General features: G+C 37.3%; 1 pseudogene; it reads left to right on the forward strand.

Moving 5' to 3' along the window:
• Positions 1-12365: 12365 nt before the first annotated feature.
• On the forward strand, positions 12366-44653 carry LOC139704334 (growth factor receptor-bound protein 14-like; annotated as a pseudogene).
• The last annotated feature ends 27436 nt before the right edge of the window (positions 44654-72089 follow it).

A 72089-nucleotide genomic window follows, 5' to 3' on the forward strand; every position in this document is an offset into this window, starting at 1 on the left:
CGATCTACATATTGTGGGGTCGGGCTCCAAATTCCTCTATAGGACACCCATAGCACAAGAGTTAATAAGTAGAATCAACAAATGGGACTTACTCAAACTAAAAAGTTTTTTCTCAGCAAAAGAAACAATAAGAGAGGTAAATAGGGAGCCTACATCCTGGGAACAAATCTTTACTCCTCACACTTCAGATAGAGCCCTAATATCTAGAGTATACAAAGAACTCAAAAAACTAAACAATAAGAAAACAAATAACCCAGTCAACAAATGGGCCAAGGACCTGAACAGACATTTCTCAGAGGAGGACATACAATCAATCAATAAGTACATGAAAAAATGCTCACCATCTCTAGCAGTCAGAGAAATGCAAATCAAAACCACCCTAAGATACCATCTCACTCCAGTAAGATTGGCAGCCATTATGAAGCCAAACAACAAGTGCTGGCGAGGATGTGGGGAAAAGGGTACACTTGTACATTGCTGGTGGGACTGCAAATTGGTGCAGCCAATTTGGAAAGCAGTATGGAGATTTCTTGGAAAGCTGGGAATGGAACCACCATTTGACCCAGCTATTCCCCTTCTCGGTCTATTCCCTAAAGACCTAAAAAGAACATGCTACAGGGACACTGCTACATTGATGTTCATAGCAGCACAATTCACAATAGCAAGACTGTGGAACCAACCTAGATGCCCTTCAATAGACGAATGGATAAAAAAAATGTGGCATTTATACACAATGGAGTATTACTCTGCATTAAAAAATGACAAAATCATAGAATTTGCAGGTAAATGGATGGCATTAGAGCAGATTATGCTAAGTGAAGCTAGCCAATCCCTAAAAAAACAAATGACAAATGTTTTCTTTGGTATAAGGAGAGTAACTAAGAACAGAGTTGGGAGGAAGAGCATTAGAAGAAGATTAACATTAAACAGGGATGAGAGGTGGGAGGGAAAAGGAGAGAGAAGGGAAATTGCATGGAAATGGAAGGAGACCCTCATGGTTATACAAAATTACATACAAAAGGAAGTGAGGGGAAAGGGGAAAAATAAACAAGGCGTAGAAATGAATTGTAGTAGATCGGGTAGAAAGAGAAGAGGGGAGGGGATGGGGGATAGTAGAGGATAGGAAAGGCAGCAGAATACAACAGACACTAGTATAGTAATATGTAAAACAGTGGATGTGTAACCGATGTGATGCTGCAATCTGTATATGGGGTAAAAATGGGAGTTCATAACCCACTTGAATCAAAGTGTGAAATATGATATATCAAGAACTATGTAATGTTTTGAACAACCAACAATAAAAATTAAAGGAAAAAAAATGAATGTTCCATTATATGGATAGACCGCATTTATGTATCCATTCATAGGTTGATGGACATTCAAGTTGTTGCCACATTTTTGCTACTATGGATAATGCTGCTGTGAAAGTTGGTGCAACAGTTTTAATTTAGTGGGCTTTCATTTCTCTGGGATAAATCCCTATGGTATCTATTTTAACTCTATTTTTAATCCTTTGAGGAATTACCAAACTCTTTTCCAAAGAGGTTGCAACATTGTACAATCCCATCTGCAGTGCATGGGGTCAACTTTCTTTACATCCTCACTTGTACTTATTATCTGGTTTTGGTGACAGCCACCTTAATAGATGTGAAGTAGTATCTCATTGCAGCTTTGATTTGCAATTCCCAGATGACTCATGATGCTGATCTTCTCTTTATATTTAATAATCATTTGTATAAATTCTTTTGAGAATTATCTGTCAGATTTTTTGCCCAATATTTAATTGGGTTGCCCGTTTATTTTTGCATTGCAAGAATTCTTTATATATTAATACATTAATACATTAAAGATATAAATCCATCATATAAAATTTACAAATATCCCCCCATTCAATGGCTATCAGTTATTTTTCTCTTTCTTTCTTTCTCTTATTTTCAGTACTGGGTTTTGAACACAGAGCCTCACACTTTCTAGGTGAGCACTGTACCACTGAGCTACGTCCCAGCCCCGTACACTTTTGTGATGATGTCCTTCATGGTACACAAGTTTTCCATTTGGATAAAGTCCAATTTACTTTTTTTTTGTTGTCACTTGTGTTTTTGATGTCAGATCTAAGAAATCATTCTCTATTCCAAACACAGGAAAATTCATGCCTATGTTTTTCTAAGAGTTTTATGTGTTTAGCTCTTACATTTTAGGTGCAACCTATTTTGAGTTGTTTTATATATGGTGTGAGGTAGGGCTCCAACTTCATAAACTTATGAATTATTTCTCTCTGTGTTTATGTACTTATGTGTGTGTGTGTGTGTGTGTGTGTGTGTGTGTGTGTGTGTATATATACTTTGATCAATACTATAAAGACCTCTCTTAAAGAAAAACTTTGAAAATATTGCTTCCTCCCACACCCCACTGAGTTTTTGATTGTTAATGTTGCTCTCTTTCATGGATATTTTCCTCTAAATGTCATTCTTTCTGCCCCCACCACACATTTACTATCTTGCTCTATTTCTAGGTTTTCCTCTTGAAAAGTTAATCCTCTTTCTTTTGATTTTTACTCCTTACCTGATGGCTGTCTTGGGGGTTCTAAGTATCCCATCCATACTGTCTGGGGCTGTGGCATGACTACTGCCCTGTGGTGCCTCCTCTGCTGTCCATCTCTAAATATCTCATAATCTTCCTCATGATTTCACCTTAACCTATGGGTTACTTGGAATGGTTTTTTTAGATAGACAAAATCATTTGACAATCTATATTACTATTGATTTATGACATTATTACATTACACTAAGAGGATGCCATGTATGAAATGATTCTGAGTTGGCTTGGCATATGTGTGCTTTAACACATGGTTGACCTTTGAAAATGTCCCATGAGCCCCAGACAATAGCCACTGTCTCTTTATTGAGTTGTTCATATAATAGTTCAAGCTTACTTATGATGTTACTCAAGATTTCTTCTAAATGTTATTTTCTGGGACCACGTATAATAATCTAAACATACAAATAAAAATGTTACTTCTAAAAAAAAAAAAAAAAAAAGAACTCTAGAGTTGTGTTTACATACTCCGAGTAAAGTATTTAGCCCCACTACATACACTTTTTCCCTGGGTTATTTTAAAAATGGAAAAAAATATATAATTCTTGAGAAACAAGAATTGTCAATATTTGAAAATAAAATACAAAATTAAATTTAATTGCTCATAAGTTTACTTTATAAAAACATTACTTTAAAAAAAAAAAGTACTCTTCTCTTTGCTTTAAAACACCAAACTAAAACATATGGTACTTCATAATAAACTTAATGGAGATGGTATTGTATGCAATAATAATATTTAGGGTTGCTAAAAAGTTTCTTTCAGAGAAATGTGTTATAATAGAAAGAAAATATAGAACAGCTTCTTGATAGGCAGGTGCTTCCTTCACTGATGTATTTTTGTGATTGACTTTTTTTTTTTTTTTTTTTTTTTTTTTTGTGATTGACTTTTGAGGGTAAAATTCATTATCAAGAAATTCTGTCCTGAAATTATTTTACAATAAATTGGTTGCATTAGATAAATGAAAACTAGGTGTTTTTTTTTTCTCTAAGAAGTTCACCATGTTTGCTTTTCTCAGCTCATTTAGAAAGAATGAAAATATGGAAAGCCAATTTACATTGTAACTGCAGGCATCAAACCAATTTGACTTTGTAGATGCAAAAAGTGAAATGTATAAAATCATTTTCCTTTTAAATCACAAGAATAATGATCCTAAACAAGATGAAGAAGATTGTAGAGTAGATTTTTGTTTAAACTTGGTTGAAGTATAATAAAATACAAACTTACCTGTGAGAGTTTATCAGATTCATTAGGCAGAAAGTAATATTTTGGGGTGGGGTGGATTATAGTGTCCTGGAAATTGGTACACAGTAAACATAGCCAGTCTACAGATCATGAAGAACCAAATGAATGATGGTAATGCATTTTAAATTACCTTGGATTTGTAAAGAAGCAGTAAAGCACAATCTCATTCTAGTTTGGAAAGATTAGTTTTGCTGCAATATGGAGCATTTATTAAGTGAAACAAAATAAGAGGAGAGACTACTTTTAAAATGTTATTGCACTGATTCTGAAAAAACATTTATTAGGTCCTGGAGTAAAACACTAGCAACTAAAATAGAAGAGATAGATTTGGAAATTATTTAGTAGTAGAATTTCTTGAACTTGAGATAGATGATTGTCCGAGGTTAAGTGTCAAGGACACATAGGGGCTTTATAGAAAATTATTTTGATAACTATGTCATTGGGACAGAGAATCTAAAAGAAGAAAAAACCTACTAGAAGATGACAAGTTTTGTTTAGAATACTGAGATTGTGATGCATGATGGATATCGAAGTAGGCATGGCTGCTCAGCAATTTGACGTATAATATAAACATTATTAAAAGAAGTGACATAGGTTTTAGTAATGAAATAAATGTAAAGAGTAGGCATAATATTATCACTCATGATTTTTCCTTGGTGAGTATTAGCTTTCTATTTTATTATAGTTGGAGCTCAAATGAAGTATGTTAATTGCAATGGAGAATGTTAAAATGGAGCTCAAATGAAGAATGTTAATTACAATTTTTAATGGGGCATCAATGGCGTCTAAAGGTAGTGAATCAAAAATAGATGAAATTATCTTTTAAATTATTACAATTTCAACAGAAGTTAGCTTCTGCTTTTAATCCTCTGACATCACTAGGATTTATACAATATTCTCAAAATGAATATTACAAGTGTGAAGGGAAATACCAAGGGGAAAGTTACAGTAAATACATTTACCAAAAGTCACTCCCCTTGTCATCTCCAATAGTCACTCATACTTGGTATGTAAATACAATATAAACTTGAAATAACATATTCTCTAATATAGCCAATATTTTTCAACAGAAATCAAATGCTGGGAGCAAGGTGATAAACTGTTACATGTATTTATTTCTAGAAGCATCTTTGCTTAAACTGTTTTTAATATGATTCAGTAATATGTAGACTGAGTATGAAAGGTATTTGCAAACAGTATTTGATTCATTCTACTCCCTCAATTTGTCCTAAGGAGGATTTCAAAATAAGAAATGGAGATATGTATGAAAATGTTCAATGTGATTTAAAAGTTCGCCTGATATCCTCAAGATTTAAATAACGTTATATCAGAAAACTGCATTGAAAATTCACATGCAAGGGAATGGAAAATGAGATTAAAAAGAATGTCTACTAAACCTCAAATCTTAAGATTTTCTTTTTATTCAGAAATTATTTATTAATTGAATTGCATTTCCTTCTTGAGACCAATTGCACTACATGCTTTTTTTTAAGAGACAGAGAGAGAGAGAGAGAGAATTATTTTTAATATTTATTTTTTAGTTATTGGCGGACACAACATCTTTGTTTGCATGTGGTGCTGAGGATCGAACCCGGGCCGCAGGCATGCAAGGGGAGCGCACTACCACTTGAGCCACATCCCCAGCCCTGCACTACATGCTTTATTACTTAAATAATACATACGTACCAAAATTATCACATTTTATCCATTTTATAAGTAATCAATTTATAGAAGGAAAATACAAAACTTACTGTAATTGTATAGCAATGTAGCCCCATCATATAAAGTAAATGTTCATAAATAAAAATTGGCACTTGTGTATAAAGCTTTCATGATCAAGGATCACTAGATACCACCTAAATAAGACATGTCAAGAACCAGATATTAATTAGATCACCTAAAAAATTGGTGTCTATTAAAAGATTTTAAAACAATATTATTAAAAATTGTGTAGCCAGGGAAAATTGAAGGAGCAGGAGAAAGAAAAATGGAGCTCAAATGAACTATGTAAATTATCATTTTTAATGGAGCATCAATGATTTCTAATGGTAATGAATCAAAAGACAGATGAAATTATCTCTTAAATTTTAGTATTCAAAACAAATAAAGTTAAGAATGTGTAAATCTGTGAGACTAGGGAACAAGAGAAAATAAATTTTCATTTTTAATTTATATAGTTTATATGCTTATATGGAGTTATTTAAAAACATTGCATCTATAATAAACACATTTCTTCTATAACATATTGTTCAGTTTTAAAATAGTTGCTATAATTATTATTTGAAATTGAAATGTGTTTTAAAATAATAGGATAAAAACCTAGCACAAAATAATGTATGCCATGTATTGCACATGCAGCCGTGAACTCCCTGATCTTCAGACTGTCTCTCTGGAGGCTCAGCCGAGCACTGATGCTTCCCTGCTGCTCTCTGTGTGGTTTCTGAGCCTCACAGCCGTGTGAATTCACAAATGCCACCTGGGGATAGTGACCAGAATGGCAGCCCATCTTCAGGCTGTGACCTTCTTCCTGGGCAGGGGGCTGTGAGACCTGGTTGTGTTGGAAATGCGATGCCTCTGAATGGATATTTAACAAGTGGAGTCAGTGCTGTTACTTGATCTCAGTGGCAGAGGGTCTGATTGAAGCTACTGTCTTATGGCTGAAAGAGAAAGTCCCTGGTCTGTTTTCCAGTGTTTTGCTGAGAAGGTTTGAATTTTTGTAGAGTCAGATTTATCTGTCTTATTCTTTGTGGTCTCTGGCTGTGTTATCATGCTTCAGTTGCTTTTGCTAAGCCAAGTTTATACAAGTCATCATCTACATTTTCTTCCAGTGTTGTTGTGTATTCAATGATTCATTTTGGCATAAGAGATGAGGTGGAGATCCAACCTCACCCTTGCCCATATGGCCAGGTGTTAGTCCAGCACTGCTGATTGAGTGATCAGTTTTCTGTGAAGTTCTAAAGTATGATTCTTACTGTTTAGTATCTGGTTTCCTGTTAATAGTGTAATTTACATGACTTTGCTTATTAGTGAGGTTCTACATAGTTCACATATTTATTAGCTCTTAGCTAATTTGGGGGTTTTCTGTTCTTTACTCATTTGAAAAACTGTATTCTTGGTGTTTTCATGTTAATATTCAACATATTTTGTTGATATTTAAATAAACTTTATGTTATTAATTTTGATTGCTGATTTTTGATTGCCTTTTAGTTTGGCTTATGATTTTTTCACAGTATTAGGGATTGAACTAAGCACCTCATGTGTGCTAAGCAAGTGTCCAGCCTTTTTGACTTTTTATTTTGGGGCAGGGTCTAGCTAAGTTTTTCAGGGTGTCCTCAGTCTTGGAATCCTCCTGTCTTGGTTGACCGAGTAGCTGGGATTACAGGTGTACCTACCATACCTGGTTTTGCTCATGATTTTTTTTTTCTACCAGGGATTGAACCCAGAGGTGCTTAACCACTAAGCCACATCCCCAGCCCTTTTTATTTTTTAATTTGAAACAGAGTCTCGCAAAGTTACTTAGGGCCTTGCTAAGTTGCTGAGACTGGCTTTGAACTTGGAATCTTCCTGCCTCAGCCTCCCAAATTGCTGGAATTACAGGCATGTGTCACTGCACCCAGCTGCTTATGATTTTTTTGATATAAGTGAATATTGTGCTTTATGCAGTTAAATACATTTGTGTATTTATTGGCATTTCATTCATTGTTTTTATGCTTTTGAGATCCTTCCTCATCTCATGATCAGCAGATGCCTTAGGATATTGATGTATACTAACATTAATTTTTGCCTTTAACGTTTTAGTCCTTTTTTTTATATTTTGATTCATGGTATGTGTCTTGCTCAATCATTCACTTTTCCAGCAATGTTGGTGAAATATTTCATCTGTTGTCCAGATTATTCCTAGAACACATATGTGCCTTTAAAGGAAGGGTCTTATTCTGGACCACCTGCTCTGTTTCCCCCCCCCATTTGTTTGTGTTTTTATTCTTTTTAGTATTCTACTTTTTCTCTTCCTCATTTTTGTTAAGATGGTATGTGCATGTGATAGAACAGAGAGTCCGTAGGGGCTGGGAGTGAAAGCGGCCGTTACTCTTTCTGACCTCAACCCACCTGACTGCTGTTTAGGGCCATCGCTTGTGATCACTTCTCCTTTCCCTGACTGTGGTCCCTGGCTGCCGGTATGCAGCCTGCTCTAGTGACCTGTCTTGGTTTATCCCTTCAGGACAATACTTAGGGTTCCTTGCTGTGACAGATGGAGTTTTTTGCTACTACCTTACTTTTCCCTGGCTCCAGTCAGACACATCCACCCATAATTCTGCCTGTGTATGTTTTAGTTCCTTGTATTTTATTTCAACATCAACTCCTTTCCATCAATCCATCAATTGTAGCCAGCATTTTTTGACTGGTAAGGACCTTCCTAACCTGTTCCCTTCTCCTCTCCACATCCACTGTCCTTGTCTTTACTCCTTTTCCAGTGATGAGCTTAACGATATTTCCTTAACTTTGTCATGGTGTTTATTATCTCAGTTTTAGAATTTGATCTTACAGGTTGAAAACAAATAACGTTTATGTGGTTAGAGCTCTCTGTTGTAATTTTTATGTAAATGGAATTGTTTGGTAGGTTGTACAGCAAGTCTGGTTTCTTCACTGAGCCTAATATTTGTGAAATCCCATCCCTGTCATTTCAGCAAGTAGTTCATTGCTTTTTATCGTTTAACAAAATCCATTGTGTGGAGATATCTCACCTTGTTTATTTATTTATTTATTGGTTGGTTGGTTTGCTACTGGGGATCTGGGATTGAACCCAGGTTTTACCACTGAGCTGCATCCCCAGCCCTTTCTGTTTTTTATTTTGACCAAGTTGCTAAGGGCCTAGCTAAGTTGCAAAAGCTGACCTTGAACTTACCATCCTCCTGCCTTAGTCTCCCCATTTGCTGGGATTACAGGCATCCACTAGTGCACCTGGCTCTATCAATCTTTTAACGGACATTTTGTTGTGTCCAGTTTGAGGCCTTTAGGAATAAAGCTGAAATTAACATTCAAGTTCAAAAAACAAACGACTCTATCCTTGGTTGAAGAGTCAGCTGGTGAGTCAGTCTAGGATTGCCTCTCCTTTTCTGACCAATAATGCATTTTAAATTGCTATAGCATATATTTTACTTGGTGTTTTTTTTCTTTTCTTTTTTTAATTTTCTTTTTTTTTTTTTTTTGTTGGTAAAGCTATAGCTGTTAATTCATTGTGCCTCTTTAAGTAAAAGAAAACAGAATTGGTCTGACTTTCATAGCCTCACTTTTGCAATTTGGATACAGCATAGGCTTTATTTCACTTAGGACATTGGTTCAGGTATTAGAAAATTTGCAGGTGGATATTGGGAGAATTTGATCAGCTGACATGCTTCTGATTTCAAAAAGATGGAGGGGCAGGTGTAACTTCAAATAATAGAGCTGAAGCCAGGGTGAATCAGTGGCAGCAATGGCTTGTGACAGCTAACTGTCAGTAACATAGGCATAATGAGTCCCATGGTGCCATCGGCTTGGGAGGGAATGATCCTAGTGAATGTACAGCTCTCTTAAAGAGGGATTTGGGAACTGGGGGGTGAGACGTGGGCCAGAAGTCAATGGGCCCTGCTTGGAGCGTGTTTCAGAAAACTGTGAGCAGGTGAACTCTGGCTTCTCCCTGGCACTGATGTGGGATCTCTTTGATGATGTTGGTTGCTGAGTGATTTGTTTCTTTTATGTTTGCATTTAGTCATTTGAAGGAACAGCATGTATGTTACTGGGCTTGATTTGCAAATGTGTGTTCCATTCATATCCCTTGCCAGCCATGATTTCCCTCACAGTAAAAGTCAAGGTTCCTGGTGACTGAATGAGTGTAAACTAAGCAAATTGCTAGGTATTTTGAATACTTGATTGCACAGCACAGTCAGTTTTTATTTTTGCAAATGTGCAAAGCGAATACCTGCTCTCAAAGCAGCTGCCACTGACAGGATGCCACTGAGGCCAGGAACAGAGTTGGTCCTGAAAGGGCCTTTCTGAGCATGGTGCCAGGTACACTGAAATAGTTAACTCTTGAACTAACAAAGGGATGCTGGTCTTTCTACTGAAGACATTAGATCCACATTGGATCAGCTGACATGCTTCTGAGTTCAGAATGATGGAGGGGCACGTATAACTGGCCCCTCCATGGTACTTGATAGGGACCAAGAATAAAAAGGGAAATTGAACATCAAAAAAAGGAGGAAGAGCAGCTTCTGAGGGAAAAAGACTGTTCTGGAAGTTGAACACGTGGAGCTGTATGAAGGGCTCACCTCTCTGTCCATTGTGCTGTGTTCTCATTTGGACTTTCTTGGGAACGACACGAGACCCTGGCTGGGGCTGTAGCCCAGCAGTGCACTGTACTTGCCAGCACAGATTCCTATGTTGACAGCTGTGTTGAGGTTTCCAGTCTGGGGTCAGGAGGAGAGCACTGCCAGCCCTGTCCCTAGCAATCTGTGACCTGCTAACGAGACCAGGCCACAAGAGGCCAGGGCCTCCCACCAGCCTGAATCTTGCATGGAAGATGGCACAGGACCTCTTGCTTCTTCTCTGAGGGCCCCACCTGTCTGTCTAAAGGTGGGGCAGGTGCCTCAGCAGTAGGGGTCGCCAGCCTTAGCTGAGCACTGAGAGCACCAGGGAGCAGGAGGCCTGACATGGTGAGAGGGAGACCTGCAGTTCTCTGCTCCTAGCAGGGAAGAGATGGTTTGCTCTGGTGGGCAGGTGCAGGGGACTTTAGTGAGGATCTCTTTGCAGAAGTGTGGGAAGGGCAGTGGGAGGTCATGAGGGCCATCCTATGCTTCAGGTGAGTCACTGCAAGGACCAGAAGACCCCCCATGTCCCAGGAGACAAGGAGAGTGGCATCTGGCCCAGAGCAGAGTCAGGAAGGACAAGCTGTGGCCAACATTGAGGAGTGCAGCTGGCCAGCATGATGGCTTCCCTTCCTCTAGTCCCTCCTTCTGATCTGCCTGGGTTCCCAGAGGACCAGCTCTAACCATGCAGATGGACCACCTAGCACCCATCAGTCACCTGGGTGTGTGTGTGGGGGTTGCAATCCCAGGGCCCAGTGAGGACACTTGCTGCAGTCCTGTTTCATTGTGTCTTTTGCTGAGGGGGCCCCCTTACTGCTGCAGGCATGTTCAGGGGTCACTGACCATCCCACAGCTCTTCCTCTAGAACCGGGTTCCCACCTTCTTTGTGACTCAGGTTCCTGAGAGAGGTGGTGCAGCTCTTCCCAGCCCTCAGCCCAGCAGGTGCCATTTTCCTTGCAAGGACCCTCAGCATCATCCTGCCCCAGAGTTGTGGGGCCCTGGCTTGTGGCATCTGGTGTTTTCACCCCAGGTACCCAGTACCTGCCCTCCTGTGTGGGTTTCCCAGCCTGGACATCAGTGTTCCTGGAGATAAATCAGTGCATTGGCCAGGATTGTGTGCATGAAGGCCACGGAGATGGGGCTGCACTGGAAAAGCACTGGAGAAGATAACAGAGGAGCATTTGGAGGGACAAGCCACTGGCCTGCTGGAGACAAGCTAAAACCTTGCTAATATTTGGTTGCATTTTAGGCCTAAACTTCCTGTGAACTGTAGCTTATCCAGCCCATACCAGCCCCGGCTCACCGTGGCTCCTCCTGGGCCTGGCCTCTCATTCACCTTGTGCTCTAGCTGAGCTCCCCCAACCCTACTCCCCTCCAGACCCCTGATTCCATCCCCAGCTCCCTCCCCCAGACACCTGGCTCAGGCCTGACCCTTACTCAAACCCCATCTACCTCACCCACCTTTGAGATTCCCCCACCCCAGCTCAGAGTTCAACACCCCTGACCCTGGACCCTATTCCAGGTGGCCTTGCCTGTGCCCCTGTTCACACACTCTCCCCTGCCTCCTCCCACCGAGAAGAGCTCCTCTCTGCCACAAGACTGCTGTATCCATCAGGCTGGTTTTTGGGCTGTCTCTGGACCTACCTGTGGTGTCATATCATGTGCTGGGGTGGTGAGGAGTCAGAATCAGATCCAGTCAATGTCTCTATAGTGAGCAAAGCTGGAGAGACCAAATGTCGAGGGGCCACCTGTGGCGGTAGTGAGGAACAGGCGAGGGTTTCTTCTGGCTGACCAGGGGCCGCCATTGTCTTCCTTGTGGTGAGGATATTCCCTATTCAGTGTGGTTTCTCATTTCCTGGTTAAGAAGAGGTTGAGAGGGGATGGCTTGTGACATATGGGGATCTTCAGAACACATGTTATTCCCATGATCCTTTTTGCCTTCCTCTTCCTCTGTGCAGCTGTGCTCATCCCTGTATGATCTGGAAGACCTTCAGGGCCATAGAGGGTTTGAGGTGGCTAAGACAGAGACCTGGAGGAAGGGTTACTGGGAGAGCAGGAGGTAACAGGAGAGGGGTTCTCTGACATTATGTTACCTGGAGCACAAACTGCCAGGCCTGGGGGCCTGGGTGGGGTTGGGCTTGAGGTACCCAGAGGGAGGATGTGGAACAGGCAGGACCTGACCACAGATGGGTGGGGACAGGGAGGTGGATGGCTGCAAGGTCCAGGAGCAGAACTGGGGTTTTCTTGGTGGTGGAGGATGGGAAGGGCTGTGCGGTGGTGGTGAAGGAGTTGTTCTGGATGTAAGGCTGCAGACAGGGAGGGAGGGCGTGGCATGGAGGTTCCCAGGCCAGCAGAAGGTCTGCCTGCATTAACCAGAGCTCCTGAGCTAAGCAGCCTGGCCTGAAGCATCTGCTGATGGAAGGTGTCTGGTCCTGAGCTTGCTTGGGAAGGAGACTGGATGGGCTGTGGGGAGTCTCCTCACCATCACCAAGTGGATCATGTGTTCTCTGTGGCTGGGCATTGGACATAGGTACAGGGTGTGGTGGCTGGTGGGATCTGGTGAGACTCCTGGCCACAGACCCTGTATGGGGGATCAACTAACTGAGAAGATCCCGTCTTGTCTGTGCCTGGGGGCACGGGGGAGTCTATTATTCTTGGCATGAGTAGAACAGATTGTTCTAGGCTAGAAAAAAATCAAACCAAAACAACAAAATGACTTAATTATTTGCCAGCACCCTTGGAAATTAATTATTCTTTCTAATATGAACATCTAATGCAAGTTGGATATATCTCAGATGCGTGTGGGATTTTTAAAAAAATCTTTTTGAGTTTCTGGACCTTGCTACATTTACCCAGAGGCCTGGGTTTTCTGGCTCTTTTATTTTTCATGGGGCCCAGGTCAGAAGCCAGCCCCCTACTTTCCCCATGCCCATCAGGTGTCTAATCCCCCACCTCAGTCACTTCTGAGCCTGTCCTGGGGCACCGGGAGATGCCACTTCACTCACTGTGTCATTTTATGCAAGTGACTTCTGGTGGGCCTCCTAATTCTGTCCCCACCTGTCCCAGTGCTGGCACTGCCTTGTCATCTTCAAGCCCTGCTTTACGTTCGTGGCACTTGATGGAGGTGTAATTTATACTGGTGACATGCACACCTTCTGAATGGCCAGCAGGTGGTTTTCAACAGATATGGCCAGGTATCGCTTAGCAACAGGAAAGTGTTTGGAGAAACGAGTTGTCAGGTGACTTTATTGTGGGGACATCACGCAGTGTGATGACGCACCGCCCAGGTGGTGCAGGCCCATCACTGGGTGGCCTCTTGTACTGTCAAGCAACACAGTGCCCTGTGTAGAGGCGCATACTTATAATCCTAGCTCCTCCGGAGGCTGAGGCCAGCAGAGGATTGGGAGTTTGAGGCCAGCCTTGGCAACTTAGCCAGATCCTGTCTCAAGGTAAAACAAAAAGGGCTGGGGAGGTAGCTCATGGTCAAGTGCTTGCTCTGGTTCAATCCTGGGTATGCTCCCCCCCCCAAAAAAAAAAAGTAATAAACTGGAAACACGAGTCTAATGGAAGCACAGTGTAAGTAGGAGTCCACTCTGAAATAATGATAAAAACTTCAGTTAACAGTAAACATATCACCCTTTAATATGGTCACTTATTGTCCTCAAATGTCATGTACTACACATGACAGTATGCGCTACACTTTGTATGACTTTGTGCAGTAAATTAATTTACGTCAGCTCACTCTAGACATGAATTTATGATGGCCTTGAAGCCGTTGGTGACAGAAGTCTTTCAGCTTCATGTAAACATTGTACCAAGGATTGAACCCTGAGCCTTGGCCATGAGAAGCAGGTGCTTTACCATGAGCTGCGTTGTCCAGGCTGATCTGCACCTGTGATCCTCCTGCCTCAGCCTCCCAAGTGATATATTGGGATCTTACAGGACCACGGCTGTACGTGGGATGTCACTGACTGAAATGTCTTATTTGGCACATTGCTGTACTTGTGCCTGGTGATCGTCCTCCCTCCTAAAATACAAGCCCTGTTGTCCCCAGTTAGTTTCCTCCTGCTCCTTTTAGTTAGTCTGTACCCATGAAAGTCAACCGCCATTCCACAGTGAAGCTGGGTTGAAATTCAGAGGACTTGCATGTGACAGGCTGTGGTGCCTGGTTTCTGTCGCTCAACACACTGGGTTTGAGATGTACCTATCTTGTGTGTACCACTGAGTTGCTTCTTTAAACTTCTCATTTTAAATAGCTTCATTGAGATATGATTTACATAGCATACAGTTTGCCCATTTAAAGTATACAACTCAATGTATTTTTTTGCATATTTCATTTTGAATTTTTAAAATTGCGCTAAAATATAGATAATATAAAATTGGTCATTTTAATCATTATAGTAAGTGTGTTATTTACTGGCATTGATTCTGTTTGCAATGTTGTGCAATATCACCACTATTTTCATTTTTTTTCCATCACCCCAAACAGAACCCTGTAACCAATTAAGCAATAACTTTTCCTCTAGCCCCTGTAACCTCTAATCTACATTCTTCCCTATTCGACTTATTTCACATAAACAGAATTGTGTATTTTTCCTTTTGTGTCTGGCTTATATCACTTAACATGTTTTCAAGCTTCCTTTATGTCATAGTGTAAATTTCATTCCTTTTTAAGACTGGATAATATTCTATTATATGGATATACCAGTTTGCTTATCCATTCATGTATTGACGGGCACTTGGGTGCCTTCATGTTTTAGCTATTGTGAGCAATTCTGCTGGGAACATGGGTGTATAAATGTCCGTTTGTACCCTCCTTTTAACCTAGGAGTGAAATGGAAAAGGATCCTATGGTAACTCTGGTGTCCAGCTGTTTGAGGACCACAGTGGCTGCACATCTGAGATTATGACCAGCAATGCAGAAAGGTTCCGATTTCTCCAGATCCTGGACAGCACTTGTTGGTTTGTCTCTGTGTCAAGTTACAGCCATCTTAGGAAGTGTGAGTGGCATCTCATTTGGTTTGGATGGCACTTCCCTGATGACTAATGTTGTTGAGCATCTTTTCAGGTGCCTTTGGCCACTTGTGTCTTCTCCTTGCCTGTGTTGCTTTTTCATGCTATCATTACTTTATTGACATATTTGCATATTGGGAAATACATACTTCATAAAAGTAAAGCTTAATGCATTGACAAATTTATATATGCACATGTAAATATCACCCATATTGAGACAGGATGATTCTGTCACACAGAAGTTTTCTATGCCACTTTCCATTAATCCCCACCTTCTTCCCATCACTGTGTATTAATTTTTAATCTTGCTTATTCTTGGATTTCATTAGATGAATAAAAAAACAAGTGTGTGTGTGTGTAAGTGTGTGTGTGTGTGTGTGTGTGTGTGTGTGTGTATTTGGCTGTGGTGTTCAGTGTAGTGTTTGAGGTCTGTCCACTAATCTCTGGCTATTCACAGCCTTCTCTGCACTTGCAACACAGCCCCTCCTCCCTGCTCCCACAGGGCAACTCTTGGCTTGGCTGAGGATGCTCAGTCTGCACCCGTGCCGTGCCAACTCCTCCCCTGCCTGGACCAGTTTCCGTAGTCTGTGTCCCTCAGTCCCCTGGGCCAGCACCACCTCGTCATTGTTTACTTCCTCCTCTCCCTCCCAGGCAGCATCCCTGGGGGGCCTGTCCTGTCAGCATTCATCTTCATGTTCTCAGCCCGGCCAGGCCCCAGCAGGCTGCACTGCTGCTTGTTGGGTGGGGACAGATGCCCATGGGTTCTTGGGCACATGTTCTGAAGGATCTGGGCCTTCCTCCCTGAGAGCATGCTTTCTGTGGTTTATTTAGTCACACCCCCCGAGTGTGTGTGGCCACACCTGTGTATTCCTAAATCTATGACACAAAATACAGGCCCCTGGACCTTGCATCCTGACCTTCTCCCTGTGTCCACTGCACCCCAGCCTGTGACATGGGGCTGACCTTTGTCCCCATGGGAGCAGGGAGCCCCAGAGTTGGATGTGGCCAGGTGGCTGTCAAGACCAGCTAGGAGGTGTTTGAGGCATGGCCCGAGGCATCTAGGCCAGGACTAGGTGAGGATTTGTTTGGATCATGTATGAGAGAGACCAGGCATGACAGAAAGTGGATGCTTCTCCCTGTCCAAAGAAGCAGTGGTCAGGCTAAGAATTAATGAGGTGCATTGAGCTGTATCTGACATCCCTGAGGGAGTGACCAAGAAGTGTGTGCCTGGTGCCCAGGTGCAGCATTGGCACGTCACCATCCGTCCACCTGACAGCCCCCCAAGTGCACCAGCCTGGGACCTTTCCCATCAGGTCCTATAGCTCCCAGGCCATGTTAAAAGACCTGGATTCAGGAGGCCTAGGCTGGGGCGTGGATCCTGCCTGTCTCTGAGCTCCCTTGTGACCCTGATGCTGCTGATCCCAGAGCCTCACTTTGAGGGACTGGGGCTGAACCTAAACCTACCAGGAAAGAGCAACTTGGTTGTTGGTGACTGGCTGAGTGGTCCATTCTCGTCCACTCTATGTGAGGCAGACCAGCATTTGTACATCATGGAATTTATACTTGAGATAACATTGCCTTTAAGAAAGGATTTGGGCTTTCTTTATCATTATGGAGAATGTACTGATACCTGAGTGCTTGCAGTGTATGGGGGGTGGGCGAGCTGCTTGGCACATGCTCCAACCATCTGAGAAGGCTTAATTCTCTGAATTGAACATTTGTGGCCAATTTAGATTTCGGGGGGTACTTTTATGTTGTGATTTTACAGGAAATTCATGAAACTGATGGTAAACTCTAGGTACAGAAAGGTTCCATTCATTGTTCATTGATTGCTGGTTATAGACTTATACAGACCCTCTCAACTCTTTTTTGGTGTCTTGGGGGTTGGCCCCTGGGCTTTGTATGTGCTGGGCAAGTGGTCTACCTCAGAGCTACAGCCCCAGGCCTTTTTATTTTACTTTGAGACAGGATCTCCCTGAGTCGCCCAGGCTGGCCTTGAACTTGCCACCCTCCTGCCTCAGCCTCATGCAGCTGGGATCACAGGCATGGCCACTGCCTGCCCCAGCTCTGCCCCAGGGGTTCTTTGATGGGAATAACCTTTCTTTTTTTCACTGTTTACTTACAACCTATGAACTCGCTTTTGTAATTAAACAGGTAGGAGATGGGAAGCTTTGTCAGAATTTGTATTTTCATAAAAATTCTGCATTTTCTGATTATTAACTAGAAGCAACTATTCATTGTAGGAAAGAATGGGAATTTTTACTGGAGAAAAACATAAAGAAAAAGAAGTCACTAATAAGCTCATCATTCAGAATCGTCACTACTGAAATTTGGGTGCATTTCCTGGTATATTTTCATGCATGTTAATGGATGATTTTACAGAATTGTTTATAACAGTTTTCACTTTATATTACTGTTTCATACTGTCCTCATGATTAAACTTCTTTATAGTTTTCATTTTTAATTTATTTAATATTTTTGGTGAGGGGGTACTGGGGAATGAACTCAGGGGCACTCGACCAAATCCTCAGGCTGATTTTATATTTTGTTTAGAGACAGGGTCTCACTGAGTTGCTTAGAGCCTCATTTTTGCTGACCCTGGCTTTGAACTCATGATTCTCCTGTCTCAGCCTTCTGAGCTGCTGGGATCACAGGTGTGTGCCACCATACCTGGAATACTCCACACTTTTAGGAATACTTGATAACAGGAGACTATACACCATAGGCAATATTCTTAACCCCCATTTCCACTAATTTCAAAAGGAAAGGACATTTTTTTGAAAAAATGACATTGGCCCCAGGCCTGCAAGTTAGGCGGAACTGTGACCACCGCCAGAACAGGCCCAGTGGCCCGCGGAGGGGCAGAGCTGCCAACCACACCTGCAAGGTAGGTGGACCTGCAACCCACAGGCAGAACAGGCCCAGAGGCCTGCTGAGGGGCAGAGCCGCTCCCTCCCCCCGCTCCTGAAAGATAAGCGGAACTGTGACAACCAGCAGAACAGGCCCAGCGGCCTGCTGAGGGGCAGAGCCGCCCCCTCACCCCCACACCTACAAGGAAGGTGGAATTGTGACCACCGACAGAACAGGCCCAGTGGCCTTCAGAGGGGCAGAGCTGCTGCCCGCACCTGCAAAGTAGGCGGAACTGCGACCGCCGACAGAACAGGCCCAGCAGCCCAGAGAGGGGCAGAGCCACCACCTGCGCCTGCAAGGTAGGCGGACCTGCTACCAACCAGCAGAACTGGCCCAGCGGCCTGCCGGCGTGGTAGGCACATTGCCCCAATTGGAGGAGGGGCAGAGCCACCACCTGCGCCTGCGAGGGAGACTTTGCAACTATACAAGAGCAATATAAATATATAGGGGGAAAACTCAATAACACAACAGTTTCACCAAGCAGAAAGAAACACGAACCGTATGAGGAGACAAGGAAAGAAAGGACCAAAAGCAATGCAGGTCAACTCAACGTTAGAAGAGGTAATATCTGCAGCAGATGGAATGTCAGATAAAGAATTCAGGATATACATGCTTCAGATGATCTGGAGTATCAAGGAAGACATTAGACAGCAAAATCAGACAATGAAAGATCACTTCGACAATGAATTAAATAAACAAATCCAGGAAGCAAAGGATCAACTATACAGGGAGACAGAGGTTATAAAAAACAAACAAACAGAAATCCTAGAAATGCAGGAAGCAATAAACCAACTTAAAAACTCAATTGAGAATACAACCAGCAGAGTAGAACACTGAGAAGATAGAACATCAGACAATGAAGACAAAGTATTTCAACTTGAAAAGAACATAGACAGCTCAGCAAGACTGTTAAGAAACCATGAGAAGAACATCCAAGAAATATGGGATAACATAAAGAGACCAAACTTAAGAGTCATTGGGATACAGGAAGGTATAGAGGTCCAAACCAAAGGAATGAGCAATCTATTCAATGAAATAATAAGAGAAAACTTCCCAGACTTGAAGAATGAGACAGAATCCCAAATCCTAGAAGCCTACAGGACACCAAATGTGCAAAATCATAAGAGATCCACACCTAGACACATTATAATGAAGATGCCCAACATACAGAATAAGGAGAGAATTTTAAAAGCTACAAGAGAAAGGAAGCAGATTACATTTAGGGGTAAACCAATCAGGATAGCAGCTGATCTCTCAGCACAGACTCTGAAAGCTAGAAGATCCGGGAATAACATATTTCAAACACTGAAAGAAAATGGGTTCCAACCAAGAATTGTGTATCCAGCAAAATTAAGCAAAATTAAGCTTCAGGATGGAAGATGAAATTAAAACCTTCCCCGATAAACAAAAGTTAAAAGAATGTGCACCTAGAAAACCATCTCTCTAAAAAATCCTTGGCAAAACATTACAGGAAGAGGAAATGGAAAATAACAATGAAAACCAACAGTGGGAGGTAGGACAGTAAAGGGGGGGAAATAATCAAAGAGGAAAACAAACCATGTTTAGTAACATAAATAAACAAATATGGCTGGAAGAACAACCCATATCTCAATAATAACCCTAAATGTTAATGGCTTAAACTCACCAATTAAGAGACACAGGCTAGTAGAATGGATCACAAAACATGACCCAACAATATGCTGCCTACAGGAGACGCATTTGATAGGAAAAGACACACATGGACTGAAGGTGAAAGGTTGGGGAAAATCATATCACTCATATGGACTTCGGAAACAAGCAGGAGTGTCCATACTCATATCAAATAAAATAGATTTCAAGCCAAAGTTAATCAAAAGGGATAAAGAGGGACACTACATACTGCTCAAGGGAACCATACACCAACAAGACATAACAATCATAAATATATATGCCCCAAACAATGGTGCAGCTATGTTCATCAAACAAACTCTTCTCAAGTTCAAGAGTCTAATAGACTACCATACAATAATCATGGGAGACTTCAACACACCTCTCTCACCACTGGACAGATCTTCCAAACAAAAGTTGAATAAAGAAACTATAGAACTCAATAACACAATTAATAACCTAGACTTAATCGACATATATAGAATATACCACCCAACATCAAGAAGTTTCACGTTTTTCTCAGCAGCACATGGATCCTTCTCAAAAATAGATCATATATTATGTCACAGGTCAACTCTTAGACAATATAAAGGAGTAGAGATAATACCATGCATCTTATCTGATCATAATGGAATGAAACTGAAAATCAATGATAAAAGAAAGAAGGAAAAATCATGCATCACTTGGAGAATGAACAATAGGTTACTGAATGATCAATGGGTTATAGAAGACATCAAGGAGGAAATTAAAAAATTCTTAGAGATAAATGAAAACACAGACACAACATATCGGAATCTATGGGACACATTGAAAGCAGTTCTAAGAAGAAAATTCATTGCTTGGAATTCATTCCTTAAAAAAAGATAAAAAAAACAACAAATAAATGATCTCATACTTCATCTCCAAATCCTAGAAAAAGAAGAACAAAACAACAGCAAAAGAAGTAGACAGCAAGAAATAATTAAAATCAGAGTTGATATTAATGAAATCGAAACAAATGAAACAATTGAGAAAGTTGATAAAACTAAAAGTTGGTTCTTTGAAAAAATAAATAAGATCAACAGACCCGTATCCATGCTAACGAAGAGAAGAAGAGAGAGAACTCAAATTACTAGCATATGGGATGAAAAAGGCAATATCTCAACGGACACTTCAGAAATACAGAAGATAATCAGAAATTATTTTGAATCCTTATACTCTAATAAAATAGAAGATAGTGAAGGCATCGATAAATTTCTTAAGTCACATGATCTGCCCAGATTGAGTCAGGAGGATATAGACAACCTAAACAGACCAATATCAATGGAGGAAATATAAGAAACCATCAAAAGACTATGAACTAAGAAAAGCCCAGGACCGGATGGGTATACAGCAGAGTTTTACAAAACCTTTAAAGAGGAGCTAATACCAATACTTTTCAAGCTATTTCAGGAAATAGAAAAAGAGGGAGAACTTCCAAATTCATTCTACGAGGCCAACATCACCTTGATTCCTAAACCAGACAAAGACACTTCAAAGAAAGAAAACTACAGACCAATATCTCTAATGAACCTAGATGCAAAAATCTTCAATAAAATTCTGGCAAATCATATACAAAAACATATCAAAAAAATTGTGCACCATGATCAAGTAGGATTCATCCCTGGGATGCAAGGATGGTTCAATATATGGAAATCAATAAATGTTATTTACCACATCAATAGACTTAAAAATAAGAACCATATGATCATCTCGATAGATGAAGAAAAAGCATTCGACAAAGTACAGCATCCCTTTATGTTCAAAACTCTAGAAAAACTAGGGATAACAGGAACATACCTCAATATTGTAAAAGCAATCTATGCTAAGCCTCAGGCCAGCATCATTCTGAATGGACAAAAATTGAAGGCATTCCCTCTAAAATCTGGAACAAGACAGGGATGCCCTCTCTCACCACTTCTGTTCAACGCAGTTCTCGAAACACTGGCCAGAGCAATTAGACAAATGAAAGAAATCAAAGGCATAAAAATAGGAAAAGAAGAACTTAAATTATCACTATTGCAGATAACATGATTATATACCTAGCAGACCCAAAAGGGTCTACAAAGAAACTATTAGAGCTACTAAATGAATTCAGCAAAGTAGCAGGATATAAAATCAACACGCATAAATCAAAGGCATTCCTGTATATCAGTGACAAATCCTCTGAAATGGAAATGAGGACAACCACTCCATTCACAATATCCCCCCAAAAATAAAATACTTGGGAATCAACCTAACAAAAGAGGTAAAAGACTTATACAATGAAAACTACAGAACCCTAAAGAGAGAAATAGAAGAAGATCTTAGAAGATGGAAAAATATACCCTGTTCATGGATAGGCAGAACTAACATCATTAAAATGGCGATATTACCAAAAGTTCTCTGTAGGTTTAATGCAATGCCAATCAAAATCCCAATGGCATTTCTTGTAGAAATAGAGAAAGCAATCATGAAATTCATATGGAAAAATAAAAGACCCAGAATAGCAAAAACAACTCTAAGCAGGAAGTGTGAATCAGGCGGTATAGTGATACCAGACTTCAAACTATACTACAGAGCAATAGTAACAAAAACAGCATGGTACTGGTACCAAAACAGGCGGGTGGACCAATGGTACAGAATAGAGGACACAGAAACCAATCCACAAAATTACAACTATCTTATATTCGATAGAGGGGCTAAAAGCATGCAATGGAGGAAGGATAGCATCTTCAACAAATGGTGCTGGGAAAACTGGAAATCCATATGCAACAAAATGAAACTGAATCCCTTTCTCTCGCCATGCACAAAAGTTAACTCAAAATGGATCAAGGAGCTTGATATCAAATCAGAGACATGCCGTCTGATAGAAGAAAAAGTTGGCTACGATCTACATTCGGTGAGGTCGGGCTCCAAATTCCTCAATAGGACACCCATAGCACAAGAGTTAATAACTAGAATCAAGAAATGGGACTTACTCAAACTAAAAAGTTTTTCTCAGCAAAAGATACAATAAGAGAGGTAAATAGGGAGCCCACATCCTGGGAACAAATCTTTACTCCTCACACTTCAGATAGAGCCCTAATATCCAGAGTATACAAAGAACTCAAAAAATTAAACAATAAGAAAACAAATAACCCAATCAACAAATGGGCTAATGACCTGAACAGACACTTCTCAGAGGAGGACATACAATCAATCAATAAGTACATGAAAAAATGCTCACCATCTCTAGCAGTCAGAGAAATGCAAATCAAAACCACCCTAAGATACCATCTCACTCCAGTAAGATTGGCAGCCATTATGAAGCCAAACAAAAACAAGTGCTGGCGAGGATGTGGGGAAAAGGGTACACTTCAGTTGAGATTTTTTTTTGTTGTTGTTGCTGCTGTGATATCTTGTTTAGGTATTTTGGTGGACCAAATTAAGAAATATATACAAGTGTAAAGACATCCATATATGTGTACTTCATAAATATATATTTTTACATGCATAAATAATAATGAATAAAGACATTTACATGTTCACATATATTAAAAAAAAAAAAAACGAAAAGGGTACACTTGTACATTGCTGGTGGGACTGCAAATTGGTGCAGCCAATTTGGAAAGCATTATGGAGATTTCTTGGAAAGCTGGGAATGGAGCCACCATTTGACCCAGCTATTCCCCTTCTCAGTCTATTCCCTAAAGACCTAAAAAGAGCATGCTACAGGGACACTGCTACATCGATGTTCATAGCAGCACAATTCACAATAGCAAGACTGTGGAACCAACCTAGATGCCCTTCAATAGATGAATGGATAAAAAAATGTGGCATTTATACACAATGGAGTATTACTCTGCATTAAAAAATGACAAAATCATAGAATTTGCAGGGAAATGGGTGGCATTAGAGCAGATTATGCTAAGTGAAGCTAGCCAATCCCTAAAAATCAAATGCCAAATGTCTTCTTTGATATAAGGAGAGTAACTAAGAACAGAGTAGGGAGGAAGAGCATGAGAAGAAGATTAACATTAAACAGGGATGAGAGGTGGGAGGGAAAGGGAGAGAGAAGGGAAAATGCATGGAAATGGAAGGAGACCCTCAGGGTTATACAAAATAACATACAAGAGGAAGTGAGGGGAAAGGGAAAAATAATACAAGGGGGAGAAATGAATGACAGTAGAGGGGGTAGAGAGAGAAGAGGGGAGGGGAGGGAAGGGGAGGGGAGGGGAAGGGGGATAGTAGAGGATAGGAAAGGCAGTAGAATACAACAGACACTAGTATGGCAATATGTAAATCAATGGATGTGTAACTGATGTGAGTCTGCAATCTGTATACGGGGTAATAATGGGAGTTCATAACCCACTTGAATCAAAGTGTGAAATATGATATATCAAGAACTATGTAATGTTTTGAACAACCAACAATAAAAATTAAAAAAAAAATCTTCATCCCTTAATGAGGTGAATTGTTCAACCCTGAAACAAATATTTTAATTTTGGCACCATGATGAGTTGGAGGAAGAATAGCTCTTGTATCTTAATGCAGATTTGTTATTAAATTTATATCATAATTTGCATAGCAATAAAAGGAAATTGAGAATTAGCAAAATGTACATTGTGATATGTAATTTTTCTTTTCAGATGACTGCTTTGGTATAAAAATTGAATTACTAATTCAAAACTGATGAGAAATTTTTATCAATCTGGATATTTAGGAATTGAGTTGAAATTTTCTATGCATATGAGACATGTATACAAAATCTATTCTACACCTTTGTACAGTTATTTGTGTGTGTGTCTGTTTATCTGTTAACATATTCACTGAAGCATTCTTCACAGAAAGAACATTAGAAGACCATGAGCTGGTGATTGAAGTGCTGTCTAATTGGGGAATGGAAGAAGAAAATAAGCTGTACTTTAGAAAAAATTATGCCAAATATGAATTCTCTAAAAACCCAATGGTAAGTGAAATCTCCATTAACAGTCAATGAAAATTAAATGAGTCAGTTAAATTTTACATGAAGAATATGGTCACTATCAATAAAATATAGTTCCATTTAGTGATTCTGGCCCTTTAAAATTATACTCACATTTCTTATTCTAACAATGATTAGTCACCATGATACAAGAAGTTCAGACACATATAAAACATTTCTTTAGCCTTACTTGCAGAATCTCAATTGAGATGCATTTAGTCATTTAACTTAAAAATATAGGTAAACCTACTTTGGAGGCATTATTGCTTTTTTTTTTCTTGCCTTAGAGGAAAACTAGACAAAGCAACTGTACATTTGACTTTGAGATAAATTATTATAGGTCCTCAAATCTATTCCAAAATGTAGTTTAAGTTTTTTTCACAATATTTAGGAAACTTAAGTAAGAAACTCTCTAAAACAAAAATAGATTGGTAATCATTGGGAATGTGTAGCTTAGCCAGAAATTTAATATTGACATGAATCTTGATGCTTCAAATTATTTTGTTTTTAGTGACATAATTTTTGAGCTAAATAGAAATGAGATAAAGGGTAGCATATTATATAGCAAATACTACTTTCATTATAATTCTCTTTAAAAGAAAATAAATGTATGTCACATTCTAATGAAGACTAGGGATATAGAGAAGTCAGAATAGCCTCTGGGCTCATTAGTTTAAATTGTTTTTGTCTCTGCAGCAGTAGCATATTTTTACACGAAGTTTTGGATAATTGGATTGAAATGATCCTTTATGAAAAATATATGATACACACCATAATAAATATTTTCAAACCCTGAAAGACCTCTTACATTCTCTTTTATTTTAACCTATTAATAGAAACATAATGGGATGGTCTTTGACAAAGAAAATAAGAGTTCTAACAAAAATTAAATAGATTTGAAGGGAAAGCGTTTTCTTGTTGCAAATCTTTATTAAAAGCTAGAATTTAAAAGTTGTATTTAAAGAAATATGGTTTGGTGCTCATTTCTGTTTTATTATTATTATTATTATTATTATTATTATCATCATCATCATCATTATTGTTCTTTGTCATTTAAATAAGATGAGACATTCACTTTGTATAGTTGGAGCCAATGGTTCAACTGGGTGATCTGACAATATCTGGATACAGTTTTGCTTGTAGGACTAGGAGTGGGGTGGGGATCAGCAGCAGCAGTGCCAAAGTGGGCAAAGTTCGAATTCTGCTGAACATCCTCTAAGGCTCAGGACAGCCCCACAACACAGGATTATTAGACAAAATGTTAGTAGATCTGCTGTTGAAAAACCCTGTCATAGAGGAAATATAGTAGAATATATTTTTCCAAACTTGTATGATCATAAAATTTACCTAAGGGAGTCCCAGTACTTATTAAAAACACAGACTCCAAGACCTGGCCAGACCTACAGAATCAGAAACTCCAGGAATATGGTCTGGGAATTTCTATTTTAAACAACTGCCATGGGTGAATTTTATTATTAAACAAGTTTGGAAAAACAGTAGGTGGAAAGAATTGGACTTTTAGTTCCCACACCGAGTCCTGGTTTCTCTATGTTCTTGACTGTGAACCTGGGTACAGCCTTTGCCCTTGACTTCTGTGAGCCTTGATTTTGTAAAATGGGTCAGTAGTCTTTTTGTACCTGGTAGAGTAGTTGGAGGATTTGGGGAAGAGATGTGGGAACAAGCTCATTGTCAACTTGAGGGCAGTGTCCTATGACTCCATGTCGGAGCATCTCTCTGCATCATTGTCATCTGGGCCCAACTCTACCTCGGAAGATGCCTGAGGGTACAGTCCAAGGACCAGCATTTTCAGAAGCACTTAATGTGGATTTTAGATACATTGGCTTAAGGATCTTCTGCTTTAGATTTCTATACTGGTCATAATTCAAACTTTTCTAGCATAGGTTTAGCGATAATTTATCCTTTATTTTTTGTCAGTATTTTTTTCCAGAGCATATGGTGTCTTTTGCAACTGAAACCACTGGTGAAATATCCCCAACACAAATTTTACAGGTAAATTTATATTTCCATTAAAATACGTAAGAGATCACATAACAATGGGAAAATTTTAGGTCCTTATTAGGCATGCTCATATTTTGACATGTTGACTTGAATGTTTAACTTTTTTTTTTTGGGGGGGGGGGCAAAAAGCTAACCAACCAACCAAACAAACAAAGAACCAACCAAACAAAAAGCTGGGTAAAGAATGCCCTAAATCAATTCATCCCCCTAAAAATATTTTTCTTCCCAGTTCTGGCCAGTTGTCAAAGGATTTTAAACATTCAAAAATGTGCACTATGAAAGGAAACTTTAGAGTTTTGCTTTGTGATGTGTGTATAGGTTATGTTATTCTTTTAAAAAATCAAAATTCTCAGTAAATTGAAGACATTTTATCAATAGATACATAGTATTAGCATTCATAATAAACACCTTCAATTCTATTTGTGATAAAATACTTAGCAATTAAATTAATGGAGGGATATACAGATATATTTGTTTCATATACCAACATCTCTAATAGCTGTGACAGAAATACTGGCATAGAATTGTAAGATATTCTTAGCTGAATCATGAATGCTGGTTATCTAATTAAAAATCTCCTTACTTTTGTGTCTGTTAGATTCATTTCTTCCAAACTAGCAGTTATTTTGGGGGGGCATTTTCCTAAGATATTGTCATTACAATAAATGAACAGTTTATTTTAATTTTGATAGATTAGTAGATTTGGTATCAGAAGCTCTGCAGTTGTTTTTCACAGGTTAATGTTGAGCTATGTCTTCATGAGGATGAAGCTAAGCTCTAGGCATTCCTGAACTCACTCAGTATTCTCTGGTATTTCATAAAGATAACTTTTAATATTTCCAATACAATATGATTTTAATATATGAATCAGGCATATCTACCATAGATTTGTTTCCTGTGGGCTTTTCAATATGGGCATGCTTTATTTTCATACTTCAGAATATTTTAGAAATATGATTAATCCCCAGATGTTTTTCTGAAGGCTGCTTCTATGCCGCTGGGTTTCACAGCCCCCCCCCCCCCAACCATCTGAATGTTAGGGTAAATGACAACTTCAGGACTCCCAACTCTCAGCTCCCTGTAGGCTTCACCATTGTATTGTGACTCAGTGGTTGGTGGAGGTTTTCTTCTATCTCCTTTCCCAAACCCTCCTCTAACATAATTATATTGCTTTAATGCTAAATTATAAAAACAAGAAAAATTGTAGACTTTGGAATTAGATAGTCCTGCATGTGCCCCTGACCTCTTCTCTCCACTGAGGCAATGTTTCCACTTTTTAAAATGTTTCTTCTTTTTCAGTTTGACTTCCATGACTCTCATTTTAAAATTTAATTGGTTTGGTTTAATAACTTGGAAAACACTCAAAATAAAAAACCTACTTACCTGTTTTACATGTCAATTAATTAATATCTGTCACTCATTAAATTTAAAAAATTTTAGTAAATTACTTTAAAAAATGTAGGTATGTACTATTGGCATTTCCATGAATAGTCTTTAAAAATAAAGTACATTGTTGTAGTTAATAATTTCTCTTACTTTCAGTTCTTCCATTTGTTTATTCATAGGGATTTCTATTTTCTTCTTTTAATGAGACACTAATGCACTTCCAGTGTCTTATTAAGGACACTGAGCATGGCCATGCACACAGAGTGACTCCCTTCCATTCTCCTTTCGCTGACAATGTGTGTCCCCATCTCAGTTAATTACAACTGTATAACATAGTCTTCCAAACCTTAATGGTTTAAAGGACCCACCTGCATTTTGCCAACCATTTTGAGGAGCAGGGATTTAAGAAGAGTCTGCTTCATCTCTGAAGCACTTTGACTCAGTGGTTAGAGAAAATTCAAGGTCCCCTTCTAAGTTGTCCCCTTTACCACACATGCTGTGACACTCAACTCCTGTCCTCTCTTTCTCCTTCTGTGTGGCGTTTCGTCCTCCAGAGCTTTTCCAGTTTCACTGGGCTTCTCACCCATGGGGGTTTCCAGATAATCACATTTCCTGTGTGGCATCTGACTTGCAGAAGTCAAGTTGGTTTGAAAGCCATCAGGCTAGGACATATCTAGAACTGGCAAAGGATTACTTCTACAATTTTATTTTGGTCCAAGCAGTGACAGGCTTACACTGATTCAGGGTGTATGGAGAAACAAACTCTGCCTTTTCATGGTTTAAAGCCAAGATGCAATTGCAGAAGGACATGTGGGATGGGAAATATGGTTGCAGTCCTCTTTGGAGAAAACCCAGCCTGTCATAATGCCCCATGACAGAACTATGGAAGATAAGAGGTTGTATATTCTCATCAGCAAAGTGAAGTTGGCTCAACTTCTTGTCTTTAATAATTGAAGTCAGGATTGTGGTCTTCTATGTTATAACACAAGGAAATCAATAGGTAAACCTGTCAACTCACAAAAAAAAAAAAAAAAAAAAAAAAAAAAAAAAAAAAAAACCCATGGGAAAGGATGAGAAGTATAGGACTTCACCCTATAAATGATGTCCAGCTTTACAAATAGACAATCAACTAGTTTATAATTTTGATGTTTGATATTGATATTGTTTAGTTTTTCATACTTACATTTGATTGGTAAAAGGCTACAAAATCATTGTTTCCATAATATTAGGGGAGAGTCTAATTTTTCTTTCAGATGTTTCTAAGTTCAAGCACATATCCTGAAATCCATGGCTTCTTACATGCGGAAAAAAACAGGGAAAGAAGTCCTGGAAAAAATTTACATCCTTCTAAGAAGATCTGGTTTATATTTTTCTACTAAAGGAACATCAAAGGTAAATTAAGTATCTGTGATATGTTATGTAAGATTATTAGCTGTAAATTAAAACAGACTTTTTACTTTGTTATATTTATGATTTTATTACCTGATATCAGGAGGTGGTGACATTTTTTGTATTCTAAAGATTTATCATGATATGTTTAAAAATTGTTCAGTTTTATTTCAAAGTAGTTTCTATATATCTTTGAGGATATCTGGATGCTCTTATTTCTGTACCACATATGTTGTTCATTTTTACCCACCCCGAGTTTACTCCTTTCTCTTTATCCAAGGCTGAAGGTTTTGAGGTCCAACATAGATTATACCTTTAATTTTCTCCCTGCACCTCCACCTTTTTTTCTTTCTTTTTGGTACTAAAGATTGGGTGTTAATAGGAGTTGCTAATATTGCTGAATATTTTCTCTCTTATTCTGTGTGTGTGTGTGTGCACATGCCCACACACACACTGCTACTAAAATTTAGTGCATATGGGTTCAGTGAGATCTTGTTAAAATGCAGATATTGATTCACTAGGTCTGGGGTGGGGCCTGATAATTTGCATTTTCAAAAAAATCCTAGAGGATAAAGATTTTCCTGGTCTGAGACCATACTGCTAATGGCAAAGTTTTAGAGAACAGATGCATTTTGTCCAATTTTGATTGCACATTTAACCTCAGAATTAAGTACTTCTCCAAGTTATTAACCTATCACAGAATAATATGACCCAGTAATTTCCCATGACCAGCTCTAACTCTCAGAGATTTCCCAGAGAAGAAATAGCTGTTCATGTTTCCACTTTGCCTTGAAAATCAGACACAGTCCACTGCCAGATAATTTCCCTGAGCTCAGCCATACGAGCTTCCTTCTTGTAAAGCAAGATAGTCACACAACCCTTCTGGTTGTTTCCTGTGGTGTATTGCATAGTACACAACTATGAGGCATGGTTGTAGTCTAATGAAGCAGGACACATTGTCCCCTTTACCTTTTTCCTAAGTGCTACAGAAGCTCAAACCAACCTTCTTCCCTTTATGGAGATACCATAATTTGAAACCTGGATTAGGAAAACGTGTTCAAAAGTCATTGTTTCCTATATTCTCTCTCTGAATCCTGGAAATGATGAATAAAGAGAATAGAGAGTTTAAAATAGAATGTGTGTGTGTATGCCCACACATATGCGTGTGTTACATTATAAAGAAATTGTCGCTTGTCAATTTTAATAAAATTGTATCAAGTTCCTGATTATTTAAGGGTGTAGTAACATAGGTTTTTTTTATTTCTTTTCTTTTTGTCATATTATATTGAAATTGTATTTAGGTAATATTTGCCCAAGGAATACATTATTTAACATTATAAACATACAAAAAGAAATATTGCAAAACATGTACCCATTTCAACACTCCTATGTATTTTTTAAGGAACCATGGCATTTGCAGTTTTTCAGTGAATTTGGAATTAGTGATATTTATGTGTCACTGGTGGGCAAAAAAAAAAAGAAAAAAAAAACACGGAGCACAAACTAACTATGGATTCTGCTTAATATTTTGATAGATCAATAAAGCAAGCCTCAGCCTTTTAGGTAAGCTTGAGTTTCTTTTAATTTCTTTTAATAAAGAGACAGCTTTCTCTTACATATAGGATAATTTTAGTGGCTTTTATTTCAATAGGTGTTACCTTCAAGATGTGCATTAACAATAAACAATGTGCTGTGGCCCTTCTAGCCTAACAAAGCAGGAGGGCCCCGAGACCTGAAAATGCTCTGTGCAGAAGAAGAGCAGGGTAGGATGTGCTGGGTGACCATGATTAGATTGCTTAATGTAATCTCACTAGAGGCATGAATTTCTATTAAATGCTGTGAGTACCATAAAAGTTTGAAAATATCTGTAGTTGAAAATGCAAAGAAGAGTGAATCCTAATATGAATCTTTGTGGCTACATGAGAAAGAAGAAAAATAGCCACCACCAAATGCATGTATTTTTTAATCTAAAAGATAAACATTTGCGGAGTAAAGTGGAATGGGCTAATATTTTATCTTTTGTTTATGAAGTAATATTCCATTTCTAGAAATTCTCTGATTTTTATTTTTTTATTTTTGCAAGAGTATTATATCCATAGCGAGTATAACTGAATGGATGTCTCTCATTATACAACTTAGTCTACGTTTATACAACATTGCTTACAATTCAGTGTGAAGTGTGTTTAAAATGTGTCTGCCTGGATATGTTTCATGCAATTTGTTTATGTTCCATTTAGGTGTTTTATAAATTACATTCTAGCTTAATAATTACAACTTACTTCTAGTAGAACATCAAAAAAATTGTATGATTTTCCTATGAGCATATTTTTAAATCATCCACTTGGGTGTTAAATGAAAATTACAACTTCCATAAGCATAATTTGTTGATGAGCATTTGGAAATGAGTAAGAACCTTCTAAAGGCAGATACATGTAGAAAAGAGATATAGAACTGATTTCTTTCAGAATGTATTGAAAGCACGTTTATTTAATTTATTTTGAAACTTACATGCCAGTAAATTTACACAACTTTACAGTTATAAAAGTAATCACTCATTTCCTTATAAAGACACTACTTTGATAATCACAATTCGGTAAAAATCATGATTTTTTTTTGTTTTTGAAAAAGTAAAATACAAAGAGTATGTCTGTGTACTTTATTTAGTATCATTTACTGCCAAAGTTGACAAAATATACAAATTACTATTTTTCTTAATCCTTTGTTTAAATTAGAAGTTTCAGCATTTACCCAGATATTTTTTATAATTTATGCCTGATCACTAATATAATTTATTAACTTATAGATTTCATATTCTATGCATAACATATATGATTCACTTATTACCACATAAAGATTTAGATTATTAACAGTGAGTGTGTCCTAAAACTAGCTTTTTGATATATTTAGAAGTTAACATCAGAGAAATGGAGTCTTGTAGAATCCCTGGGTTCTGCCCTTTCATTAGGCTGAAGAGTGTACACTTCACTTCATAATCGAGTTCTCAGCTTATGTATTTACTAGGTCCACTTTGGACCTAGAAGTTTTTCTGCTGCCATTTCCATATTTGCCACTTGGTAGCTCTTCAAAACATTACTAGCATCCTGTGTAAAAGAGAGATCAGGGTAAAGAAGGATAGAACAATCATAATCAGATAAGTGATCAGACTAGCTTTGGAGGGAATTTTTATTTTTTATTTTTTAAAAATTTTAAGTTGAGGTAAAATTCTGATATTAAAAATTAATCAAACTATTTTTAATGTGAACATTTCATTGACATTTAGTGCATTCAAAGTGTGCAACCATCACTTCTATCTAATTCCAAAACATTTTCATCACCACAAAATGTACCCATTAAGCAGTATCTCAGAGAATCTCAGGTTCCATTGATTTTACAAGGATACGCTTTGTGATATTACAAAAAATAAAAAAATAATGACAGTATAATTATGACAGGTGACTTTCACATCACTTTTGCCATTTGTTTTACTTTTATTTAAATAGTTATTATAGACTTATTTAGACTTAGCTAGAAATTTGCCATATTTCACTTTTGCATGCACAGACTTACTTATATATACATGTACATATGTCTAAATATGTAGACATTGATATATGTGTATGTGTATATGTATATATGAAGTGATAAATGAAATAAATTAGTCAAGATATCTGTAAAACTTCTTCCTGTTCCAAGTCTGGCTTTCCTGAATCATTTTCATCTCAGAGTCATGGATACCATTTACTTTCCACATAACGTCTGGCTTTGTGCCATCTTTGAAGAGACAAATATTGTATTTTGAAATGCAAGTGCAAGAATCAATGAAATATGCCAAAAATTTCCTTTAATTCTTCCATCTTGGGGATGTTTAGTTTCTGGAAGATTGTTCACTTCTTGCTTTTTCCCCTCATCTGATTATTCTCAAAGACCCTTTCAAGTCTGGTATAGTAAATTACCCCCAATTTAGAGACTTAAAATAACACAAACTTATTATCCTATATTCTTTTTTTTTTCTTTTTGACAGTATTGGGGAATGAACTTGGCAATCTACCACTAAGCTATACCCCCACATTTTTATGTTTTATTTTGGTCAAGCGTTTTGCTAAGTTGCTCAGGCTGGCCTCAAACTTGTGATCCTCCTGTCTCAGCCTTCCTAGTTACTGGGATTGTAGGCATGTGACACTCCTCCCAGCTATCCTGTACTCTTTTAGTTCAAGTCCAGAATGGGTCACAGTCAAGGCTTGGCAGGCCTGTTTGCCCTTTGGAGTCTTCAGGGGAGAAACCACTTCCCTTGTTTTTTCCAGCCTTGTGAGGCCACACATATACCTTGGCTGGTGGCTATTCCTCCATTTTCAAAGACAGTAGTATCACACCAAGTCCTTCTCTTGCTACCAACTCTCTAGCTCTGTCCCTTCTGCCTTTCCCTTCCACTTATAAGTTCCTGGTGATTGCATTGTGTGCATGTGGAGAAGCCATGATAATCCTCATCCCACAGTCAGCTGGCTAGCAACCTCAGTTTCCTTTTGCCATGTAGCCTAACATATTCACAGGTTCCAGGGATTAGGATGTGGACATCTTTCTGGGATGGTTATTCTACCTATCATATCAGTGTTCCTTGTTTATTTCAATGACAAAACTTTTCCAGATGATTCCAGAAAAGGAGGCGAACATCCAGGAGTACCTTTAACCTGTAGCCAATGAGAAACCAGTCTGTCTTACATTTGAATATTAACAGATCCGGCCTCTCTTTGGAGAAATTCTAGTTACATATAGAATTGTAGAACATCAAAGACTTAGAAAAGTGGATTGCTCACATAGAATGTCCCAGTTACATATTCTCTCTTTCTCTCCCTTCAGTTAGAACTCAGATGGCTTCTCTGTTGTGGTATTTCATTCTTTTATCTGCCCCTCCATAGGACAGAGAAATGTTAAAGTTGGCCCATGACTACCCTTGACAAGAGTTAAATGCCTACTAAAGGTCTTCAATGGCACCTAGGTACCTACCTAACACTGCAGGTGTCAGGAACAATACATCTAGGAAGATAACCATCTTATTAGTAGGTAGCAGGTTTTTCAATGAAGAAGGTGGCCAATCCTCATGTTCCTTGTTAAAGTGTTGGTTTGAGGTTATTATCTATACTTCATAATGAACTTGACTAGGAATTAAGCTCTTCTGTCTTCTTTTTAAAGTTATTGTAGGGTTAGAGTTGATTTAAAGTGAATTTCGTTAGGTCCCATTAATTTCCTTCAAACCTTGAATTAAATAATTTTTTAAAGTTGGGAAATAATTGGATAAAGAAGTCAGCACACAGAATTTTAAATGAGTGTGGGTTTGTATTCATGTTAGAAGCAAAATCTTGAAAAAATGATTCTCTTGATCCCCTCCCCCCAATTTTTTTGTTTATTTGCCTAATTACCAAATATATCCACTTTGCTAGAATTGGTTTTATGGAACTAGTAGAGAAATAGCACTGTTGAACTATTTATATAAAATTTATCGTATGGGTAAGATTTGATTTCATGGTGTCATTCAATATTTTCTATACAGTACTCTCTGTGTGTGTGTGTGTGCGCGCTCATGCATGTCTGTGAGTGTGTGTGTCTGTGCACCTGTGTGGGTACATGAAGGAATCCCATTTAAGGTGGACACTCAAGTACTGGGCAGAGTAGGTGTTGCTCAGAAGTTGTGTAGACAGATATGTGGGTCACAGACCCATACCTGGTGCCAGAGGGGATGCAGGTCAATAGAGGCTGGCCCAGGTGGGCCAAAGGGAGGTGCCAGAAGAGTGGCATGGGCAGGCAAACCCACCAGGAAACCTTGAGCTAAGTGGTGGTGCTTAGGCTAGAGCTTGACCCCGGAAGCAGTGTTGTGGCCTGATTGGGGTTTTGAAGAACCTAAGGGCTGGCACCTTTAGGGGGGGCCTTTTAGACCTGCCACTGAATTGCCATCTTACCTATCATTTGGACTCTGGCAGCCCCTGGAGGCAGGCATGGAGATGGTCATTCTCCTCCAGGTGATAAGGATGGTTCATCAGGGCCAACATGGAATCAACAGCAGCACATTCTTCTTCAAAGTCATCCTCCACACCTTCCATATACACTTCCACTGTCAGGCCCATTTGAGACCCAGCACCTGCTGGCTCAGGTGCTGCTGGGGCCTTGAGGAGATAGAACACAATGACCACCCTGCCAAATGCCAACATTACAAAGGTGGAAGTAGTAGATGGAACAGGGCTGCTGAGACCTAACATGAAGTTCATTATATCTTCATGAAATGGAAAGAATTGTGGAGTGTAGCCAAAATGTAAATAAATATGTATAAATATAAATAATTTAAAATCATAAAAATTTCAAAGCTGCCAATATAATTGCTCCCCCTCCTCAACAAAATAGCTTAAATCTAAAGGAGTAGTTTCCAGATTCAGATGAGGATTCCTTCAGGACAAGTTTGCTCATGGCAGTTAGCAGTCTTAATTTTTCTCAAACTAATAATCCCGTTAGAATCCAGACCTCCTACTTTCCCATTATGGCCAGATGGCTCAGTCTGTAGGATGCTGCCTCCTAAAAGTGAAGACCCCACATTTCTAATCTTCTACATTGTATTTTGAAACTCTGAAATCAGCTGGACTCCTCAGTATTTTGGTTTTCTGAATGTGAAGCCCAAAAGTATTATGAGAATAATTATTCTTGGTTATAAGAATATTTAACCAAGAATGATATAGAGCCAAGAATTTTCCAGATAGGCCCCAATTTATAGTTTTACCAAAGAGACAAATTAATTCATCAATCATCAGAATGAGAGTGAATTTTACAGTGTTGCTTAGGACATATGTGAGGTTTTTTAAATCTTTGGAATGTACAGCATGACACCTTTCCCAAGTGAGCTTTCTTTTCACGAGACAAGGTACCAATCCAAAGGATTTTGCTGCAAACTATGTAAGCATGTAAGTAGAAACGTAAGTCTCAGTATAAAGTAATACCAGTATAAAGTAATACTAGTGAGCAAGACCTTAATTTGGGAGCCTCAGTAAAACAAACAAATTAAAAAACATATCTTTTTTAAATGTATTGTTGAAGGGCATTAAAAGATTTTCTGTCAAATTTTGGTTGCTTTACTTGTCTGTTTGAAGGAAAATCATAAAATTATTTTTTTATACTGATAACATATGATTAATGAAAGAATATTTTAATTGAATTACCAGTGTAGTAAAGTAAAAGTTGTAACATTGTGTTTTTGTTTATTTATTTTGCAGTATGGCATGAAGCTGTACCAGAATTTCATGCCTCCATATCAAGGCAGAAGTGGCTGCAGTTCTCAGAGTATATCACCCATAGTAAGGATCGATTTTTTGAACCTATATTTTATTTTATATTTATATTATGTTAATTTGCTATTACATTACAAATATATACTACAATATATTTACCATTTCCTTTTGGTCAAGTAAAGTTATACTTTGTATGTATGATGTTATATTGAATTTTTTATACTTGGATAGCATATATGTATGGTCTGTGATAAAAATCATAGGACATATATGAAATATTCAATTATAATACATAATGTTATATGTTCGTAAAATATTTTAAATATTTGAAGGAATGTATATTCTATGTCATTACATCTTTTGAGGATTAGATTCTTAATAAGATAATTTGTAGAACATTTTCCTTGGCATTGTGTGTTTTTTAATTAATTTTCTTTGATTGTGGGTTTGCTTATTTATTTTAATACTGATTCTGAGGTTGTTGTAGCCTATTATAGAGATGCCAATGATTTCAAATTTTAAAAACTGTAATATACGCATGTGTATGTTTTTACTTTCTGGCTTTCTAACAGTAATTTTTTTAAGTTCCAGGTCCTTAAAAAGCAGACTGCTTTCCAGGAAATGCAAAAACTACAAGTCAAAATATAGGTTATGCATTACATGAACTATGCAGTGCTTCTCAGAATTTTACCAAATGTAACTAGGATATTTATTTGCAGACACACACAGGCACATCTTTTACCTTCTTTAGCACTTAATTTTAATTTCCTGTGCTTTATCACAGAAATTTATTTCTGAACTTAAAGTTTATGTTCTGCAACTCTTGCTGCACTCCTTAATATTGAGTATACTAGAAATCCAGATGTATGTGCCTGTGTTACAGATAAGTTAATGCAGATTTCTGAAAACCGTGTTTCCACTTAGGCTAATAATGTGTTCTTCCTGACTGTGACCAAGGAAGGTACATTTACCCACATGTAATGAGCCAGGTGAAATGCTCAGTTCCAGGAATGTGGCATGAAATTATGTTGATTATGAAGCACAATAGATGATATAGAAAAAGAGCCCCTATTTTGTAGTTATGTTGCTTTAAATTATGGAAGAATAACTTTTCATCTTTGCATCATATTACTTTTAAGCCTGAAAATAAGAAACTAAGGAATGTAATGATTTTTATAATAGAAATCACTTTAAGGTGAATATTTTCTAGTTTGTCAGCTTACTCTTATCTTTCAGTCCATCTGTATATAAAAAATAATGAATTTTATTATCTTAATCCTTTCCTAAATCCCTCCAAATTTTCTTTTAGAATCTAGAGTTATTAGCATGGACGTATTAATAGCAGCCAAACCTTTGGAAGCAATTATTATTTAGTGTCCTTTTAATCATAGGAAAAAAATTGTTATAAATAAAGTCCTTTCCATTTTCATTACTTTTGTTAGAATACAAGTGTGATATTATTCTTACTTTTTCCCACTGAAAGTCATTCTGCTGTTGATCACGGCATATCTGAGTTTGTTTAGCCCGTCTTTGCTTATTCAACCCCATCTGTAAAAAGAACTGCTCCTTGAGTGAATCTGACTGGAATCAGGTGTGATAGGGGCAAGAGGTCCCAATGCCTTGTAGTAAGGGCTTGTTTTACACAGGAGTTGTGATCATAGAAGGTAGCACCTGAGAACTGTATCTATGCTATTCTTAATGTCTGTGAAGGAGACCTAGATGTTTGGGGAGGTATTTGTGTTTACTTTTGTGTGTATGGAGAGACCCACTTTTCTAGATGATTACAGAGGGATCAGTGACCTGAATAGTGCTGGTGCCCCTCACCTGTCTCTGCTGCTTTCTACTCAGGAACTGTTTTCAGTGAGTTACATAGAAAAGTTAGAATAATTTAGTTACCTTTCTCAAGTAACAGTATTCTCTTTTAAACTTGTCCATGTTTTGAGAAGAGAAACAAAACAACAGTTCTCATACCAAAGGGAGCACCTACCCATAATACCATGTGACAGCCACTCATATCAACTTTTGAAATGAGAATCATCAGCAGATATTTTAGGAAGCCAGATAGATTTGGCTCATTTTAGGGTAAAGGAGGAATTCATTTAAAGGAGTGTCTGTTAATATGTCCCTGGCTGGAGTGAGGAGATCGGGAGAAAATATCTGCTCAGTTCTTTTTAGTCTTTACTTTTGACCCTGGGCTAGACTTGCTAAGCTGCAGTTTCTTTCCTTTACCTCCCACTATGTGGTACTTGAAATAACCCTAGATGGGACATATTGGTTGCTATTTTTACCATAAGGTGTGTGATCTTAGTTGGATCTCTGGTGTCCTGCAGTGTAAAGGAAGGGGGTAGTTGCATAATCTCCTGACTCATCTGGGGTGTCCACTGTATGAAGCAGATGAGAGAATGGTGTCTGGAGGAATTCTTTGCCCTCTTGTTCAGTCATTCTGAGATGCAGGTTTATCAAGATCCTTCAAATAGAGTGACAGAGAAAGCATGGCTAGTTGCCATGCAGTTATATTGTGTAAAAACCATTTTACATGTAAACCTCACTAAAAGTGGATACAAGCAGTCTCAGAGTCTGGCCTGGGTAATCCAGGATACACGCAGGCTTCCCTTCTTAGAGAGAAAGGCTATGCAATTAAAATCATGGCTCATTTTGCTAGGGCCTACCCTGTTCATCCCCTAAGAAGAGATAGAAAAAGGAACAAATATTTGAGAAATACAGCCAATTCTGAATTTTACCAGCATTGCTTTCCTATGTGAAAGAAATTGAGCTGAAAATGACCTTTTGGGTTTTTCAGACTTTGCTTTACTTCCATTTCTTTGTCCACCAAAGGTAAACTATTATTTTTTCATCCACCACCTGCCATTCAATAGACAACATTTACTACACTCCTATTTCCTCTTAGTGTAGTTATTGTAGCAAATGGAAAATTTCTTTAATTGTCTTGTATTCTCTGTTTGCCAAATAATTATGGAACATGGGATCTTATTGTACATCTGGTCCCCTGTATTGGGTAGGGAGAGAACAACAGCTTGTTTATTTTTTTTCCTCACAGTATTTTTATGTTATCAGGAACTTCTCATTATAGAACCCATCTTGGCATGTGAAGTTAAAGATGTTATAAGAATAAATCTATCATTAGGATCCAGGTTTGTTACTCTGATTTGGACAGGCAGACACTTTCCATTAATGTTGGGAAAGCAAAAGTATATCCAACTGGTTCAAAGCCCAGCATGGAAGATCATGGGGTGAGAAGGGCAAACTAAGGTGTGACAGCAAATAGAGATTACTGAGACAGTATCTGTCTGGAAAGAGCAGCTGTCAGTTATAAAGGCTCCTGTAACAAATGGAAGATTGCATGCCAGATCTCTAGAAATATAGATGGACCATAATAAGATTGTCGGCCATTATCACATGGTTTGAAGAGAAAATGATGCTAAAATATGGGATGGGTAAGGCAGTAATAAAGGAACCTAATTTTTTTTTTCTTGAGGATAAGGTTTTATTTGAAGCCCACATTTGACTATAGTATCTTTTCCAAATGTAGAAAGAGAGTGTGTGTGTGAAAGCCACAAATCTCCAGATGCAGGTTGGCTCATAATTTACCAGTGTAATTTCACTTTGGGTTTTGTTCTTTTAGTAATTATTGAAGAATAAGTGATACACACACACACTTCCATTCAGTTTTTTTTTATTTTGCTTAGTTTTAAGTTATGTTCCTAGTGTATAAGACATGTGAGACTCTTGACTAGAGCATTTGGCAATTTTCTCTTTTTTTAGTACTCATGACTCATTGTGGGATAGCATGCCTGTTTCTTGAAAGATGATTGCAAAATAGGACGCCAGAAAAAGGAAAATAAAAATAAGATCCAGGATTTATATGTTTTACTTTCCCATTAGAGACTATTAATATAAGAAGTAATTAGCAAAAACACTGACTTTATCATTGTTTTGATTACATTTGTTTAAATATGTCTTCTTTCCATGTCTGTGCTTCTGTCATTCAGAATTGTTTTTGCAGCTCTCACTTGGCCACCCATCCCTTCAAAAAAGAAAAAGTGTTTATATATTACATCATAATTTAAAAAAAAAAATTAGTTGTTAACAGACCTTTATTTATTTGTATGTGGTGCTGAGAATCAAACCCAGTGCCTCACACAAGCCAAGCAAGTGCGCTACTGTTGAGCCATTGCCCCAGCCCCATCATAAAAATTTTAATATGAAATCTAATATTATGTATTATTATTCTGCTAAATTTCATTTTCCAAATAAAATGAAACTTGACATGATAAGCTTTCAAAACACATACTCCAATTTGCTCCTTTATAAAACATGAGTACTATTTCTAAGAAGATGTGTATCAATCTAAGTTACAGATTTTACATATTTTGAATCATAAAATTGTGGCTTCAAAGTTCGTGTATTTGACATAAAGTTTAATACAGAGATGAGTTCAGAAGTGGTAGTTCCTTATAGCCAGTAGGAAGGGTTATTTCTTCATCAGTTGGAGTTTTGCCATATTAGGAGATAATGTGAAAACGAGGTTTGTTTTAGGGGAAAGACATGCTTTCAAAGATTTTCATCACATTACTCAGCACTTAATTCAGTTATCCTAACAAATAGCCATTGAACTTATTTAGCAAATTTCTCCATAGCATCATTTTATAGTGAATATGTACTTTTAACTTTTTAATTTCCTGATAGCCACTTTGGGAATCCCAGTCTCAAATTGAAGCATATTGCCAGCAAAACAGTAAACGATTACTTTCGAAGATTTTCATGACTTGCAAGTGTTTTCTGGTTTTGTTTTGTTTTTCAAAAATTTTTTTTTCCAGAGAAGTATACCTGAGAACTCCCTGGTAGCAATGGACTTCTCAGGTCAGAAAAGCAGAGTTATAGAAAATCCCACCAAAGCTCTTTCAGTTGCAGTTGAAGAAGGACTCGCTTGGAGGATACTCATGATTTCACTTTCTTGAAAGAATTTTTAATTTGAGTTTGTTTCACCCCCATTCCTTGCTCAGAAAAAAGGATGTTTGCACCTGGGAAGTCACGGTAGACCCACTGCCTCCTCACAAACCTCTGCCACAAACATGGGTATGTCTGCTCCTAGCCATGGTCACCGAGCTGATGGGCAGCTTGACATGACTTTGGTGACATGTGGTTACTAAGTGATGGGGGACATATATGTAGTGAAATTGCATCACTACAAGCAAACCTTTGTATTCATTCATTTTATTTCTTCAGCCATCCATTGGTCCCAGCCATGGTTTCACCACAAGATTTCCAGAGATGAAGCTCAGCGATTGATTATTCAACAAGGACTTGTGGATGGGTAAATTTGATACTTTTAGTGTTGAGTAGAATTTGGGTTTGGATTTTGGATTTGGATTGGATTTTGACAGTAAATAATAATAATTTATTCAGTGCACACCAAGTGTTTTTAATTTTGGCTTATCATAACACAGAAATGACTTTGTTCTGTAAGAGTGGCTATCACTGAATTCTAGCAATATCTGTATAATACCCAGTACACAGAGTGTGCTTAGTATTTATGTATAAATTAACAGAGAAAAGAATAGTATTCTTTGTTCTTGACTAGGAGCACTAATGTTATCCATTCTGTGCCAATTCTAGCATTTTAGATATTAATTCATGAGAGGAAAAAAAAAACTAACCTTCTTTTTGGGTATCAATGTTTCAATTTGAACAAGTAATTAATATGATTCTAAAATATGATTTACATTATGACATTATCCTATACATTGTAATTCTTTTTAGGTATAATGCAGGGTATATTAAGTAGAAAATTTTTTTTCTGATGTTTTCAATGTTTGCTTTTATTTCTGTTTACATCCCTATTGCTTTTTCTCTAAATATTAACAGCTTAAAAATATGAATCTATTAAAAGAGTACTTTTTGATTATTTTTTTTTGTGTTATCTTTTAATGGGATACCATGGAGTACACAAGAAAAGCATAAAATATTTTATGAGAGATTTATAATCTGAAGGATTTTCTTCTCACATTACTCAGTTTCAGATACTTTAATACTGCCAAGTTCCTTCCCAAATGCAGTACAATGAGAACATTTTATTGAGTATTGGATGAGAAATGAAACCGTTGTCAGTTTAAACAACTGGAGAAAGAACCTTTTATCTTCAAAAAAAAACCTTTTATCTTCATTAGCACTGATGACAGTTTTGTAGTATGAGATTATGTTGTAACATATCATTCACCAAGTTGAATAATCATACCCACTGAATACACAGTTAAGGAGATCCCAGCTACAGCTTTTATGAGTACATATCCTGTTTTTGTTACATGCTATGTTTCTATGAAATCTGTGAGTAAATGTAGAAACATATCGAAATTCTTCCTCTCTCTTTTTAGAGTTTTCTTGGTAAGGCGAAGTCAGAGTAACCCCAATATTTTGTCCTGTCAATGAGTCATGGACAAAAAATAAAGCACTTTCAAATTATACCACTAAGTAATTTGTGATTTCACATTTGTATATTAGATATGATCTTAATGCATAAGCTTTTGGAAACTTTGTTTTTCTGTTGTTCCTTTTATTAAATATAATGTGGGAGCTTGTGCTTTGACCAGAGTTAAGTTTGGCAGAAATGGTTTTATGAGCCTGAATTAATATAAGAAATACAGGAATTGTAAAAATTAAATTTATCTTTTTTCCATGAAATATGATTTAGCAATATTGTATAGACCCAATGCCACCTATTTTTAAAAGGCCACTAAAGATTCTTTTTTCTGAGTTCTATCCATTCCTTAAAAAAAAAACATTATTTTAAAACCCTTTCTCTTCTTTTCTCTCAAAGACATTTTTTGCTATTATTGTTGCTAGTTTTTGTTCATTTGTTTTAAATTATTTGTATAGAAACACAGGAACTGTGAGATTGGTGGACATTTAAATAATCCTGGGAACATTTTTAAAATATCTGTGACTCTGTTTTTGTCTGGCACAACTTGCTTTGGGTTTTTTTTTTCACTTCTGCTGATGTGTGTCAGCATGTGCACATATGTACATATGTGACATGCATATTGGAATCAGGCAGAGTAAAACAGATTCAATCTACTTTCAGGAAGGTCTTATTTAACTTACTAATGCTTTCCTTTGAATTGCCTCTTTTTGAAATCATTCAAAGGCCATAGAGAGTACCAACCCTGCTTTTTTGATTATTTGATCAGTGTCCCCAGCAATTATGAGCGTTTAATGCTAGAAGACTTCACCACCAAACAAAAAAAGTCAACTGACATTCCATTAGCATAATATATTATTGCTTCAGAATGAATTTGCTGATAAAAATTATATGAATAGTCATTTTTAATATACTGAGGCATTAAGTAGACAATGTTTAGAAACAGAAATTAATTTCTGTACACAGAAGCATTAAAATCTCCTGTCTACTTTTACACTGAATAGTACAGATTTCTCTCTGTTCATTGACTCAAAATTGTTAAACTATCCTAACTAAACAGAACTCTGGGAGAATTAGATGCAGAGAAAGTGGAGGCATGTTTCTTATCCAAGGATCAGATGATACTTCTTTTAAATGTAAGTGAAATTAAAGAAGTGGGCATGCCATGCTGTTCTCTGCACAATCCTTAGTTTTATAAACTTGTCAATTTTGGCATGAAGACATAGCTTGCAGTGGAACAACCATCATCCTTCTGGATTCTTTACCCTATTTACCAGCTTGTTGCTTTTCCTATTGCAGGTGGAAGATGATGGTGAAATGTTCCTCATGCTAGATGATGGCCACACTAGATTTATGGATCTAATCCAGCTGGTGGAGTTCTACCAACTCAAGAAGGGTGTTCTTCCTTGCAAGTTGAAACATTATTGTTCTAGGATTGCGCTATAGCTGAACCAGAAATTACATGTTAAACTGTTCAAGAGAAAAGACTCAAGGGGGAAAAATATTAAAAAGAGAGCATAAATAAGGGTAAAAATACTGTGGTGAAAGGAATATTTCACCTGAAAGTTATAAAAAATATTTCGTACTTTGCAAACAAGCAAAAACTTGGATTGGCATTACAATCATCATTTAAAATTTGTAAGTTGAAATTAAACCTTAAGAAAAAATGATTTGGAGTGTTCTTTTGTGGTTTCATATATTACTGTATTTTCTTCAAATATGAATATTTCAAACATTTATCTGCTCCTTTTTAAAATATGACAGCCCTAGAATTCTCAAACACCAAATATGAAGAAGAAATCAGGTTTCAGAATGACCATTTTGCAAACTGAATTCCAGTTATACTACTTTTTTAATATTAAGAAGCATGAAAAATCTTTAGTTTTTAATTAAAAGAAAGTATGCATGACTTGTTAATAAAACTAAAAACAATTTTGAATTGTATGTTCTCTGGCTTTATTATAGCCAAAGGATCAAATCATACTTTGTGGTAGCAGCTTAAAATTTTTTGAAGTAAATTGTTTTTTTTTGTCTAGAAAACTTTCATTAAAGTCATTGAATTATCAATTGTACCATAAAATCTATACTAGTATTGAACATATTAGTGGCACATTGTTAATTGCACTTTTTACATTTCTTAATAATTGGCTGAGATTATCTATTTTTAAGAAAATGATCAAATTCTTTTAAAAAATTTGATAATTTGCACACACTTTATGATATATAAACTATGATAACATAACATTGTCACCTTAATATTTCATGTTTAACTCATGGTTTTTAGAACATTCATTAGATCCTTTCATTAATAAGTCAGTAAACCAATTAAAATAGGTAGAAAGAAAGATTCAAGACCTATGAGGATCCTAATAGGTAAATCTTTGTTCTTCTCTTTGTGCCCCTTTTAGTTTTTTTAGCATGGCAACATCAATATGGAAGCCAAAGATTTTGAATACTTGAGACAGTAATCTGCCTGTTACCACTCCAAGACAATCTGGGATGTTTTTACTTTTTAGTTTTGTTTGTTTGGCTGGGTTTTGATGTTGTTGTCTTTTTTTGTTGTTGTTCTATGATTCTTGTTCCCAGTTTGGTGGGAAGAATAATCATTGTTCTTTAAAAAAAGAGGAGAAACAAAACATCAACTAAACCTCAATGTTATACAAAATATTGCCCATCCCCTCTAACTGAGCCTTGTAACAAGCTTGTTGGAAAGATAGCTTTTTTTAGTCAATATTTCAAAACTCCATAATTCACTTTTAGATTAAAAACTATACATTTTTGTTAACAAAGCATAGAACGCATTCATGAAATGTGAATAAAATCAATATTATTGAAAAAGAATTACTTATTGGATTTTTAATATTCACTTTACTTCTCAGTGCAAATCTAACTCCTAAAACAATAAAACTTAGAACATTAATCTACTATTATAAATTATTGGTCATGGGGCTGGGATTGTGGCTCAGTGGTAAACTGCTTGCCTAGCATGTGTAAGGCACTGGGTTCGATTCTCATCACCACATATAAAAAAATAAATGAAAAAGGTCCACCAATAACTAATAAAAAATTAACAGTAAATAAATAAATTACTGGTCAGGTGTCCACAAACCCTGAAAGACACAGGACTTGCTGGTGGAATAGTGGGAGATAATCACACTTGCCCCTTTCAAACTTTCATCATGGGCCTGGGTATTTCTGATTTATTTCCAATTTATAGAAACACACTGTGTTATGAATTTGAATGCACTTTCTCATGATATCTCCATTTCAAACAAATATCATAAAATGTAATATTTTAAATACTTAATTCTTATAATTTGATCAATTTGTGCTTGTATTTGTTATTTGTGTTTCTAACTTCATTGCTAATCTAAAGTTACTATTGGGGAGCTCAGATTTTATATGAAATTCCTTACTTTAATTTTAAATCAAAAGTCAAGGGAGAAGATGGCCGCTGCGTACGGGGGTTGCTGAAGTGCTGAGCGTGGTGCTCAAAGCAGTGGCTTTAATAGAGATTTCGCACAGTCTGTTAGAGCTCATTTCACCGTTAATCTGTAGCGGACCACTTTGCCAAGGAGCAGGAAGAACAAAGAAATTGAAAAAGAGACGCTTGGCTGCTCAGAGCCGCAGGCGCTTTGCTCCCATCTGCTTCCTCTTTTGCTTCGCTCCGGGCGGAGAAGCTGAATGTGTAATCAGCAGTGGATTGTAAGTACCCGAGGCAAAGAAAGCTCAGTGCACCCCGCCTTTTTTTTTTCTTTTTTCTTTTTATTTTTTGAATATTTTTTATACAGGGAGAGTTTGTGGATTGGGTTTGTTGGCGGGGCTGTGGTTTCTGTGCCGAAAATCCACTCCGCGGGAGCCGCCATTTGCTTTCTGCTTGCTGTCTTGATGGCTCTGTATACACTGTCCGGCAGCCGCACCTAGAGGTTGGAGCTGGGCTGCGTGCCGAGCCCTGTCCTCCGAAGGCTGGACTGCAGCCTCGAGCGTCTCGGTGGCCTGTTCGCCACTGCACCTTCGGGCAGAGCCTGCGCTGGGGTCGTTCTGCACCCCCCTGCCAGGGGACCCGTGCTCCGGAGGAGGGGGATGGAGAGCCGCGGCGGCAGCCGCTTGGGCCCCTGGGGCCGGGCACAGGGCTGAAGAGCTGCGGAAGCCAGAGCGGCTCTGCTACGGTCGCAGACAAGCGCGGCCTAGAGACGGAGGCGACGGCGGCAGGGTTTCATTTCTAGAAATCTGGACTGGAAACAGAAGCAGCAGTTTGTATAATCCCAAGAACTTGCTTATACCAGGAAGCTGTAAGGGCAACATGAATAGCATTGAGGAGATGTAACATGGTGGCAGGCGCAGAGAGATCAAGTCTCTGACATCTTCAACTGCGCGGGCATAGGGAGCCGTAAACTGTCTAAATGCTGTTTGCTCAGGATCACTAGGCAATGCTAAGCTGACGTGGATCTGGGGTGTACAGGCTGGGCCCCTCAGAACACACACACAGAGCCCGAATCGGAAGCAATTAAGCTCCGGTTCGCCTGCTTCGTGTGACTCAGCACTAACGATCCCGCTGAAATAATTGGCCGGCCCTTAGGAACTTACAGAGGTAAAAGCCAACCGAGCCTTCATAGGCAGTGGCCACAGGACTGAAACGGGGATTGGGAGAGACAGTCAGGACCCACCCGTTGCATTGGTCACCCGGCAAAGGGAACAAACGGTCACTATTTGCATGGGATATCACCATGGCAGAGAAACGGCGTCATGGGCGGAGGAGATAACTGCATTGAAACCAGCGCGACAGGTGTGTAATCCCCTAGTCATCTCTCTCCACACAGCAGGGAAAACTTAAGGGCCACTCCCAGCTCTCCTGTGAACGCAATAACCAGACCGAGGGAATCAGGAGTGGCGCAGGACTCGTGGCGCGGAACTCCCGGCTACCGCTCCCACCAGTGCTGACAACTGAGGTCTCTTGCACCAGCTACCGGGGGCGTGGCTACAGGAGGGCAAGCAAATTCGCTGGGGGATCTCAGCCCCAAGCTCTACAAACTTAGGGTCTGAGGGAGGCAAACAGGGAGAGTGAGCCCAGGTGTTCATGAAAACAGGGCTCCCAGAAGCAGCAGACCTGGCGTGTAGCCAGTATTGTGGTGAGAGCCACAGGTGAGCACGGCCTGGCTTGAGGAAACACAAGACAAGGCCCTAGACACTCAGGATTGGAGACCCGCCCAGTCTAGGAGAAAGAGCGGCTGCACAGTGCATGGTTCCCACCTATTGAGAAGAGAAGCTTGGCCCAGTGGGCACAGCTCCACCTACTGGAAGAGAAGTTAATAGAACTCTAGGACTGAATTTATTATTATTATTATTATTATTATTATTATTATTATTATTATCATTTTTTTTTCTTTTTCTTTTTTTTCTTTTTTTCTCTTCTTTTTCTTTCATTTTCAATTTTTATTTGTTGTTGTTCTTTAACTTTTTTTCAATGTTTCTATTTTTTTTTAATTTTTTTTATTTTATTATTATTATTTTTTTTTAATTTTAATTTTCATTTTTTATTATCACTATTATTTTTGTTAAAATTTTTTTTCATCTTTCCTTTCTTTCTTTATTATCTAATCTTTGTTATTCTTGTTTCTTTTGTCTTTTCATTTCTTTTCAATTTTCTTATTCCCCCTTCCTTGAATTCTACCTGCCTACTCTCATTCTCTTTAGTGACTTCTTCCCTTCCCTTCTAATATCTTTCCTCTCAAGCATCAAATAAATCTATAAGAGTAAACAGTAACTCAGCAGTCAAACAGAACAAGAAGAAACATGAGCAGCATAAAAAAGCAAGGAAGAAAAGTAGTACAAACAATGAAGGACAGCCTAAATATTCAGGAGGACCTAGAGTCAGCAGAAAAATGGTCATATAAAGAACTCAAGGAATACCTTAGACAGATGGAATGGAACCTTAAAGAAGATACGAGACAGCAAATTCAAACAGTGAAAGAACACTTTGAAAATGAATTACATAGGCAGATAAAAGAAGAAGTTAAGCATCTTTATCAGGAGATTGAGATTATAAAAAAAACCAAACAATAATTCTAGAAATGAAGGAAACGATAAACCAAATTAAAAACTCAATTGAGAATATCACTAACAGAGTGGAGCAAGTAGAAGCCAGAACATCAGATAATGAAGACAAAATATATCATCTTGAAAAGAGCCTAGCCAACTTAGAAAGGCTGGTTAAAAACCACGAGAAAAACATCCAAGAGATATGGGATAACATAAAGAAACCAAACCTACAAGTCATCGGGATAGAAGAAGGTACAGAGATTCAAACCAAGGGAATGAGTAACCTGCTGAAAGAAATAATTACAGAAAACTTTACAGAAATAAAAAAGGAAACGGATATACAAATTGTAGATGCATACAGGACACCGAGCACACAAAATCACAGTAGACCAACGCCAAGACACATTGTTATGAAGATATCCAATATACAGAACAAAGAGAAAATACTAAAAGCTACAAGAGAAAGGAGGCAGATTACATTCAGGGGTAAACCAATAAGGTTAACAATGGATTTTTCATCACAGACGCTGAAAGCGAGAAGATCCTGGAACAACGTATTTCAAACACTGAAAGACAATGGATGCCAACCAAGAATTCTGTATCCAGCAAAATTAAGCTTCAGGTATGATAACAAAATAAAAATCTTTCATGATAAACAAAAGCTAAAAGAATTTGCAGCCAGAAAACCAGCATTGCAAAACATCTTGAGCAAAACACTACACGAGGAAGAAATGAAAAACAATAACCAAAACCATCAGTGGGAAGTGCCTCTATAAAGACAGAGGGCGGGGGGAAAGCTAACCATGGAGAAACAAACTAAATTAAAAAAAAAAAAAAGAAGAAGATAAATAATCAAACATGGCTGGAAGTACAAACCATATATCAATAGTAACTCTAAACATTAATGGCTTAAACTCTCCAATAAAGCAACATAGGCTGGTAACATGGATTAAAAAAAAACAAATCCAACAATATGCTGCCTCCAGGAGACACATCTGACTGGAAAAGACATACACAGGCTGAAGGTGAAAGGTTGGGAAAAATATACCACGCACACGGTCCTCGTAAGCAAGCAGGGGTGGCCATCCTCATATCGAATAAAATTGACTTCAAGACTAAATTAATCAAAAGGGATAAGGAAGGACATTATATACTGTTAAAAGGAACCATTCACCAGCAAGACATAACAATTATCAATATTTATGCACCAAATAATGGTGCTGCGACGTTCATAAAACAAATTCTCCTCAAGTTCAAGAATCAAATAGACCACAACACAATAATTATGGGTGACTTCAACACACCTCTCTCACAATTGGACAGATCCTCCAAACAAAAGCTGAATAAAGAAACTATAGAACTCAATATCACAATCAACAACCTAGACTTAACTGACATATATAGAATATATCAACCATCATCAAGTGGATATACTTTTTACTCAGCAGCACATGGATCCTCCTCAAAAATAGACCATATATTATGCCATAGGGCAACCCTCAGTAAATATACAGGGGTGGAGATAATACCACGCATTTTATCTGATCATAATGGAATGAAACTGGAAATCAATGATAAAAGAAGGAAGGAAAAATCCTACATCACATGGAAAATGAACAATATGTTACTGAATGATCAATGGGTTACAGAAGACATAAAGGAAGAAATCAGAAAATTCTTAGAGATAAATGAAAATACAGACACAACATATCGGAATCTATGGGACACAATGAAAGCAGTTTTAAGAGGGAAATTCATCGCTTGGAGGTCATTTCTCAAAAAAAGGAAAAACCAACAAATAAATGAGCTCACACTTCACCTCAAAGCCCTAGAAAAGGAAGAGCAAAACAACAGCAAATGTAGCAGAAGGCAAGAAATAATCAAAATCAGAGTGGAAATCAACGAAATTGAAACAAAAGAAACTATTGAAAAAATTAACAAAACTAAAAGTTGGTTCTTTGAAAAAATAAATAAGATCGACAGACCCTTAGCCATGCTAACGAAGAGAAGAAGAGAGAGAACTCAAATCACTAACATACGGGATGGAAAAGGCAATATCACAACAGACACTACAGAAATACAGAAGACAATTAGAAATTATTTTGAAAAACTATATTCCAATAAAATAGAAGATAGTGAAGACATCGATAAATTCCTTAAGTCATATGATTTACCCAGACTGAGTCAGGAGGATACTCACAACTTAAACAGACCAATAACAATAGATGAAATAGAAGAAGCAATCAAAAGACTACCAACCAAGAAAAGCCCGGGACCGGATGGGTATACAGCGGAGTTTTACAAAACCTTTAAGGAAGAATTAATGCCAATACTTTTCAAGTTATTTCAGGAAATAGAAAAAGAAGGAGCTCTGCCAAATTCATTCTATGAGGCCAACATCACCCTGATTCCGAAACCAGAAAAAGACACCTCAAAGAAAGAAAACTACAGACCAATATCTCTGATGAACCTAGATGCAAAAATTCTCAATAAAATTCTGGCAAATCGGATACAAAGGCACATCAAAAAAATTGTGCACCATGATCAAGTAGGATTCATCCCTGGGATGCAAGGATGGTTCAATATACGGAAATCAATAAATGTTATTCACCACATCAATAGACTTAAAAATAAGAACCATATGATCATCTCAATAGACGCAGAAAAAGCATTCGACAAAGTACAGCATCCCTTTATGTTCAAAATATTAGAAAAACTAGGGATAACAGGAACTTACCTCGACATTGTAAAAGCTATCTATGCTAAGCCTCAGGCTAGCATCATTCTCAATGGAGAAAAATTGAAGGCATTCCCCCTAAAATCTGGAACAAGACAGGGATGCCCTCTCTCACCACTTCTATTCAATATAGTTCTCGAAACACTGGCCAGAGCAATTAGACAGATGAAAGAAATTAAAGGCATAAAAATAGGAAAGGAAGAACTTAAATTATCACTATTTGCAGATGACATGATTCTATACCTAGAAGACCCAAAAGGGTCTACAAAAAAACTACTAGAACTAATAAATGAATTCAGCAAAGTGGCAGGATATAAAATCAACACGCATAAATCAAAGGCATTTCTGTATATCAGCGACAAAACTTCTGAAACGGAAATGAGGAAAAACACTCCATTCACAATATCCTCAAAAAAAATAAAATACTTGGGAATCAACCTAACAAAAGAGGTGAAAGATTTATATAATGAAAACTACAAAACCCTAAAAAGAGAAGTAGAAGAAGATCTTAGAAGATGGAAAAATATACCCTGTTCATGGATAGGCAGAACTAACATCATCAAAATGGCGATATTACCAAAAGTTCTCTATAGGTTTAATGCAATGTCAATCAAAATCCCAACGGCATTTCTTGTAGAAATGGATAAAGCAATCATGAAATTCATATGGAAGAATAAAAGACCCAGAATAGCAAAAGCAATTCTAAGTAGGAAGTGCGAATCAGGCGGTATAGCGATACCAGACTTAAAACTATATTACAGAGCAATAGTAACAAAAACAGCATGGTACTGGTACCAAAACAGGTGGGTGGACCAATGGTACAGAATAGAGGACACAGAGGCTAACCCACAAAGCTACAACTATCTTATATTTGATAAAGGAGCTAAAAGCATGCAATGGAGGGAGGATAGCATCTTCAACAAATGGTGCTGGGAAAACTGGAAATCCATATGCAACAAAATGAAACTGAATCCCCTCCTCTCGCCATGCACAAAAGTTAACTCAAAGTGGATCAAGGAGCTAGATATCAAATCAGAGACTCTGCGTCTGATAGAAGAAAAAGTTAGCTCCGATCTACATATTGTAGGGTCGGGCTCCAAATTCCTTAATAGGACACCCATAGCACAAAAGTTGATAACAAAAATCAACAAATGGGACTTACTTAAACTGAAAAGTTTTCTCTCAGCAAGAGAAACAATAAAAGAGGTAAATAGGGAGCCTACATCATGGGAACAAATTTTTACTCCTCACACTTCAGATAGAGCCCTAATATCCAGAGTATACAAAGAACTCAAAAAATTAAACAATAAGAAAACAAATAACCCAATCAACAAATGGGCCAAAGACCTGAACAGACACTTCTCAGAGGAGGACATACAATCAATCAACAAGTACATGAAAAAATGCTCACCATCTCTAGCAGTCAGAGAAATGCAAATCAAAACCACCCTAAGATACCATCTCACTCCAGTAAGATTGGCAGCCATTATGAAGTCAAACAACAACAAGTGCTGGAGAGGATGTGGGGAAAAGGGTACTCTTGTACATTGCTGGTGGGACTGCAAACTGGTGCGGCCAATCTGGAAAGCAGTATGGAGATTCCTGGGAAAGCTGGGAATGGAACCACCTTTTGACCCAGCTATTGCCCTTCTTGGACTTTTCCCTGAAGACCTTAAAAGAGCATACTACAGGGATACTGCTACATCGATGTTCATAGCAGCACAATTCACAATTGCTAGACTGTGGAACCAACCCAGATGCCCTTCAATAGATGAATGGATAAAAAAAATGTGGCATTTATACACCATGGAGTATTACGCAGCACTAAAAAATGACAAAATCATAGAATTTGCAGGGAAATGGATGGCACTAGAGCAGATTATGCTTAGTGAAGCTAGCCAATCCCTAAAAAACAAATACCAAATGTCTTCTTTGATATAATGAGAGCAACTAAGAACAGAGCAGGGAGGAAGAGCAGGAAGAAAAGATTAACATTAAACAGATAGATGAGGTGGGATGGAAAGGGAGAGAAAAGGGAAATTGCATGTTAATGGAGGGAGACCCTCATTGTTATACAAAATTACATATAAGAGGTTGTGAGGGGAATGGGAAAATAAACAAGGAGAGATATGAATTACAGTGGATGGGGTAGAGAGAGAAGATGGGAGGGGAGGGAGGGGGGATTGTAGAGGATAGGAAAGGTAGCAGAATACAACAGTTACTAATAGGGCATTATGTAAAAATGTGGATGTGTAACCGATGTGATTCTGCAATCTGTATTTGGGGTAAAATTGGGAGTTCATAACCAACTTGAATCTAATGTATGAAATATGATATGTCAAGAGCTTTATAATGTTTTTAACAACCAATAAAAAAAAATTAAAAAAAAAAGTCAAAATTACTGAGGAAATGGTCATGGAGTGTTTTAGTCAGCTTTTTTACTGCTGCAACCAACAGACCTGACAAGAGCAATTAGAGGAGGAAAAGTTGATTTGGGGGCTCACAGTTTCAGAGGTCTCATTCCATAGACAACTGACTCCATTCTTTGGTATCTGAGATGAGGCACAACACCATGGCAGAAGTGGGTGGTGGAGGAAAGCTATGGCCACCAGGAAGCAGAGAGAGAGCAAGCTCTCCTCACCAGGGATAAAATATAAACCCTAAAGGCTCATCCCCAGGTACCCACCTCCTCCAACCACACTTACCTGACTATGGATAATCCCTGTCAGTGGATTGATGCAGTAGATTAGTTGAAGACTCTCATAACCCAATCATTTCACTCTAAATTTCTTGCATTGTTTCACACATGAGCCTTTGGGAGACACCTAATATCTCAACCATAACACGGAGGGAAAGTATTGTTTTCTTAATTTATTTTAAAAAGGGCTACTTGCCTCTGTGTGGCTGTGTGTGTGTATGTGTGTGTAAATTTATTATGACGTTAAATCTGAGAATGCCAGACACATTCACAGGCACTCCAGTGTTGAAATGCATTCCCCAGAACATGTAAATTACCTTTGGAATCCTTTACATTGTGATTTAGCCATATTATATTATTTTTCCCCAGTCAGGATGGGAATGATGACAGATTAGCTTGGTTTTCTTCTATTTCTGTTTATATGTGGGTGTTGGCATGCCTCACTCTCTCAGAAAGAAGGGAATGCTGCAGCCATCCAATCCTTGATGTTCTTTTTTATTTCCATATATTGAAGGAATAGGCAATTATTTTGAAATATTTGGAAGAACTAATCCAACAAGACTAAAATTATTAGGGTGCTTTAATTTGGAATAATTAGTTGTTACACCTGTATTAGGAAAGTACTGATTTATATGAGTAGACTTTTATTTTACTGTTTCAGGGTGTTCAGCATCAATTAATTCATGTGGTCTCTGTCTTTTGAATACCAACAAGGATAACTCTACTCGTGGTGGTTGTATTCTGGTCGGCAGATCAGACTGTTCCCTGGATCCTAATTACCCTAAGGGGGAATGATTGTCATTGGCAAAGGTTACAGCTTGGCATTCCAAGCTGGCTTTACTGATTTAAAGCTATTCCATTGCCAGGAGTTCTCATGATTGTGGTGCCTTTGTTCCATTTGGTGGTCTAGTAAAGCCTATGGACCCCTTTGCTAGAATATTTTTAAATATGTAAAGTAAAGTAGATAGAATTTCAAAGCACATGAACTATATAGAGACATAACTATCAATGTGGTGGAAACCCTGCTGTGCTGTGCCTTGCTGTGTCTACTTCTGGTTGTATTGACTCTTGTCCATATACGTCTTACAATTTTCCGTCCTATATTAATTTGGGAATAGGTGGGTGATTCACAGTGTTACTCATAATACTAATGGGGCACAGAGTAGTTTTTTGAAATGTATGGATATTGTAACATTCACTGAACATTCCCACAGCCAAACCTCCATGTTTATCTCTTGTAGAGTGTGTCACCTTGTGCCAGTCTTGGATCTCACACTTAGACCTTCTGGGACCTTTAGGAATGCTCATAATTGGGGTACTGCTTAGAATGTCTCTAACTGCATATTCCTCAGGTCACAAATTAGAGGGATTTTATTATACATTACTAAAAATGATTTTAGTGATGGCCTAAAGAAAGTCCAACCTTTTGCTGGAGCACATCACAATAATGACCTAAAAGCTTATAGCAGAAATCCCCCAAATGAATTTCTCACTGTCATAAATATTTGTTTCTCAGTTGGAGTATCAAGTGTTTAGTTTTTTTGCCATGCCAATATCCTTTGTAAGTATAAATAATTTACCACCTTCTAATTCAGAGCCACACAATACACAAGGTACCAGGAACCAGGTTGAGATGATAGCTCTGCTATCACACTTTATAGATTTGAATTCTAGCCCATTCTGAGTAGCTTCATAGTCTAGTCGTGGAGTGTTTTGGGTTTTTTTTTCCCCTAGAGGGGACTACCCCCACCACTAAGCATTACTATTTCCATCATCACCACCACTTTTGAAGTTGTCTTGGCAATTAAATGAAATCATTCAAATAAAACACTCAGCACATTGTCTAGAATTCTAATGTATATTATTATTGCATTAATAATTGTATGTTTAGGTCCTCCACCTTGCAATATTCTTCTTTCCAGGCAGTGCAGTTTTTATGCTACCTCTCATCTACCCTTCCTGCAGGAGCAATACACTGTACTTTCCATGTTGTGCCTCTGTCCTTGTTTCAGTCATTTTGATGAGTCTGCTTTGATGAAAGTGCCCATGAGCACTGCAACAGGGTCCTGCCATCCATTTGTGGGACTGAGTAGACAATCAAAGTGTGCCTACCTATACTAGATCCCACAGATGGCCATGCTTTTGGTTTTTTTACCTGTGGTTAAAAGGATAAAAGTATGATTTGGGATTCTTATATATTGTCTTACTTCCTCTGTCTAAATATAGTGGTTGATATGATGGGAAGTAGAGAAGGTTGAAGACTTTCTTTAGAGTAATTGCCTGGACAGTGTAGGGAAGCTGAAAGAACACTTTCTAAGTGATTGGTTCATCTTGGAGGAATTAGCAAACTTTTATGTGAATGTGACCTCCTCTGATTTTTTAAAGTCTTATTTTTTATTTGTTCTTATTAGTTATAAATGACAGTATAATGCATTTTTACACATCATGCATAAATTTATAACTTCTGATTCTTCTTGTTATACGTGACTACACTGGTCGTGTAGTCATGTATGCATAGAGGGTAATAATGTCTGATTTATTATACTATGCTTCCAACCCCCATTACCCCTCCTGTCCCTTCACATCTCTCTGCCTAGTGCATTGTACCACTAGTCTCCCTGCCCTCATTGTGAATTAGCATTCTCATATCAGAAAAAAAAAAAAAATTCAACCTTGTTTTTTAGGGATTGACTTATTTCACTTAGCATGATATTCTCTAGCTCCATCCATTTACCTGCAAATGCTGTAATTCCATTCTTCTGTAAGGCTGAGTAATACTCCATTGCATATATACGCCACCTTTCCTTATCCATTCATCTGTTGAAGGGCACCTAGGTTGTTTTTATAGCTTAGCTAATGTGAGCTACTATAAACATTGATGTGGCTGCATCACTGTAGTATGCTGATTTTAAGTCCTTTGGATATAAACCAAGGAGTGGGATAGCTGGGTCAAATGGTGGCTCCATTTCAAGTTTTCTGAGGAATCTCCATACTGATTTCCATACTGGATGCACCAATTTACAGTCCCAAGAGCAGTGTATGAGTGTATTTTTTCCCTACTTCCTCACCAACATTTATTGTTGCTTGTATTCTTGATGATTGCCATTCTGAATGGAGTGAGATGAAATCTCAGTGTAGTTTTGATTTGTATTTCTCTAATTGCTAGAGATGTTGGACATTTTTTCATATATTTGTTAATCAGTTGTATTTTTTTCTTCTGTGAAGTGTCTGTTCAATCCCTTAGCCCATTTATTGATTGGGTTATATTTTATTTTTATTTTTCATTTTTGGTGTTAAGATTTTTTTCCTAGAGATTAATGCTCTATCTGAAGTTCCTTGGTAAAGATTTTTTCCCAGTCTGTAGGCTCTATTCATGCTGATAGTTTCCTTTGCTGTGAGGAAGTTTTTAGTTTGAACCCATCCTGTTTATTGATTCTTGATTCTACTTCTTGTGCTTTAGGAGTCTTGTGAAGGAAGTCAGTTCTTAAGAGGATATGGTGAAGATCTGGGCCTATTTTTTCTTCTGTTAGGCACAGGTCTCTGTTCTAGTGCCTAAGTCTTTGATCCACTTTGAATTAAGTTTTGTACAGAGTGTGAGATAGGGGTTGTATTTCATTTTGTTACATGTGGATTTCCAGTTTTCCCAGCACCATTTGTTTTTCGCGTCTTTGTCTAGTATGAGATAACTGTATTGTGTGGGTTTGTCTCTGTGTCTTCTATTCTGTATGACTGGTCTACACATCTCTTTTGGTGCCAACACCATGCTGTTCTTGTTACTATTGTTCTGTAGTATAGTTTAAGGTCTGGTATTGTGATGCCTCTTGCTTCACTCTTCTTGCTAAGGATTGCTTTGGCTATTTGGATGTCTTAGTTTCTCAAATGAATTTCATGATTGTTTTTTCTATTACTATGAAGAACATCATTGGTATTTTAACAGGAATTGCATTAAATTTCTATAGTGCTTTTTGTAGTATGGCCGTTTTGAAGATACTAATTCTGCTTTTCCAGGAGCATGGGAGATCTTCCCATCTTCTAAGGTCTTTAATTTTTTTTTCTTTAGTGTTCTGTAGTTTTCATTGTAAAGGTCTTTCACCACTTTTATTAGATTGATTCCCAATTATTTTATTTTTTGAGGCTATTGTGAATGGGGTGGTAATTTCTAATTTTGTAATTTCTCTTTCAGTGGATTCATCATTTATGTATATTTATGCATTTGATTTGTGGTTATTGATTTTATATCCTGCTACTTTGCTGAAATCATTTACTAGTTCTAGAATGTTGTGCTGTATTTTGTCAAATGATTTTTCTGCATTTATGGACATGATCATATGATTCTTATCTTTAAGTCTATTGATGTGATGAATTACATTTATGGATTCCAAATGTTGAACCAGCATTGCATCCCTGGGATGAACTCCACTTGATTGTGGGGCACTGTTTTTTAAATATGTTTTTGTATGCAATTTGTCAGAATTTTATTGAAAAATTTGGCATCTCTGTTCATCAGAGATATTGGTCTGAAATTTTCTTTCCTTGATGTGTCTTTGTCTGGTTTTGTTATATCAGGATGATACTAACATCAAAGAATGAGTTTGGAAGAGTTCCCTCCTTTTCTTCTTGGAATAATTTAAGAAGCATTGGTGTTAATTCTTCATTGAAGGTCTTGTAGAACTCAGCTGAGAATCCATCTAGTCCTGCACTTTTCTTTATTGGTAGACTTTTGATGGTGTCTTCTATTTCATTATTTGAAATTGACCAGTTTAAATTGTGTATGTCCTCCTGATTCAGTTTGGGTAGGTCATATGTCTCTAGAAATGTGTCAAAACTTTGAGATTTTCTATTTTATTGGAGTATAAGTTTTCAAAATAATTTCTAATTATCTTTTGTATTTCAATAATGTCTGTCATGATATTTCCTATTTCATCACAAATTTTAGTAACTTAAGTTTTCTTTTTGTTTCTCTTTGTTTTCATTGCTAGGGGTTTATCAGTTTTATTTATATTTTTCAAAACAACAACTTTCTGTTTTGTCAGTTTTTTGAATTGTTTCTTCTGTTTCAATTTCTTTGATTTCAGCTCTGATTTTAATTACTTTCTGTCTTCTACTGCTTTCAGTATTGATTGATTCCTCTTTTTCTAGGGCTTTGAAATGTAATGTCAGGTCATTTATTCATTGACTTTCTATTCTTTTAATGAATGAGCTCAACACAATGAACTTTCCTCTTAATACTCCATTAATAGTGTCACAAAGATTTTGATATGTTGTATCAGTGTTCTTATTTACCTCTAAGTATTTCATCTCTGATTTCTTCTACTATCCATTCATCATTCAACAGTGTATTATTTAGTCTCTCTGGCTGATTTTATACTCACAGTAGATCCAGATCCCTTTGCAGGCTCCTTTAATGTTAGCAATCTGATTATGAACTGAAAATGATGTTCTTGCCTTGTGTGCTTGTTATGTTCACTCCAGCATGTATTGAGTGCCTGTTATGTGAAAGACACTTTTAGAGATGCAAAATTGAATAACAGTACAGATGTACAAGTGCCTATTCTAGAAGGCGGGCTGGATAAGTGTTCTACTATAAACACAAAGTGAGAGGGACATTGGTTACACTTGCTGAAAGATGGGAGGAGGGAAGTGGCTTTCTAGAAGGCTGCAGGAGTTAGATTTACAAAGCACTGGAGAAAGGACTGTGCAGTGTCATCAAAAGGAGGGGCAGTGCCAGCCAGAATGGAAAGGACAGAGATTGAATTTAAGAGTTTTTCAGCAAATGATAACTTCATTGTAACTGAAGCGTGTGGAACAGTATAACAGAAAGGAAAGTCAAGGCAAATAGAACACAGGCAAGCTCCTGCTGCATTAGGGGGATTTCCAATGATAGACAAAGCAGTTGATACTCCAGTTAAGTAAAACCATAGCCAGGCACTTCAGTATTTTGCCCTGCACACTTCACCTGCTTGAAATCATGGAGGGGTGTTATTTAAATTTTTATCTCTGCCCTGCACATCAGAAATTCTCAAAATTATGAATGAATGTGTAAATTTATTATATATTAGAAGGAGTCTTATGATCTGGAGTGAGAAGGGCAACCATGGTCTGATGAGTAAGGTGGAGAAGGAAAGCACAGGAGGAGAACTCAGCAGAGAGATATTGAATATTCTTGGCAATAACCGGAAGAGTCTGCTCCAGAGTCTGGGCATGGAGAGATATTTTGTATAGGAGAACTTGTCAGTGATATCACACGCCACTGGATGAGAGGCATGGGGAGGCAGCAAGGGAGGTATAGAAAACAGTTAGTACCTTTAGGGTCTAGGAGACTAGGAGAATGGATATTCATGTAGGTGAAAAATTGATTTTAACATCATGAGAATTCTTAGAGCAAGAATTGTTTTTACTTAGAACTTCTTTATATAAGAAGGTGAAGCCTTAAGGCAGATGCTGAAGGGAATAGTTAAGACCTGATACCTTATTTACATAGGAATTTATAACTGGGGCATAAAGATGAAGAATGGAGACAGAAACAAAGAGCCCAATAACAGGTAGAAGGTTAAACCTGAGGAGAAAGATGGAAAGATGAACACTGAGAGATTAAAGACAACTCTGGTTGAAGAGCTTGCTTTCTTTATGGTACTGGGGACTGACCCCAGGGATACTTTATCATTGAGCTACATCCCCAGTTCTTTTTTGGGGGGACAGAGCCTAGCTAAATTGCTGAAGCTGGCCTTGAACTTAAAATCCTTCTGAATCAACCTCCCAAGGCAAAGAGCTTTCTAAGCAGTGGAAAGAAATGTGTAAAAAGCCCCAAGGCAAAAAATAACATGACACATTTGAGGAACAAATAAAGATCATCATCAGTGGGCATAGTGGGTAAAGATGGTAGTGAAGATACAGGAAACATTCTAATCTTTTAGGCCATGGAAAGAAGTATGAGCCTAATTCTAATGGTAATGGAATTCCATGAATGGCCTTTAAACAAACAAATATAAAAGATAAAATAAGATTTCTATTCCTATAAGATCCTTCTTAAAGCTTTGTGGGTCATGGATTGAGACTAAATAAGAGTAGATGTTTCCCATAATACCATTTGTAATAGTGAAAAATTTCAAACCAAATACTTATTAACAGGGATCATAATGAATTGATCATTTATCTGCTTACACTTATTAGGAAAAATTTCTACTACAATGAGAAAAAAACATGTGTGGGTGTGTGCATGTAGAAGCTCTTTGCCTTGGGAGGTTGATTCAGGAGGATTTTAAGTTCAAGGCCACCTTGTATGTTTGTGTGTGTCCATGCTAGAAAAATCTGAACAAAATGATAGAAGTAGTTGGTCTGGCTCTCCTTATCACATAAAATTCGTGGGTTGTGGAGGTGACTATAAATTGGTTTATCTTTTCCTTCCATGTAGCTTTCCAATGAATGGGCATGCTGTTTTTAATTAGAAAAAAAAAAAAAAAAAAAACAACCTTTCATTTTAGGAAGAAAGACAAACTTGCCTATACAGGATGAAATTATTTAAATTGTATATTTTCTCTCCCTACTTTTCTAAATTTGACCACATTTGTTAGTAGGCTCTTAATGTGACCTGACAATCTTTTTGGGTAAAATGCACACTTGTATTATTGCTGTCTCATCCTAATAATCCAGAGTTTGAGCCTGAGCATGTTACTTTTCTGCCAAAATATGGAGATTCATTAGTTTCCATTAATTCTCTATGGATGATGAACATGCATCTTGGCAGGTGCCTGTCTATTCCTTAAGGAAAATAATCTAAATTTAGACTCTCTCCCTAGTCTGTGATCCTGGTAACTCAAAGGAGCCTAATAATTTTTGTGAAAAGAGACCTATTTTTAACTTCTGAAGCCAGGCTTTTCCCAGCTTTTCACCTGGGAGGCTTCGTGAAAATTACAAATTGGCTTTAGCATCAAACTCCCCAGTCATCTTCCAGCACCAGTACCCTAGATGCACATGCATCCTACACAGGTACTGGGGAGGCGGAGGGTTATTTGAACATGTTTTAAGAAAGGATATTACTTTCTTCTTGCTGCACATTGTAATTTTTAACACTTTTCTATAGGAGGAGGAAGTTTCTTATCTGGAATTGCAATCTACTTGGTTAATTTTTAGTCCCTTTAGAAAAAACAAAACAACAACAACAAAAAAAACCAATTGTTTTCCTCCCCTCTAAGTTCTAGATGCTGTCTCTTCAGTTCTTGTCATCTTATAGCTCCATCCCTTTAATACCTTTTCCTTAGTTTCTCATTGAAAATAGCTTAGCCTTTGTGCTTTCTTGCCCTTGTGTCTCTTAACTCCTCAGTGCTTTCCAGAATTGTCTTTACTCCATGTCACAATTATTAACAGAAAGGTTATTAAATCACAGCTTTGGAGTAAGTACACAAATTCATTGTGAAATAACTCAAATCATCCATGAAGCTTCTGGTTAATTGAAAGCTTTGTTGTGAGATTTAGAGGGATAATGATGGTGATGGTGATGGTGATGATTATGATGATTGTTTAAATATTGCAAGAATGCTGAATGCAGCATTGAGTCCTCACTGACACCCACAATTTTTCTCAAAACTTGTAGGATATGTTTTCTTAAAACAAATCACATGTATAGTACATCTTCATTACAGAAAAATTAGGCAACATTGGGAAAAACATCAACTGTAGTTTCATCACCAGCAGATGATGTGATATTGCTAACATATTAAAATATACAGGGAAAATATATTCTGTACTGTCGTTGAACATTTCATACTAGTTATCCCCCATCTATTTAATCTCATCTTTGGGGTGCACCTGATTTTTACTTATAAGCAATCATAAACTATTCCTGTTTTCTATGCACTGCCTGGAAAATCTGTGGAAATATTATTGTAAGTTTTAATTGATTAGATGATGAAATATTAGTAAGTGGCATAGTATGAAATACAGTATTTCTGAAGAGTTTGTCCCCCTGATAAACTTGAACCTATTCTCTAGGTTGTCAGTAATAAGGAATTCAAAACAGCATACGATCTGCATTGGGCATGAGATTCCAATATTGGAACACTGAAGATAATAGGGACTATCAGTGCTGTGCTCCTCAAAATGTGATTTGCGGACCACATGCACCAAAATTGTCTCTTGAAGATTCTTCTACAGTTATACAAAGGGGCTCAGAAATCTGCATTTGTGTAAGCATTCCAGCTTCTCCCTGGTAAAGATTCAAATGATGATTTAATTCCAAGTAGCAGAATAAGAGAGCAATAGGAACCCTACAACATCAAGAAACAGGTAACAGTAGGGCAAAACCTTAGGGAGGCCTCATCCTCACCCAGGGTAGGAATGGAGAGACAATCAGATAACCTTTCTAGAAGGTTCATAGTTAGAACCATAGAAAGTTATGAGAAACAAGAAAGCTCTAGCTATAAATTCCCAGCTTGCTGGTAAGAATTTGAATGGGTCATGAAGATCAGGTGGGTAGATTACCGCCTACCCACACCAAAAGCATATAGGTTTTGAAGTTGAACTGTGTTTTGCTGGAATTTCAGCTCTACTGCTTGTTGCCACTGAACCTTTTGCAGCCTATGTACTCTTTAAGATTCATGTGCTTTCATCTGTTAAATGAAGAGGAAAACAGGGCAGAGTTTGTCACTCTCTACACTGCTGACATGTTGGATTGGATTTCTTTGTTGTGGGAGTTGTCCAGTACATTGAAGGATGTTTAGCAGCATCCCTGACCTACACCTCTTATATGCCAATAGCATCACCATTCCCCAGAGTTCTGACAACCAGAATGGTTCCAGACATTGGTGAATGTCCCTGGAAGCAAAACCACTACAAAAATGTTTTAGTAGGAATACTGAGGTCTACATAAAGAATTCAGAATTGTATCTGACATGCAATTATCAATAGATAATTAGATATTACTTTTGTCCATTGGTAAAAATCTGAGTGGTATTTTTATTATATATTAAATAAGGTAGATATGAGAAGATTGCAATCACTCTCTCAGTTATGTGTGAATATTCTTAGTTCAGAGTTTCAACTGGCTCTGCTATTTTTTCTTTGAAAAGGGGGAAGCAGGTTAAAAAAGACATTGTTTTTTTGTGTGTTATCATTCTTAGTTCATGCACAGTATGCAGATACACTGACAGTTCACCTGGTAGAGGTTTGCGTGATAGCAGCTGCATGATTAATTGATTAAACACTGCAGTGTTGATAGCATATTCTGAAAGAACAATTACAAGCTCCCCAAGGTAATAGATGTCTTGATGTTGCTTAGCTGTCCACGATATTCTTACTTAGAAAGATATTTGTGACATTTATATGGGGCTTCCATTAAAAAATCCTCTAAACTTGCTTCTTCACCATAGAATTACTTACTTGTTTTGTTGACATAATTTAAATAAGAAGGACGGTTTTCATTTCTGTTTATTATGTACATCAAACTCCCACTAGTTCTTTGGTAAAAGCAAACTGCAGGCTACTAATAAGAATAGGCATGACTAACCAAGGTAATTTCTTCCTGCATTAATCTTAAAGTCTTTAAGAGTCATCAAGATTTTATTTCTATGGCTCCGGATTTAACTGTTGAATTTTGAAGAAAGCATTAAAAGTTACACAAGGGAGATTAAATTGAAACAAAAGACACATCTGTCATTAAGGTAATATTAAAGAGAATGGAGGAAAATGTATAGTTTAAGCTCTAAAAATGTAAAAAAAAAGTGTGTGTACAAATCTCTCTCTCTCTCTCTCTCTCTCTCTCTCTCTCTCTCTCTCTGTGTGTGTGTGTGTGTGTGTGTGTGTGTGTGTGTGTTTTAAAGATTTTGGCTAAGAAGAGCTACCTTTCAACTTGCACTGGAAATATTTGGGTTTGAATATCTCATTGAATATGTTTATGTTTAGAGTGAAATTGGGAGAGCAACTTATGAAACATCTATCTGACAGGTATGTTAGGCAAGCACTTTGGGCAAATGGTATTAAAAATATCATTGGGGCAGAACTAGATTCAGGGATATTGATGGGACTTTGGTTTTTAGATCTTTATTTCCATGTTCATTGGGGCATAATGTATTAGATTAGATTTTTTTCCAAAATGTAAAGTAATTTGAAGAACCAAATAAAAACAAAGTTGTTTTTATTCCATCTAAATCTGTATCATATGATCTTCAAGGCCACTGGGAGTTGCTATTCACCAACTTTTCCATTCTTACTTCCTCTATAAGTTTATTAGTTTCAAATATAAATTTTTATGCCTTCCTCCTTGTTATGGTTTGGATGTGAAGGGTCCCCCAAAAGCTCATGTGTGAGACAATGTAAGAAGGTTTGGCAGAGAAATGATTGGGTCATAGCCTTCACCTGATTAGTAAATCAATCCCTAATGGGATTAACTAATAACTGGAGGCAGATAGGATGTGGTTGGAGGAAGTGGGTCATTGGGGGCGTGGTTATAGGATATATATTTTGTATCTGGAGCATAGAGTCTCTCTCTCTGCTTTCTAATCTTCATATGACCTGGGAGTTCGGAAGGCAGCATTTATCTCATGGGAATATAAAAGAAGTATTCATAACAAGCCAGTCTTCACACAGACCAGAACTAGATTCAGGGATATTGATGGGACTTTGGTTTTTAGATCTTTATTTCCATGTTATCCTGTTAATGGCACTCTAAGATATTCTTTGGGGTTTGTTTATTTATTTTGGTCTTCTCCATTCTCCTCTTGAAGGCAGCAAGTTTTCTTATTTCCTACTTTGTGTTTTCTTTTTTTCTATGTCAAAGCTATTACTCATTCAAAGCATCTATTAGAGCTAAGCTATCTTTATTATACATGAGAAGACAAAATTAAGTAAGAAGCCAACTCATCATTATCATTTGACTTTGATATTTATTTCTGATCCTATGCTTCTGAAAGGCTTATCATACTTACACTTGTTCATTCAGTTCATTCATTTACAAATATTCATTATGAATCTCCTATATTTCAGGTGCTTTTCTTTGTATCAATAATACTGCCTAGATACCATACACAGAAAAGTCTCTGTCCTCCAGATGCATGCATTCTAGCAACATTCAAATTGCTGTTGTTAGTATTTGAAATATAAAAGAGCCTGGGACTGGGGTGGAATTTAAGTGGTTACCAATGTGATATCAATTTGAGATCCAAATTTGTTTCTCCCTATACATAATCTGATATTGTGATATCATTTTGAAAGTGATCAGCAAGGTAATGGATGAGAATATGAAAGTCTGTTTTGAGGTTTTCTTGAGACTGTCTCAGCATTCATTCTGCTCATTGATTGTTCATAGCCTTTTTGCATAACCTGCAAGTACACTATATATTTATTTCTTAGGCCTTTTTCTGCATCAGACCACTTGCTCCTGTGTCCCACACTCAGACAAGACCACTGTGCTTTCTTAGGTCATGGATGGTTTATCTGAAAAGTGAATTGATGGACTGAAGAGTATTTATGAGTTCATATATATATCGTGTCTAGGTAATATATTTTCATTTTAACAGTGGACATCCTAACCAACTTTTACCCCCTAAAAAGCACCCATGTTGATAATGCCAAACTTTTTTTTCAGGCTAATGGAGAAAAATTTTGGTCAATAGGTAGATTCATACTTGCTTCAGAATTTCCATCATCTATGTGGCCATTTGGGAAATACTCTCTTAAAACTCCAACCAAAAGAGAAATGAGCTAGAATTATTATGTGTTTTAGGCCAACTGTTGCATATGCCCTTCAACCTCTTTAAAAAGAAAATGTTGTTAATCTAAAAATATTGTGAGATTATTTCCAAATTAAGCTCATTAACAACTTGAAATGCAGTATGGTATGAGTGTCTCTTGTGTTTAACATTATAAAGAAGGAGTCTTGGGTAAGACCTCTAAGCATGACAGGAACCATCATAAGTAAATAGCTGCTTAAGTACAGAGATGCAATCCAATTACATTGCTGCATTATTTATCATCAGTCTGTTATGCTCTTCCCTTTAGCAATGTTTTATTTTAAATATCAGTGCATTTATTGCCTTGGACCCCAAGACTAACCACTCTGGGAGTTATTGGTTGCTATAAGGGCAGAGAGTACTTTAGAAACAATAGTCATCTTAAATCTTCATATTTCCCAGCTGTCATTCTCCTGTCATAGTCCTCTTTAAAAGGATTTGGGGTTCTCCTTTCATTACATATGCATAATTTCCATTAGTGTTAATCACATGCTTCATTTTAGAGCTGTTTTGGCCCCTCTGGTTAAATGGGTGTTTAAGCAGTTTTTAATGCATTATATGTACTTATTTTTTAAAGGAGTATTATATGCCCAATTGACTAGAATGAATACAAAGTCCATCAGGTGAATACAGATTTATAATTATTTTTAAAGCATGTATTATTTACTCAACCAACCATGACAGCCCTTTTAGTCATTCCAGCTGGGAGGGAAATACATGTATATGTCAATACCAAATAAACCTTCATGAAATATTTTAGTGAGGTTCTCTCAGCTCAGCTTAAAGCTTATCTGACAAATAATTTCCTTTTAACCTCTCTCTTTTCACAAACAAATTCTCAAAATCTTTTTCACTATTTTCAGCATGCATTCTCATCATTTGTAAGCCAGATGAAAGTGGCCCAATCTCTGATTCAATTCAAATAAGTGCAAAAAATTCAGCAAGATATATTGTACATACAGAGTATTAGGCTCCGTTATGGAAGTACAAAGTATATGCACACTTCTTTCAAGTCAGATACAATTGAGCTAAAGAATGATTTTTATTAAAAATTATCCAAAGTATCTAAAAATTAGTAAAACTGGGCTGACTCAAAAGAAATTAAGCATTCTTCTCTCCTCTTTCCAAAAAATTAGACTCCACTCTGTTCCTATAGAATTAAGCATTTTAGGTGTCTTCTCTGGGTTTATAGAGTTATCTTACAATTGTTTCCCAGGCCTTTAACTTATTTTCTAATTTGAAGTATTTTTACTATTTACAATAAAAATGCATTGCCCTTATATTAGGACACTGGAATTAATTTTCCTTAGCTTTAAAACTCAAGGGAAATATATCATGCAGTTTTAAACAATGCATTCAGACCCTATGCCAAATGACAGATGCCTGTTCTAGACCATAGCATAAACCATATCTTGTGGTAGAGTTGGAATCCATATTACCTTTGAGATGAAAATATATTACTCTTTGTCAGAAAACTGTAGCATATAGAACTTTTGGGGGAGTGGGCAGGGTACCAGGAATTGAACTCAGGGGCACTCAACCACTAAGCCACATCCACAGCCCTATTTTGATTTTATTTAGAGAAAGGGTTTCACTGAGTAGTGCTTAGAGCCTTGCTTTTGCTGAGGCCGGCTTTGAACTCATGACCCTCCTGCCTCAGCCTCCAAAGCTCTGGGATTACAGGCGTGCACCACCATGACCAGCAGAAAACTGTAGCATATAGAACTTTAATTTATGATTGAATGAAATTTGAGTGTCAAAATTTCAAAAATACTTTATAAAGGCCTTGCTTATATTTAGTAATTAATAAAAATGAATACATTTTCATACAGTACCTGTGTGATAACTTCTTCTGTGCTGGTGACCCTGGTAGCAGAAACTGGTGATGTTTGCAACTACAAACCTGTTAGACCTGAGGTCCAAGGTTCTTGCTAGCATAGTCTTTCCATGTGACAGGACTTGGAGCCCAGGTGTACTGCTGCCTGCTGCTGTTGCACAGTGGTTTCCAAGGGGGGAGGTTGGCATTATAATTCACAGATGTTCTTATGATTCTACATGAAGAGAAAATCAGTTATAACAATATGGTTGAGAAACTAGATAGTGATGGGTGGGATGCAATCTCTTTATTTGAAATAAAAGCATAAATCCCACTATCATAAAATGCATTCTTGAGAAATTATCATGAAGTAAGCTTACTTTATATCATAAAAAACTCCACATTGAAAGTCTTTTATCTGTTGTCATGTGAGTGTCTGTGTGGATGCTGGAATCCAGGGCCTTGATGCTAAAGCACATGCTCTACTGTTTTTTGAAATTCTTAATAATAGACAAATGGTCAGCTTTTGACCGTATTTATATCTGTGACTTAATGCTATCCCATGTGTGATAGCAAAAGCTGTTTAACTTAGTCCTGCTACATATTTTATACCATTCTTTATCTTTGGGATTTTCCTGTTATTCAGGTTTCTTATTCAATTCTGTCCCCCCTTCATTAACACCTACAATTCTCTTTCTGTCTCATTCTGTCCTTCCATAAATACTGATTACACATTTGCTACATGTTCCTCTCTGAATTAAACTTTGAATGAAATACAGTTCAAATCTTTCAAACCTTTATCATTTATAAGGACTATTACATATAACATATAATAATCCAGTCTAATAAGGGAATAAACACAGTTAACCAAAAAATGCCAGTAGGACAATGTTAGCTGGGGGTCATTGGTGGCTGCAACTATAAAAATTGTGTTTGATGTGGCATATCTACATGTGTGTTAACCTTTAGCAGGCTATCTTTTAAGCAAGAATCTTTCTTAAATTTAGGAAAAGCCCCCTACTTGAAAGAATCAAAATGATTCTATTAAAAATTATTGGAGAGTTCCCCAATGTCCTTCTGAGTGAATACCTTAGCTAAATATATGTATTTTACAGAATAAAAAGATAGAGTTAATAAATTCCATACATATATATATATATATATGTAATAGCTTGACCTCAAGATGGAAAGTACTCTCAGTGTCCTTACAAAACCTAACCTACCAAAGCATAATTTACCAAGGAATAAAAATTTGCATGATACTGTAAAAGGATTGCAAAAAAAAATTTGCATGTCATTTCCTCCAACTTGATTTCAATTACTTTTAAAATTATGAGAATGTAGGAAAAGTATCTTGAGAGAAGAGCATACATCATTTTTACTAACATTCCATATCATCAGTTTATTTTGTTTTTAAGCTAGCATATTTTCTTTACTATTTTATAAGCAACTTTCTTTCATTTCTGTTGTCTTGTGCCATAATGCAATGTCCTTTGTGAATGGGACACACTCTCTTACACATATAGGTTCCCACAGCAAAATCATGTAGATTAATTGACCTGGAGCATTAATAGCTACACTTAAAGAACTCTATAAACTAACAGAGAGGTGAGTTGCAATGTGACATCAACCATGGTGTTATTTATTTATTTATTTATTTTCTGTTGTTTGCTTGTATTTTAAAATTGTTTTCTATTACCTGATTATTATTCACTTGAAAAACAATATTACTGAAAACTTTTATTAGCAATAAATTATCTCCATATTTAGTAATCTCTAAAAATAACAAAGCATTTCATTAGTTAGAATGATCTCTACATTTTTCTGAACTTTGTATTAGAAAGGCAACAAATGAATAGCTTTCTTCACATGCCTCCTATGCTACTATTATATTGAAAATAATGAAGTAAATAAAAAGCATCAACATTCAAAAAGTGATTTGGTTGAATTTTGGAAAAAAAAGAATTTAGACAAAATTGTGGCTTTTAATGTTTATTGATATTAACACTGTCTCATTCTGTCCTCTTTTGTTCCTTGTTACACAAAAGGGGACTTCATTGAGAACCTACATAGGACCTAACCAACTGAAAGTATGCTTTACAAAAGAATAAAATTTAAAAATGTGAACAATATATGATTGCAAAAATATTTCCACTGCACTTTCTTCTTACTTCTTTTAAAATGCAGGTGTTGTGGTATACATGTTTCTATATTAGTTTTTGAAAGCACAGATCTTTTAAAGATTTTATTCTCCTCTGAAACATTTCTAAATGCTTATGTGTTACAATATTCAAAGCCTACTAACCTGATTCAAAGAAAAAGAAATCTGTTTGGTAAAGCAGATATATGCTCACAAAGTCACTATTTGAGAATCAGAAACATATTTCAGTTTTCAAAAAAGAGGAAAATGCATTTTAAGGAGCTAAAGTAGTCTGCCTCTCACTCTCTCTTTCTCAGAACCCCCTGAAATTGACACTGCAGCTGAGGAGATTTCATGTTAGAAAACTGTCCTAAATACACACTGACAGAAGGACCTTGTGAAGGGATACAGACCTGTCTGCTCTCTCACACATGCCACCACATGCTTTCTCAGGTTCTGCATTGTTTAAGAATATTGTGCAAGAGGCCCTTAATCATATTCTTGAAATACCATGTAGTTAAGATGAATGCAGATTCATGCACATACAGGTATTTCCTGATAGTTTTATGTGTATTAGAAAATATAGAATCACTGTGGGCATCTTTGTTGGTTAAATAAACATTCTGGTGAGTTTTGTGATTGATCCAGGCCCCAAAACATGAGTTTAAAAAACGAATGGGGGTGCTTTAACTGGGTAGGGTTGGTTTGGCAGGTGCTGTCTTAATTTTCT

The sequence above is a fragment of the Marmota flaviventris genome, unplaced genomic scaffold (assembly GCF_047511675.1).
Source record: "Marmota flaviventris isolate mMarFla1 unplaced genomic scaffold, mMarFla1.hap1 Scaffold_54, whole genome shotgun sequence".
Classification (NCBI taxonomy): Eukaryota; Metazoa; Chordata; class Mammalia; order Rodentia; family Sciuridae; genus Marmota; species Marmota flaviventris.